The sequence below is a fragment of the Drosophila eugracilis genome, unplaced genomic scaffold (genome assembly GCF_018153835.1).
Source record: "Drosophila eugracilis isolate 14026-0451.02 unplaced genomic scaffold, ASM1815383v1 contig_340, whole genome shotgun sequence".
NCBI classification, from domain to species: Eukaryota; Metazoa; Arthropoda; class Insecta; order Diptera; family Drosophilidae; genus Drosophila; species Drosophila eugracilis.
In genome coordinates this window covers 1-52949 of record NW_024573195.1, presented here as the reverse complement: position 1 = coordinate 52949, position 52949 = coordinate 1, and the positions used below count along the sequence as shown (strand labels likewise).

The 52949-nt window shown below is 32.6% G+C and overlaps 5 protein-coding genes across 45 annotated transcripts; 3 read left to right on the top strand and 2 right to left on the bottom strand.

Moving 5' to 3' along the window:
- Positions 1 to 2892: 2892 nt before the first annotated feature.
- LOC108102334 (nuclear factor 1) lies at positions 2893 to 11863 on the top strand. 7 transcript variants are annotated; one of them, XM_017207148.2, is made up of 9 exons: positions 2895 to 3046; positions 4090 to 4228; positions 4936 to 5091; positions 5142 to 5727; positions 6735 to 6911; positions 6964 to 7227; positions 7284 to 8065; positions 9945 to 10143; positions 10205 to 11863. In XM_017207148.2, exons 2-9 carry the CDS (start codon positions 4148 to 4150, stop codon positions 10252 to 10254), a joined length of 2295 nt encoding a protein of 764 aa, XP_017062637.1. In that variant the 5' UTR covers positions 2895 to 3046; positions 4090 to 4147; the 3' UTR covers positions 10255 to 11863. The 7 variants fall into 7 exon arrangements, with proteins under 7 accessions (XP_017062642.1, XP_017062637.1, XP_017062641.1 ...); XM_017207152.2 differs by having other exon boundaries at positions 2895 to 3114; positions 5142 to 5397; XM_017207150.2 differs by having other exon boundaries at positions 2895 to 3114; positions 6976 to 7227.
- A 1680-nt stretch (positions 11864 to 13543) lies between these two features.
- On the bottom strand, positions 13544 to 24759 carry LOC108102333. Of its 5 annotated transcripts, none has more exons than XM_017207136.2 (12): positions 24493 to 24754; positions 22327 to 24214; positions 21009 to 21169; positions 20805 to 20949; positions 19741 to 19827; positions 19499 to 19656; positions 16020 to 16301; positions 15809 to 15959; positions 15469 to 15754; positions 14631 to 14765; positions 13790 to 13867; positions 13544 to 13732 (listed from the first exon to the last, which is right to left on the bottom strand). In XM_017207136.2, the coding sequence occupies exons 2-12, from the start codon at positions 24152 to 24154 to the stop codon at positions 13648 to 13650; spliced, it is 3396 nt and encodes a 1131-aa protein (XP_017062625.2). In that variant the 5' UTR covers positions 24155 to 24214; positions 24493 to 24754; the 3' UTR covers positions 13544 to 13647. The 5 variants fall into 5 exon arrangements, with proteins under 5 accessions (XP_017062625.2, XP_017062630.2, XP_041674494.1 ...); XM_017207141.2 differs by having other exon boundaries at positions 13544 to 13740; positions 24493 to 24753; XM_017207143.2 differs by lacking the exons at positions 13544 to 13732; positions 13790 to 13867; positions 14631 to 14765 and having other exon boundaries at positions 15560 to 15684; positions 24493 to 24736.
- A 468-nt stretch (positions 24760 to 25227) lies between these two features.
- LOC108102337 (zwei Ig domain protein zig-8) lies at positions 25228 to 30798 on the top strand. 7 transcript variants are annotated; one of them, XM_017207162.2, is made up of 9 exons: positions 25228 to 25310; positions 25928 to 26091; positions 26160 to 26275; positions 27768 to 27978; positions 29357 to 29407; positions 29458 to 29560; positions 29614 to 29801; positions 29851 to 30031; positions 30643 to 30798. In XM_017207162.2, exons 2-8 carry the CDS (start codon positions 25962 to 25964, stop codon positions 29994 to 29996), a joined length of 945 nt encoding a protein of 314 aa, XP_017062651.1. In that variant the 5' UTR covers positions 25228 to 25310; positions 25928 to 25961; the 3' UTR covers positions 29997 to 30031; positions 30643 to 30798. The 7 variants fall into 7 exon arrangements, with proteins under 7 accessions (XP_017062651.1, XP_017062650.1, XP_017062649.1 ...); XM_017207161.2 differs by having other exon boundaries at positions 25240 to 25310; positions 25900 to 26091; XM_017207160.2 differs by lacking the exon at positions 25228 to 25310 and adding an exon at positions 25419 to 25543 and having other exon boundaries at positions 25900 to 26091.
- A 2732-nt stretch (positions 30799 to 33530) lies between these two features.
- Positions 33531 to 48503, bottom strand: LOC108102351. 25 transcript variants are annotated; one of them, XM_017207217.2, is made up of 14 exons: positions 48499 to 48503; positions 47715 to 47757; positions 46494 to 47150; positions 45795 to 45875; positions 45034 to 45096; positions 44876 to 44956; positions 41448 to 41726; positions 39561 to 39645; positions 39119 to 39307; positions 38374 to 38604; positions 36118 to 36560; positions 35955 to 36069; positions 34886 to 35305; positions 33531 to 34263 (listed from the first exon to the last, which is right to left on the bottom strand). In XM_017207217.2, the coding sequence occupies exons 2-14, from the start codon at positions 47736 to 47738 to the stop codon at positions 33644 to 33646; spliced, it is 3288 nt and encodes a 1095-aa protein (XP_017062706.1). In that variant the 5' UTR covers positions 47739 to 47757; positions 48499 to 48503; the 3' UTR covers positions 33531 to 33643. The 25 variants fall into 25 exon arrangements, with proteins under 25 accessions (XP_017062706.1, XP_017062705.1, XP_017062704.1 ...); XM_017207216.2 differs by lacking the exon at positions 48499 to 48503 and adding an exon at positions 48065 to 48272; XM_017207215.2 differs by lacking the exon at positions 48499 to 48503 and adding an exon at positions 48034 to 48271.
- Positions 48358 to 52944, top strand: LOC108102354 (protein yellow; the record flags this gene model as incomplete). Its single annotated transcript, XM_017207242.2, has 3 exons — positions 48358 to 48389; positions 50407 to 51073; positions 52696 to 52944. Coding segments are annotated over exons 1-3 (933 nt in total), but the record flags the coding sequence as incomplete, so codon positions are not given.
- Positions 52945 to 52949: the final 5 nt, after the last annotated feature.

The following is a 52949-nucleotide window of genomic DNA, read 5'->3' as shown; positions in this document are numbered from 1 at the left end:
AAAACAAAATGAAAAAGGCCAAAAACGTAGGAAGGAAAATACAAAATTTACATTTGCAAAGAAATGCAAAATTCAATAGTAAATTTGTTTGAGATCAATATTTTTTCTATTCATTTAAAATCCATTGGTTATTACTTGTTAATTAATACATGTTTTTCGCTTTTGATGGACAACAATCAAAACAAACAAAATAATTTTATTTTCCTGAAAAACAAAAAACTTATCCATCCCGTTTTTTCTCCTCAACACCAACATACACTAATTTCGGAAGTGATTAATATTTATTAATTTATTTGAGTTATATTACTTTAAAATAATCTTTTTGCTTACTTACATTCACCTGAAATTTTTGTAAGGTGACCAAACTTGTCAATGCATCGATCCCCTAAAAAAATAATCGATTTTTTTCGCTTATCCAAAATATTGATTAAATGGTTTTTAAAATAGATTTGCTTACACCTTTATAAGATACCCGGTAAAATCTTATACAATAAAAACAATTTTGATTTTTTGGTATTGTTAAACCTAGTTGATTAAAGTTCTGTCTGTTGTTATTGGGCTGATTAAAACATAGATTAACCATATATTTATACCAGTTACTCGTAGAGTAAAAGGGTCAGGATCGATAGCGAAGTAGATTAAGCCATGTCCGCCGTTCATCTGTCCGTATGAACGCAGAGATCTCAGGAACTATAAGCGATACAAAGTTGAGATTAAGCATGAAGATCCTTGAGGTCCCTATGCAGCGCAAGTTTATTTCAGCATCATCCCACAAAGGAACACTGTGGCGTCCATAATATTATAGTGGATGTTTTTGTTTGATTTTGTATAATACCAATACCAAAAATTTTTCAAATCGGAACCATATAGAACCACATAGAAATGGAGGTTATAAGGCCTCACATGGGCAGTGACGTCACTATCAGATACTCAACATGCTTTCTCTGACAATGAATGAATATGAAAATTAATATTTTAAAATTTCGAAAAACAGTAAAGGGTATCTTATAGTCTTGGCATCCTTGCTCCTTGATCGTCCATTATGAACAGTATTTATGAAGGTTGTTTATCGCTGTAAATGAGGTCTACGTTTTGCCATCGTGGTATCGAGATTTGAAACTTTTCCGTGATGGGTTAAAGAATCTTTTGCGATTCCTTTTATTTTGTTTCTGTTGCCTTTGCCATAGCTATTTCTGCCGTTCCCTTGAATCACTGGAGATTTAATGATCTCATATGATGTTTCACATTTTATGTTAGGCTTAATAACTTCTACCTGTTAGTCTTCAACCCTATTTATACTGTGATTATAAAGTAAAAGTGTATAATTGTATTCGTTGAAAGGTATGTAACAGGTAGAAGGAAGCGCTTCCGACCCTAAAAATATATATATTATTAATCAGGACCAATAGCCGAGCCAACTCCTAACGAACTCGGAAAAGCAAAAACGCTAAAATCTCGAAAACTATGAGAGCTCGAAAGTTTGGATTAAACATGCGTACGGACAGACGTACGGTCGGACGGACATGGCTTAATCGACAGATCAAGAATATGTATGTATATGTAAAGAGGTCACTGCTGTTAATAGGAACTTTAGCGATCCGGCAGCTCTTACGCGCTGTTAGAACTTAAGAAGAGGAAGAGTTGCGGACGCGCTTCACTCTTCAGAAAGCCGCGAAGTCGTCAAATATTACAAATATATTAATTTAAATTATGTACTTTTCTGGTCATCTTGTTTGTATGATCAACAAAATAAAACAAGAGAAAACACTATAGCGAGTGCCGCGACTATAAGATACCCGTTACTGTTTTACACCATGTTTTTACCTTGTGAGGCCTTATAACCTAAATTCCTTTAGTCATTGGTAAATCGATAGATATTATCAGAAATAAGTTATACAAGGTCAAACGAAGGCATTTATAATAATAATATACACCCCACAGTTTTCCGCGGTTTGTGGGCTTTAGACTGGGCGTGGCCGGATGAAAACTCGTTGTGGCTTCTCTAAAATACATGTTCTTAAGCCTAACTTTCTAACTCTTATAGGACCCGAGATGCATTTTTGTTTTCCGTGTTTTGTGTGCGCTAGGGTGGCCGTGGCTAGATGGGATAAACAATTTGCATTTGGGGCATCATAAAAACTTACATGCTTAATCCTAACTTTGTATCACTTATAATTACCGAAATATCAGCTTTTCTAGAAAATGCGAAAATCACTATAAGATGCGCTGGCATCTAAAGATTATACATACTGAATTTGAACTTTCTACCTTTAATAGTTCCTGAGATTTCAGCGATTTTAGTCTTTCGCGATTTGTGGGCGTTAAAGTGAGCGTGGCAGGATGCTTTAGTGCCCTGCGTAGGGACCTCAAGAATTTTCATGCCTAATCTCACTTTGTATCTCTTATAGTTCCTAAGATCTCAGCGATCACACGGACAGACGGACGGACAGAAGGGCATGGCTCAAACTTAAATATTGATCCTGATCAAGAATATATATACTTTATAGGGTCGGAAACGCTTCCTTCTACCTGTTACATACTTTTCAACGAATCTAATATACCCTTTTACTCCACGAGTAACAGGTATAAACAGCTTATTTTGCTTGCATTTAAGCCGTGTACTTTTTACTTACGCCACTTATGCTAGAACCACTTATTTATTAACTGACAGTGATGTCACTGCACATATGAGGCTTGTAACCTACATTTTGTAATATATAGTAAAAAAATGGTCCGGCTCGAAACATTTATTTCAATAATTATCAATTATTGATAGAGCTTGGTAGATTATTCTGGCCTATTGAATTTATACTGTAGTTGCTTAGCACATGCGTATTATGAATTTGAATGAGCTCTCTCATTTAGTTTCCGTTTGCTCAGTGCGAGAATATCCATTTTTAGAACTGAATTTCGTTCAGACCCTTTAGGTTGATTATGTATTTTTTAATTAATTCGGATTCATAAACATGCCTAAGAGACATAAAGTTTATGAGAACATAAATACATGCAGTTATTTGTGATTGCCAATTTCAAATTTAGTCTTTAGGTATTCGTTTTTAAAAGCGCATCTATTGTGTCATAGTTTAGTCAGCTCCGTGATTTATTAATATAAGTGTACGTGTTTAACAAAAATAGAAAACAATTATGAATATAACATTTAAAAACGTTTCTTGAAATGAAATATAATATAATTAATAGTCTAAATCTAAGATGGTATTGTGTAATGGTATTTTTGTAAAAAAAAAGGCAACGATAAGTAATTCAATTATATTGAATCTTTCTACCTTTGACAAAGAGAAGTGTATTTGTAAAAATATACATATTTGTGATTAAATAGCTGAAAGATTAAGGACTTAACTGACATCGATACATGCACCGCATTTCTAAAATTGAAAATAATTCTTTATCGTAAATTAAACAATATTGTAAAATCTGTGATTGGCAATAGAAAGAGTTTATAATGTATATATGTATGAATTGCCGTAAGAGCGCCGAACGCTAATATAACGCCTGTGAACTAACATTATTAATGTTAAAGAATATATTTATATAATTAAATTTTTAATTGTTGACCAATTTTATCAGAAGTTAATAATCTATACAAGGGGTGCAAATATAAGTTGCCTATTATTACAGGTCTTAATATAAATATAAAGATAGAGCGAAATTTTAAATTGTGAGCGTATATTTTACTTCAGTAGTTACTTCGCTTATCCTTGATTTGTTACTAATTGTATATAAAAGTATAAAAAAGGTAATATGGTAACTAGTGGAGTCAAGTCCTTCCACTCATTCTTCTTCTCTCCGGTTAACCATTTTATGATAGCTAAAAACTGTGGCGTACACAATATTAAAATGTATGTCTTCGATTGACCTTGATATATTAAAAAAATTTTCAACGGAACATTATTTCACAATTTATTCAAATGTAGGTTATAAGGCCCCACAAGGGCAATAAAGTAAGTCAGTTACTAAACCATCTTTTTTTTGGCATAAGGTGACGCTATTAAAATTATTCACTGCGTTTGGGAGAACTGCAGAATGGAAAGATAAAAATTATTTAATAATCGTATTTGTATTATATTTTAGATTTTTTTGATGGAGCCAACAAAATAATAAATTCAATGATCAAAATAATACCCAAGGTATGTTTATACCAGACACTTTAAGAGGCTGTATGATTGAGACGGACGTTTCTTCTTATTTGCAAACTTCGTCATCGGGACAGGTAAAGCGTCGTACCCTTTTTAAATGTTAGAGTTAATGTGTCTGTTCATTTTTAGTTAGAATCAATAGTTAGTTTGCTAGAATAGATAACAATTACTATTAAGTAAATTAAGTAAAAGGTTTGTTTGATCATGACAAGTAAAATTTATATGTTTTTTCATTAAAGATTTAAAATTGTAAATTTTATGCTATTTAAACGAACGAATTCAACCATTTGTTTCACCACTATATGTCATAAACTGGTTAATGTGTGTAATTATTTTACATTAAATTACATTACATACATTTACATAACTTATATGAGTGAATCATTGACTTCTATAAATAAATCGTAAATTACAATGAGAATGAATACCATATTTGTATGTATGTACATATATTTAGGGTATTAAAACAAGAAAGTAAAAAAAAATTCAGTTCAATTCAAAATCATATAAAATATTTAATAATTCATTGAGTTAAGTTGTTTTCACAGCTCCATTGTACTCACATTAAACTTTACTTAATTAACTTTTTCTACTGATTTAAAAAGAAAAGAACATAATAGTAATTTTTAATATAAATTTCTAGAAAATTTTCAATACATATGTTTTTAAAAAATTTACTGAAGTTATAAATAAACACAAATTTTTTGTAGTAATATAAGGATTACAATTAATAATAAATAAGATGTATGACTAATTTAATGACTTTTTTACATACATATAGGATGAATTTCACCCTTTTATTGAGGCATTATTACCGTACGTCAAATCATTTTCCTACTCTTGGTTTAATTTGCAAGCCGCCAAGCGAAAATACTATAAGAAACATGAAAAACGTATGTCATTGGAAGAGGAAAGGCATTGTAAGGATGAACTGCAGGTAATCAATTAAACAATTTCGAAATTATAAAACAAATAATTTTTTTATAGAATGAAAAAACTGAGGTGAAGCAGAAGTGGGCATCCCGTCTTCTTGGAAAACTCAGAAAAGATATTACCCAAGAAAGTCGGGAGGATTTTGTGCAATCAATTATTGGAAAACGCAAATCAATTTGTGTTCTATCAAACCCCGATCAAAAAGGAAAAATGAGACGAATAGACTGCTTACGGCAGGCTGACAAAGTGTGGCGGCTTGACTTGGTAATGGTTATACTTTTTAAAGCCATTCCTTTAGAGAGCACTGATGGTGAGCGGTTAGAAAAAAATCCAGAATGTTTACATCCAGGATTATGTGTGAATCCGTACCATATAAATGTTTCTGTTCGAGAATTGGACTTGTACTTGGCCAACTTTATAAATTCTCATAATTCAGTTAACAATACGATTTTTTCAACTACTCCGGGAGTAAGATCGCCACACTTGAATTTATACAATCGAAGTAATGACACAAAAGATGAGAACGCTGACATAAAAAATGAGGGTGTTAGACAAAATCCATATAATGGTGTAGTTTGTAATGATATTATTTTAGCGACTGGAGTATTTTCATCCCAAGAATTATGGACCTTATCCAAAGGTACTAGTAGTATTATACGTATTGTTTCAAAGAGATATATGCATATATTTTAACGCTTAAAAAACATGTTTTTAATGTACCTATGGAGGTGTCCCCATAGGTATTATTGAAAATATTGCTCAATACAGCTCACTTAAAAATAATGTCATAAATGTGCAACTCTTAAATAAGGGGTCTATCATCATTAATGTTAAACATTATTTTTGAATGGGTTTGTAAAATCATGTTTTTATCAAATTATTTTTGAGTTATCAATATTTTAATATAATTAATTTAATTTATTAAAATCGTGTTGCTTTAGATTTGCATTCCCGTATGAAAGATGAGATGAGATTATTAAACATTAACCGACGCGTTAAAAAAAATTAAAAATTAATTTAGACAAAAATTTGAGCTTAATTGTACTAAATATATACATATTCATAAATTTAAGGCATACACTACCGTAATACATTTATACAATAAATTAATACAATTTCGTTAAGTAGCCGATACCGTTCTTGCCTATTGTATTTAATATAGCTAATTAATTACTCGTCTAGAATATATATACATTAATGGTTCGGAAATGCTTTCTTCTACCAGTTAAATACATTTCAACGAACACCATTTTGATTTCTAATAAGGGAATAAAATAGCAACACAGAAAAATTACAATACAAATTAGCTAGAAGTAAGTTTAGTTTCTAGTGAAATTGATCAAAGTAATTTTATTAGTTCAAACATTCCTCTTTTAGTTTGAAAAATGATCTTTAAAATATCAGGGTTGAGATAAGTTGAGAGTTGAGATAAGTTCCAGTCTTATTGCCATGAGTTTATTGCATAGAATGTCGTAATATAGGTATTATTTACTAAAAAATATTTATGTTATTTATATATTATAATATAATTTTAACGTTAACAAAAATGTGAAGATTTTCATATTAACTTTAACTTTACCAGCATATTTAAATATTGTATGTAGCTTGCACGAAATGTAAAAACAATTTTTAAACAAACTCTATTAGATTTAATTTTAGATGAAGGAAACGATAATACCCTGAACTCAAACCACATTAAAAGGGAGAATGATGGAGCTACCTATGAGTGCAATACATATCAAATTAACTCTGAAGCTTCAATTTCTGCTTCCCTGGTTCAGTCTGGTTCAATTGTGGCCAATCAGATTCCTCTTGGTTACAGTAGTACGTATAAATATTATATTATTTTTAAAATGCCCACAAATTCTTCGTTTAGTTGACTTTATAGATCAGAGAGGTATACATTTATCACAAAGCCCCTTGCTACGTACAGAAGGCGCAAATGGCGATGCCCATGATGTCAACAAAATTGATCAGAGCAGCTCGCCGCCAATCACAAGTAATTCATCGGACGATGCAACAAGCAGATTTCCCCTGATCATTAGAGCTACAGACAGCTCAAACGAAGATCCAAAAACTACAGATTCATCAATTTCCTTGCACCGCTACACATCTCTTTGCAGCAGGCCACTTGGCCAAGGTACAGTCGATTTTTTCAAGTGGATCTAATTAGATTTTAAAAATAGTTTATTTCAGTTGTACCACAAAATAATTGCTCTTCATTAAATACGGGTTCTTCGAGTCCAATAAATTCATTATATTATCATCAACATAACAACTTAAGACCATCTCAAACTAATTCCGTTGAAGAACAAAGCCGTGCTGGTTTCAATAAATATTCAACGGAGCCTCAAGATATTTCTGATTTCGTCACATATGTTTGTCAAGATTCTAGTCACACGGCGACAATAACGGGATCAGTTGAAAATATTCCATTTCAACATCCCCATATACTTCAACCGTCACCTGTCTCACAAGTTCATTCGTCTCATTTCCAAATCCATCAACAACTGCGATCTGCGAAATTGGCATCTTCGCCATCAGCCCATTATCACAGTACAATGCTTCCGCCGATGCTGCCTCCAATGGCTCGACCTGTAGCTATAATACGCAGTAGTAATGATCCTACATTAGCCCAATCACCTTCTTTGACGATTTCCAACCAATCTCCAAACTTAACCAACAGCAACTGTATAGAAAAAAACAGATTGGAAACGGATAATATTAGACTTGCAACTAGCATAGAAAACAGAAATAGCCCCGTTACCACAGACGTTGTTGCCCAACACGAAATTAGAACGACAACTCCTCCTCCACAATCTCAATCCACGGCATCAGCAACCCCCGAATCTTTTCTTGACACTGGACGATGTAAGCTTTTATCAGCTGGATCAAACAAAAACAGAATTACAACGCAAATGTATCCATCAACAAATAATAGAGACTATTTTAATCATTTTCATTCGCAACCTGCATCGGTAAGTACTAGCACACAGTTTTAATAATTACTAACAATTGGGTAAGATTAAAACACAATTTTATACCCTTTATAGAGTAAAAGGGTATATTGTAATCGTTGAAAAGTAAAAGCGTTTCCGACCCTATAAATCAATTTAGCCCTGACCGTCTGTCCATAATAGAGGTGGAGAAACATCCATGTTTTCGATTTTTTGGCGAAAACATCGATGAAGCATCTATATTTTAAATAAAAAAATTTAAGGTATTTTAATCTATTTGAACTGTATTTTAATTTGCTATGTTTAAAAATTAAAAGTCAAATTTTCAACAAAAAATATCCAATTTATTAATCACTTATTAAATGAAAACGAAAAGAAAAATAAATTAAAATAAAACTGTTCTTGATTTTCATGTTCCACTGCTTTGGTATATTGTGCTATTCTTAGTTTGTAAATTAAAACCAAAAAAAAACAAATTTTATATCAATGTTTCAATATATACATACATGGTCCAAAGAAAATAATAGTTATTTTTGATATTGTGATATACTATCCCTAACTCTACTATATACGAGGTGTGTTCAAAAAGTAAGGTGACTCTTCAAATTTCGCGAATTTCAAATTTTTCGATTATCGATTTTTTTGTTTTGTTATATTGGTACACTCTTCCCTAACATCTGTACCAAGTTTCAATGGAACATCCTCTTTTGTTTGGTTGTGAGAGGCGTAAAGTTACAAGTTATTTTGCGAGCTCGGCGATTTTTTGCTATCGAAAAATATGGATCAAAGGATTTGGATTTTTTGGCCAAAAACAACACCACAATAATGCCTCAGCCACCATATTCACCGGATTTGGCCCCATGTGACTTTTTCTTGTTCCCAAAACTGAAGATAATCGAAAAATTTGAAAAATTTGAAATTTGAAAAGTCACCTTACTTTTTGAACACACCTCGTATAACTTCTAAAAGGTTTCGATAATCGAAAAATTTGAAATTCGCGAAATTTGAAGAGTCACCTTACTTTTTGAACACACCTCGTATGTATATTTGCATATTATTTACATTTTTGTTTTTGTTTAAAAAGAGGAGCTTATCGACAATGGTCGATGATACGGCTATCATGTGCGATGTTCACTTATAAATTGTCCAGATTTACTGAGAACCCTTTCAGATTCGCACAAAGATGCCGGATTGAAGAAGTATTATTAAGCTAACGTTTAAAAGCGTCGCCATTAAATTAAGTGCTATATATACTTACAATTCGTCAATCTTCACCAATGTGCCTTAGATATGGAAAAACATCGATGGTGCTCCGGTAAACATCGATGTTGCCGATGTTTCGAAAACATCGATGTTTCTCAACCTCTAGTCCATATGCACGGTGAGATTTCAGGAAATGTAAGAGATACAATGTTGGAATTAAGCTTGCATTTTTGAGAAGCGTACGCAGCGCAAGTTCATTTCATCGCCCTGTCACACCCAAATAAAAAGTAAAATCTTTGAGCTCTCAGAAACTGTGAGCTTTGAATGTTGGGACTTAGTATTATAATATTGGGATGGAACCCCATTCTAATGTGGTTCCAAGATAAACGGTTACCGCTTTTGTAGCAACGCTGAGATCTCGGGAACTACATACAGTAGCTCCAAGCTTGCTTTGTGCAAGAATAAATAAAAGTTAAAATTTGATACTGCAACTTACCAGCAGAGAAATCAAAAAAATTTTAACGCAGTAATGTTAAGAATGGCGCATATTATTAAAAATTAAAAGTTTTTACTAATTTAAAAAACAGAAGAATTTTTCATACAAAAACTATAAAATAGGGCAATTCTGACGCACAAGCTTATTTTGTGCAAGAATTATTTTGATTTAATATTAATGGCTTATTATTCTAATTTTTAGCTTTTGGGCTATGCCGGATCCATTTCTACGATGTCTGGTGTTATCAACAGTCCAACCGATTTAAGCCTGTACTCAGCTCCAATGTCTGTATCCCGATCAAGTACTAGGACTAGATGGAACGATGATCAGCATAACGTACTTCCACATTCTTTATCTAGTACAAACATAGAAAATACCCAAGTTATTTTAATGGAAGATTGTAAGTTTTAAGTTAGGTTTTGTGAGATTATTGTTTTAATTGAATTTAGAATTCATTTCAGCGACTGGACGTTATATGGATGATTATTCAAATCGTGACTTTGTGTCATGATCTAGGCTAAATGAAATTAAAGTGATTACATTTTTCGGCTTGGGCATGCCAAATTTTAAATTAGAGAATAAATAACTAAATAGGATCGCTTATATATACAAAATGCAATTAAATTTAGTTGTAATTAGAGAGTAGGACTTTTGTTTGAATATAATTAGGCTGATTTCTTTTAGGTTTTGAGTTTATATGGATGTTGGATTTAGAAACAGAAATTGATGTAGTTGTTGTAATCGGTAAAAAATGACCAAGATCTCGTTTTGTTTTCTTTTCAATCTTTTTAAAATTGTTATAAATAGGTCAATTTTGCAGATATAAGCTTAAATTTTTAATATAAAATGTAAAAGGAATGTAATTTCATAATTTACAATCAGCGAAAAAAAATTAACAAACTTTGAATTCGGAATGAATGAGAGAACATTTTTTGTTATTCTTTCGCTTATAAGGCGCTTGGATATTTTAGCGACCTAAGATTTTCGTAAACCTAAACCACATTTTGAAGAAAGTATATTTTCGAATTCAGATATGGAAATTTCAAAATTAAAATTTTTGGCATATTGGTCTGGATGTAGTATTTTGCATATTAAATTATTATGCCAGCACAATTGTTGAAGACAAAAAATCAAAGATGCAATTATCTTTCAACTCATTTTAAACTTAAAACTTTTAAGATGCTGGGTTTAATATTTTTAGAACAGGGGCCGTTTTTTAGAATCTAAGGGCAGATTTAGAAAGCACGAAACTCCAAATAAAAAATGAGAACTAAACTCGAATTATATGATTTAAATATTTTATAAAATTATGATACAAGCAATTGGATCTCTTCCGAATTTTGAATTGAGGAGAAACAGATAATTTTAATTGAGCGATATATGTAAATGTAATATAATAAAATTAGGTATTTAATAAACCAATGTTAGGCAATAGTAACACTTATTAAAGCATTTCTGAATATAATAATATAAATATATTAATTAAAAAAGTAAATTCATTCAACAAGATGGTAAATCTTAAATTCACAATATTTATAAATTTAATGTTCATTATGTTAAGTTTATTACCACTTTTAGTTTAATATAGACACTTGAAACTCTAATTTTAACATAGCGTTTCACACAATTTGGTCGCATTGAGTGAACTTACGGATAAAGTATCAAAACTAAGAATATCTTTACGGTTTAACTTTAATTGTTTTTTTTTAATTCTATAAAAGGTTAATAGAAATGTTGAACACATGTATGTTCAGAAATCGCAATATATAGCTTTATGAATTATAATATTGGTATAATTTGAAATTGTGAAATACAAATAAAATATTTTTAAAATTTTAGTACAATAATAATCTTAAGAAGATGGCTAGGGGCATGTGCAAAACCAAAAATATTTAAATTACTATTTAAAATTGGCTGTGAATACTATCTAACCCTAGCGCTGTTTGTAATTTATGCCGAATGAAAGCGCTTATTATAGAGCAATAGTTTGTTGGACTGCAATATTAATACACATATATATAAAACCAAAATAGACTGTAAACAAACGGAGACTTGGCAATAATTTAAGAAAGTGTTTTATGAAATCAAAGAAATAAAAATAAGCCCTTAAAATTACAAAACACGTTTTTTATTGTAAATTATTGTACATTTTATTAATTTAAAAGTAACAGGTAAAAAAAAGCTATAAAGTTCATTCTTGACCAGGATTAATAGTAGAGCCGAGTTAGCCCTGTCCGTCCGCCTGTCCGTATGAACGCTGAGATCTCAGGAACCTAAGAGTTGGGGTAAGCATGCACATTCTAGAGATGCCTACGCAGCGCAAGTTTATTTCAGAATTTTATCATGACCACTTCCAATGGCAGCGCATCTTAAGGTAGTACCATTATCTGGCCACGCCCACTCTTACGGCCATAAAAATATGACAATTTAATCGAGTGATGCGAGTGGTTAGAAAAAAGTCTAAAATTATAATTGTGGTGTGGTTTATGGTCGTTGCTAACTTTTGAATTATATCTGAGCAGTCATCCGTACTATCTGTATCACACCTTTCAGCAGAAGTAGTATTATTCCCATGATATTAAAGCTCATACGGACAGATAACCACGCGGATTTTATGATCCTCATTAAGAATTATATATGAGATATATATGTAAACATATTCGGAATCGCTTTTTCATAACTTTTTTTTTTTTTAAGAAATACATATAACATATAGTATTTATGAAAAGTGTCTTAGTTTTAAGTTCAACCAATATATGGATTAATAGAATTGCCGATTATTAGATTTTTTAGTTAGATTTGTCAACTGCTGTCAACCGATTAAAACTAAAATTTAACTTGTCTTGATGACTGCAGTTGAAAATAGGAGTAATAGTTTTTCCTTGTTCTAAGGCTAAGACTCATGTTGTTAAGAAAATGTAACAATATTTAAGTCAACAAAAGTAGTTTTAAAGATAAATGAAAAATATTTGCATAGACGGAAGCCATCAGGAGAGTGGGTTTCCTAATATTTTGCCCTATACTTTGAGTATTACCCACTTCAATTATTAAACATTCCAGATTTCTGTTTCAATTTTGTAGGACCATCCACACATGTGGCCTTTATATTGCATTGTATCTTTTTTGCATTTAAAGATAAGAACCTTTCTGACTTCTGAGCGATCTGACTTTTAACTGTGCTTGCACGGTTGAAAATCAGTTACATTTAAAAAGTCATAACATCTAGACATCTAGATAATAATTGGCTTATATTAGGCTTGATGTCCGATGAATGCAGTTAACTTATATGTATTAGAGTTCACATATGTATGTATATATTTTTTTACCCGTGCCTAATTTTAAGATTTTTCAGTTTATGTTTGGGCGTATTAACGTAATTAAATATGGACATGGAGTTGACATTTGTACTCGTAGAGTAAAATAAAATTCGTTAAAAAGTATTTAGGTAGAATAAAGCGGTACCAAACCTATTAAGAACCAATTCTTAATCTGGATCAATATCCCAGCTGTATTAGCCATGTCAGTCTGCCCCAATGGCGCACTCAATTCATTGGACTTTACATTTTTAAAGGTTATTTGAACAAATCAAATCGTTTCCAATTTGAATTTTCTATATTTATAAAATAATTGTTAACTACTTCTACTATTATTTTCATTCTCTACAACATATTTTCCTTATGTAGTGATCCCATCGTCTGATTCTGGTGATATGGGTCCAGAAATCTTTTGGTAAGGAGTTTTATTTTCTTAAAAAAATACAAAGACAGGTAAAAAGTTTGTTAAAAACATTTCAAGAGATATTTATCATTGCTTTCTAAAGACTCTTTATTGTTTATATGTACATTTTCCGGTAGAGATTTTTTTAAGCTAGCGGTGAAAATGTTTAAGCTTTTATTCTAACATTCTATTGGGTTGTAATTTTTGAGATCTCTTTTTTATCAAGCCCCTGTTCCAAGTCAATGTCATCTAGGTGATTTAAGGAGTCTTGTCTAAAATACTAATATGTATCTCGTTAGTACAATAAAAGTGGAACATAATGTACAAACCGTTTTCCATAGGGCAGAGTGTCAATGACGCGATCTGATAATCTGCTTAGTTCTTGTTCATCTGGTTGATGAAAATTCCTTGTTTATGGAGTAAAAATAATAATTAAAAATAGTCACAATCTTATTAAAAACAAGAAACGTATATTAGATTAACGCAACTATCAGATATCCGTTTCTGGGTAAACCAATTTCTAAATAATAATTTTGCTAGCTGATATTGACGGCGAAACATATATATAAATGCTTTATGCTTATTATAGAGTATGCATATAGTATAAGGTTATATTATATTCATTGAAAAGTATGTAAGAGGTAGAAGGAATCATTTCCGAGCCTATAAAGTATATATATTCTCAAAGACGATCAATATGCAAAACTATTTAGTCATTTAGATTCTTGAGAATCTTGGAATGTTGAGATCTCGGGAACTGTAAGTAATAGAAAGTTGGAATTAAGCATGTAGTTTTAATGATGCCACCAAAGCGTATTATTTTTGCTTCGCCCTCTGTGAAATCCGGAGGTGGTTTTTCATCTGGCCATGCCTAAAAAACGCGGAAAACTGTGGAGTCTATAATATTACACCATGTTGATTTATATCACAAATTATATGTTGCTTGTAAGGCTCACAAGGGCAGTGACATTATCATCACTTATGTTATTAATCATGTTTTTTTAATGATTATTTAAAAATTGGATGTTACCGTAACGGGTACCTTAGAGCCGCGTCATTTGACTGAAGGGTTTCTACTCGTTTTTCTCAAATCTAATCTTTACCGTTGGAATTTAAATCACCCAATTTTTTACAAATAGCCAAATAAATGTATTTTAATTCAAGTCTTACCTTTCGGCTCCATTTATTTTCGTTGAAATCAGCTCGTATAACTTTTCAGGACAAGCTTCCAACATTTGTGTATAAATAGAATTAATCAATTCTGCTGATATCGTAAAGATTTCTTCATAATGATTAATTAGGGTCCTGATAGAAACATAATAAGTAGAATTATAAGCATAATAATTGTAATAATAAAATTTGAATATAAAAATAATAATAATACCGTTACACTTTTGTAGGGTTATAGTACTGTCTTCAATATTAACTCGAACAACCAATTTTTTTACTGTTTCTAGGCTTTTTGGGTGGATATATACGACAATTACTCGGTTTGTTTTGACACTTATTCATATCTCTTATTCGTAGAATAATAGGGAATATTGTAAAAAAAATATAAGAATTTGACAGATTTGTGATGTAAATGTATATACCATAAAAATCAACAGATCTACTCTAAGGCCCTGAAGCATAATATTCTGTGACGACTATATTATTAAGGCTTAGAGTTAAAAAGACTTAAAAAATTATATTTATTAAATATCAAACTACAAATAAATGTTGAAAGGTTTTTTACAGGAGAAAATATCCTTTCATTAAGGTACTGCGATAGACGCAATCACGAGATCTCAACTTTCCAGCTCTTAAAATTACCGAGATCTCAGCGCTTTTTGTGAATGTGCCCACAGGCCGAATGGCAAAACAATCTTGTGCTGCATTTTTTTTCTTATAGTTCCTGAGACCTTAGCGCTCATTCATTTACTCTACGAATAACGTGAATCTAACTTACTCAAAAATGGAACCAACACTGTTTTATAAGCACTTATATTTAATGAACGTTCGTACCAACCTTACGACATTAATAGAGTCGCTCATATTTTCTTGCTCTTTGTCCCTCGATAATGTCACAAGCGTCCCACGCAAAATATTCGGAGCAAATACGGTGGCTAGATTATTGCAATCCATTTTATTTCCACCCATTACATAACTTCCGTCAACTGAACATACATTATCGCTATGTGCCGCCACCTTTGCTAGAAATGCTAGTAAAACATATAATGTGTCTCTGTGGGGTATGGGAAGTAGTCTAATTATGTGTGATAAAGCCTCAAGTTGCAAGCGTCGATTTCTTATACCTGAAAAAGGTCATTCCAATTGTGAATAAATATGTTCTATACATACATACATACGTTGTGTTCTTAGAAAAGTTGAATATAGCCTATAACAAAGTAGTGGCTCTGGAAGGTCCCGTAAAAATTCTTTAAGGAGGGTGGCAACATCATGTGGACATGTATCAACGGAAATCCTGAAATGATTATCCTTATCCAGTTCTTCGCGTAACTAGTAATTTAAGCATAAAATAATTAAAGTATAATTTAGAAGTTATTCTGGACAACTTACTTGTTTTACTCGTTTTTTAGATGGGCTCACGCGAAAGAGTCCAACCTGTTCTAAGCCATTCTCTTCTAAAAATTCGATACAGTTATTTACAAACATTGGTACCATGAGTTGTAATTGATCTTGATAGGGCCTATCAATATTAAGTTCAGTGTTTCCGATTTTAAACTGAGTAAAAGGTTTCGAAGACTTTGATTTAAGTCTGAAGGTATCGCTTAGACATAAGGAAATGTCCATGTAACCGTGTTCCAGGGTTTTGGATGGTAAACTTTCACATGACCTGACCTAAAATTCAGATTATGTTAATATACTTAAAGTAAATGAATAGACGGTAAATATTCATTCAAGACAACGCCTTAAGTTTTATTTCAATTTTTAACACTAAAAAAAGCTGAAACATTTATTAATAAATATTACCGGTCTGAGAGTTCGATTGAAATTCGAGAAAAAGTTTAGCTAAAAATCCGGTAAGACATCGACTTTATTGGATTAATGAACAGGACTAGTATAATAATGAATCATTTAAATTTATAACAACCTCAGATGACCTCACATTCAATTGAACAGATAATTTTCCCTTAAACTTTTATAAGATGAAAAATAGTAACACAACTGTAACGGCATTTAATGTGGTAGAAGACTATACTGTTAAAGAAGACTATACTGTAAGATGTGAAGAATATATTTAAGGACAACAAGAAAAATATGTTAGCTCCTATGTTAGGCGAAATTGCATTAGGCCACTATATCCGAAAAAGTATATTTTTTGCAGCCTTGTTAATTTTAAGAAATAAAATATGTTTAAAATAAATTTTCGCTTTAATAATACAACTGTTGTAAATGTTATTAAGTCAATCTGGCCAGACTACATTTTGCAGCTCTTTTATAGCCCTTATAGTTCCTGAGATCTTAGCGTTCATACTGGGCAGACGGACATCACTTAATCGACTGGGCTATTGATCTTGATCAAATATATGGATTCTGTATAGGGAAACGCTTCCTTCTACCTGTTAGATGCTCTTAATCATAACAACAAACAAATAATTATCAGTGGAATCACAAACTAAATTAAACAATCAATAATTAGTGGAAATCTAATAACGGAACGGAATCATGGTAAATAATATTTTCAGTATCAAAATCCGAAAAAGTTGGAATTATAGACAAAATACTAATTATTATTTAAACCTAAATAAACATATTCAATCGAACGAATGATTAGAGAGTTAAAATAGATTAGAATTAAAACATCCGAGGCACGCAGATGAAGAATTATTTCTTCAAAAGGAATTGAAGATTAACTACGAATAACTAATACCATATAGAATATATATATCGAAAATGACATGGTAGTTTATAGTAAACGATGCATTATCCTTTCTGAGTTTATTATTTAGTTAATTATAAAATTAAAGGAAATTACTATAACACCTAGTGAAAGCATTTTAATTCACGGTTTTGCTGTTTCCCAAAAATGGTGAAAATGAAGATGAAACCCCAAAACATAGATTAGTTATAGTCTTCCGAATTATATACCCGATGCAAGACCCATATAAATTTAAACTTCTATAATTACAAATTAAATCGATAGATATTGACAAAAATATATTGTATATTGCAATACATAAATCTTAATATTAAGGACGACACTGTTTTCGCGGTTAGTGAGCAATGGACTTGGCAAAGATCAAATCTCCTGGAGCTGCGGTAGCATCTCCGTATTTGCCTAGTCCCAACTGTCTAGTCTTAATAGTTCCCGGGATATCAGCGGATCCAGATTCCAGATCCCTAGAAATCACAATTTTCTATCACATATAGTTCCAAAGCTCTCAGCGTACCTACAAAATGGGGCCATAGGAACAGTAGAATATGCATTCTTAATACCAACTTTCTATCACTCAAGGTTCCCGACATCATAATGTTTTTAGATGTTCGCGTTTAGTGGTTAAGAAACAATTACCTTAATAAATTAAATAAAACCGAAAAATTTTATGTCGCAATTAATAATGAATTTCAAGCCATAGGTATGGTCTTTAAAATGAAAGAGAAATGGTCATGAGAAATTGTTTACTCTTATATGGAGTGATTGGTATAGGATTATAAACATCAATCTTTATTTTTCACAATATCTAAAAAATGCAATAGTACGATAAAAATTTAAATATGGTATTCTGTCATAAAAAACCCAAAAATAATATATATATAACCCTTGTACAATACATTTTGTAGACTACGCTCTTGAATACAGAAAAAACATGAGAAAAAGCTATAGTGCCGCGACTATAAGATACCCGTTACTGTTTTACAGAATTTTAAAATCAATAGGTATTGACAAAAATATGTTATACAAAGTCAAACGAAGACATACACTATAATATTATGAACGCTGCAATTCGGGCTTTGGGGGCGTTAGAGTGAGCGTAGTGAAAACTAGGGGCAAGTTGCAGTGACATCTCTTAAATACGTATTACTTAGCATAACTTTCTAGCTCTTTTAGTTCCCGATATTATAGCATTTTTGGTTTTTCGGGTTTTGTGGGCGTTAGATAGATTTGATATCTCGGTAACTATAAGAGATAGAAAATCGGATTGAGCATGTAGGTTTTTATGATGCCCCAAATGCGAATTTTTTTCCGATCAAGCCCCGCCCACCCTAACGCCCACAAGCCCCGAAAAAACAAAAATGCAAAATTCTCGGGAACTAAAACAGCTAGAATGTTGGGCTTAGGAATACGTAATTTACAGATGCCACTGCAACTTCCCACGAGCTTTCATCCGACCACGCCCACTCCAACGACTACAAACCGCGGAAAACTGTGGCGTCTATAATATTATAATGAATGCCTTAGTTTGATCTTGTTTAACTTATTTCTGTTAATATCTTTCTATTTATCAAAGATTTTTCAAATCGGTACATTATTTCGCTACTAATGAAGAAATTTAGGTTATAAGGCCTCACATGGGCAGTGACGTCACTTTCAGTTACTAAATTTGTTTTTTCCGACACTAGGTGGCGCCTTGTGAATTTCCACTAGCAATGAATATTTAAAAATTGTGTAAAACAGTAACGGGTATCTTATAGTCGCGGCACTCGACTATAGCGTTTCCTCTTGTTTCTAACTGTTAAATACTTTTTAATGAATCTAATATACCCTTGTACTCTTTACCTTTTACCTTTCACGAGTAACAGGTATAATTATCTCCTGAGCGCGAAAGTTTCATAACTTATTAACCAATTTTATGTTTTGATTCCAGGTCAAACATAAGTATTTTGTTTTAAGGGCCTTATACGTACAATACTTACTCATCATTAAAATTCCCACACTCCCCTTTTTTACTATAACTTTTTTATTTGATAACATGTTAGAATAATTTTTTTAAATCATTAGCTTTGCAAATGTTTATGATGTCTCACTATATCACTGTATGTAATCACTATATAAAGTTTACATTAAGGACAATTTTAAAAGACGCAACACTTACATTCTCATTTATCTTCAATGAACTTCTTGGATCACTGTCATTTCCTCGAATCACTTGCATTAGGGTATATTTTGATCGGTCCTCTGTATTAACTTTTTGTTTTCTGTCTCTTGTCAAGCAACATTCCAATGGAGTTCCAAACAATTCCATGCGACCATCTTAATATGAATACAAATTTGATTTAATTGTGAGAATCTTAAACACTTAAAAATGGAACTTTAAGGTGTATAACTGTAACTTACTTTGTTCTTCTTTTCTTCCAATATCAAAAAGGCTCACAGATTTTTTTTTAAGTGGGATACAATTAATCTGCGGGGGTTTCTTCAAATCTAAAATTTTAATTCATAACGAATTTTAAAGGAGGTTGTTTCTTCAGACGAGAACGGCCAGAGCATGCTGAGTCTCTGATAGTGAAGTCACTGCCCATATGAGGCCTTATAACCTAAATTTCTTCATAAGTAGCGAAATAATGTTCTGATTTGAAAGTTCTTTGGTAAATAGATAGAGATTGACAGAAATAAGTTATATAAGGTCAAACGAAGGCATTCGTAATAATACTATAGACGTCACAGTTTTCTGCGGTTTTTGGGCGTTAGAGTAGCTAGAGTAGCGTGGCTAGATGGGAACAACAAACAATTCACATTGGCGGCATCATAAAAGCCTACAGACTTATTCTGAACTTTCAGCCTTTTTAAAATAGGCGAAACCGTTTGTTTTAGTTTTTCGTGGTTTGTGGGCATTAGAGTGGGTGTGGCAGAATGCTAAAATAATTTTGCGCAGCGTAGGGACCTCAAGAATCTTCATGCTTTATTTCAACTATATATCTCTGTTAGTTTCTGAGATCACAGCGTTCATACGGACAGACGGTTGGACAGACTGACATGTCTTCATCAACTTAGCTATTGATACTGATCAAGAATATATATACTTTATAGTGTCGGAAACGTCTTTTACTTACTCTTCAATGAGTAACGGGTATAATTAGAGTTATTGTTTAAGCTGAAGTGAGTGGCCGGCACTAAAAGTTTCAAATTTTCATCTTAATGTACATATTTGCTTTCCCAGACGTATGTGGTATATTATTATATTATTATTTTGTAATAAAAGACTATGTACCTTTTTTTTAAGAGTGAAACGAGTTAGTTTGTTTGATAAATATAGAGAGATTTATCTTAAGCATTAAGAATGTCAAGATACGAACGATAAGCACAAGCTATAGCATTTTCTTGTGTTTTATTTTAAATAACATAAAAATGCTCATAGAAATTGTAATAAGATTTTCTTTAAGTATTAAAGTCAAACCAACCTTCAATATTTCCAATATTCAATTCTTTAAGTTTTTCTAACGAGAAATCCTTTAATAGAGCTAATTCTGTATTCGTCAGCCTTATCAGTGAAGTTTCCACAATTTGAAATCTTTCGCCAGACTCTGCAATCCACAAACAATTTCCCTGAAATTGATGTTAAAGAATGTCGTTTTTATTACAATTTATGGGTATAATTTTCTTACCGAAGGATACCATTTTATAGATGATGAATTAATACAATCTTTAGATAAATTTCGTTTATTTTGACTTTTGGAACCACTTCGCCAAATTTTTTTTGTCACAAATTGACCCACATTTGATAATGATTTTGACTTTTGCATATTTACGGTTGCATTTTCCCAAGCTGAAATTAATAATAATCAATAAAGGCACGTTAAAAGAATGCGGTGATACATTCAAACATCAAATTTTTCTGAAGCATTTATTAAATTATCAGTGCTCGTAGAGTAGACAGTGTAATGCAGCTAGCTAGTCAGTTCAGCGATTGTTGTCGCGAATTTTACGAAACAAATCTTGGCCTACATCCTCACAACATCAAATTTTATGCTGAAAATGATCTGGATTTTTGTCAAAAAATCATCTTCAGTGATCAGGCTCGTTTCTGGCTAAATGGCTATTGGTTATTGGTCAGGCAGTATTGAAATACGGACTGTGTCGGCATTGTTGAGCAGTTCTTCTTCCGCGATGATCAAGGCCGGCACGTTAGTTTAAATGGTAATCACTACAGCTAAATAATAACCAAATATTTTTACCACGAAATAGAATAATTGGACTTGGACAATATGTGGTTCCAACAGGACAACGATACACTGCGAATGTCACAATCGATTTATTGAAAAACAAGAGGTGAAGTTTATGGTCTATGCCAGGGACGATTAATAAATTTCGTAAACCATCGAAAATACTCTTTCTTGTTCAGGATCTATATCTGTTCATATAAACGATAAGAACTGATTATACATACATATGTATTTCAAGATAATTCCCTTCGCCAATATTTTTATTTTTCTCTGCGTAAGCGGTGCTATTTAAATTCATGTTATATTATTCAAATCAATCAAACTTTTCATTTATATCTAGCTCAAAGCAATTTTAAATATTAGCAGCTCTATTTCGTGCGAAATATAGATGTTATTCGACTAAAAGGCTTATTTTAATCTGACACATTTCATACATAGTCGTAGAGTAAGTGAGTATATATTCCTTGAAAAAAACTATGTAAAACCATTAGCGTCCATATAAAGTATATACTTGATTATGATCAATATATCAGCGTTCTTAGAAAATGCGGCTATCATTTTAAGAGCTTGGTGGGCGTAAGTGTGAACGAAGACGGGTAATGGTAAAGTGCGCTGGCATCTCAAGATTATACATGCTTAATCCCAACTTTCTATATCTAATAGTTCTGATTTTAATTTATTCTAAGAGTAGCGATTTTAGTTTGACGGACAGTCACGGTTATTAAGTGTTATATAAGATTTTATAGTATTGCTTACTTACCTATATCAGGACATTGGTCTATTAATGTGTTTATATGACTTCCTGAGTTACTATGCCCATGTAAAATATTCGAAATAAATTGAGAACTAGAAGAGAATAATTCACCAGAAACCCTAATAGCTTTGTCCAATTTCGAATGAATGGTGGGAGATGTAGGTGCAGAACAAAGTGTATGTAATTGATTTTTCTCCCAAACGAATTGTTTTAGTGTTCGCTCATCCTCAGATTTTTGCCATTCTAAGTGAGCGTTGTCCAGATTTATAGAAGATTCGTTTCCTTTAATAAAATCTAAAGCTATAAGTGGCCAAGCATATAATGTTTGTACTGCCTTATTTAATCCTTCATTTAGTCCAGGTGGATTTATTTCGGACGCAGCCTTAATATTTCTCAAGTTTTTATCATAGTTAATTGATTTAAATCGATTGGATTCAGAATCATGAACACTTTTTCTTCTTGCCATTTTAAAATAACGTTTTATCGTATCGCTTACTGACTGTGAAAAATCTTCGTCAATTGAACCCTTTCTACAACCTATTCGCGGAGAGTTTAAGCCTTCTTGCCTATTAAACTCTTTTAATAGTTTTAAATTATTTTTACAATTTTGAACCTTGTACAGTTCCGCCAATTTTTTCAATTCGCTGAGTTGAATAAAACTAGTTTGAGTTCCAAAGCTTTTCCGGTTTCCATTAATTTTTTCTTTGTTCAGGGTGCATTTTTTGGGTAACTCTAAGCTTTGCAAATCTTTGCTAAGATCTAAATAAAGTGAATGTTTCTTACTTGGTGAAATTTGTCTAGTTTCACTTTGTTGTAGAGTGTTAATATTTGTATGTATAAGCTTTTTGTTATTTATATCAGATTTACCACTAGTTTTACGTTCATTTAAACCAAATTTTAATAAGCTAGATAATGAAGTTGACCGTTTAACGCAATATTTAAGTGGTTCATTAGAATGTAGGTTCCGATGAAGCTGCTGTTTCTTGAGTGCGTTGTAAATTTTCTTTAACATTACTTTGTCTTCAAGAATGGTTTCGGGTACGTCATCAAAATCCAATATATTTTCCTCTTTTGCAAATATAAAGCTTTTAGACAAAAGCTTCAGTCGGCATATGAGCTCTTTTTGCAGAGTCGTGCCGAAGGATATTATTTTATCTTTGTCATTCTGTATTCCCAGGTTGGGTCTTCGCGCACTAGGTGATGATGTTTGGTCAGGTCGAACCGTTTTAGTACCAAGTAGTGTTGATGTTTTGTACACATCGCGAAGCTTAAGACACGTTTGCAATAACTCGATTATTCGATCGTCATTATAATAACAATTTTCGGGCTCAACTTTATTTTCTCCGTGGCTGGAACTGGAGTGTCTCGTCAATGGTTTCAATCTTCGCCTATAATTTCTGTTAGCTCCTGGGTACGAGGTTCTGCGGCTCCACAAAATAAAATTAGATTCAGATAAACACACTTGTTGAAATTGTTCTTCAAATATGTCATTGTTGCCCAATTCTGCCTGATATCCATCGGGAACTATCTTGCGACCTGCATCGGTCATATATCTCCATGTTTTTCGAGTTAAAAGCCAGCGTTCTCGTTTTATTTCATTCTCTTTTGTGCTACTGCGTTTTAGTATATTTCCAGAAGGATCACCCTCAAAAAGCTTATTTGCAAAATGGGTCGGATAACGTAAGCGGCAAGGATGTGTGTCCTTAGAAGATGACAATGTTTTTTCTCCACGTATAGCGACGTTCAGCTTGCCTAGCGCATTATTCAACTGTCCTGACTTTTTTTTTACGGCCGCAACAGGGTCTGATCCCTCTGATTTCTTTGATAATTCCATAGTACAACATAAAAGTCGTTATAGTATGTTAAGAACAAATATGACCATGAGTTGAGACGGCTGTTTTAAGTAAAAATTATTAGTTATTTTTCAAGCGCAATAATTTTTTTCACAATGCATAATTTTTATGTGCGTACATTTGTGTACATTTGAAAAAATATTTTAAAAAAGTGTAAAGCACTTATTTCAAATAAAAAATAAGTAAATACACAAATATATGAATATTATATATTCGAAGTCCAAAAGTAAATAAACACTTTTCCTTTTGTGGTGTATATTAAATTTTTTAAAATTAAACTTTTGTAGTCTGATAATCATAAGAGTACGCAAATAAATACCAAATGACGTGCGGGAAAGTCTCTACAGTTTAATAGACAAAAACATTTTTTCGGAAAAATACATTAAAAAATTCCGAAATTCACGATAAGCTATTTTTGAATGTATGCATGCTATACAAACAATCCACAAATTTGGGAACATATGTATATGTATTTCTTTTCCAAAAAACACTCGAAAGCACGAAAGATTTGTTTTATTTATAAAAATATCATGGTTATATATGCATATGCATAGTTTTACTTTATCATTTTTATTAGTTTGCTTATACCTAATGTACCGCTTATGAGCTTTTATTTAATATTTTAATATTATATATATTTTCATCTTTATATTCAATATTTGGTTTATTTAAAAATATACCTGGAGCTTTAAAACTTGTATTTTTAATATGGCAAACAAATTTTTTGGAAACTTGGAAAGGAGACATTTCTCTTATTTAATAATATATATATTGAAAAATAATATAACACAGCTATAAATATACATATATTTGAAATTTGTTTAAAAAAAACAATTTAAAAAAAATTTACATAAAACCATATTTATATTTATATTTATAGCCAAAAATATATTTATATTCTTGGTGAAATCATAAAGTCTATATAGCCATCTCGTTATGGTCTTTATGAACTTTGAGGTATTAGAAACTAAAACACAAATAAATTCGAAAAATAATCATATAAATTTTAGAGATGCCTGCGCAGGACAATTTTATTTTAGGAACCGGACCCGGTCACTCTAACGCTCACACTACAATCCGCGAAAACCTGTCCCGTAATATTAATGCTTGTGTTTGAGTCGGACATTGAATAATATTGTACGGCGAATACTGGTCGATTTTGTAAAAATTATTCAAATCGGAACATTATATTATAAATTTAGATTACCAGGCCTCACATGGCCCATGACGTCACCCTCAGTTAATAAACATACTTTATATGGTTCAAGCAATGTTTGGCGCTAATAAAATTGTAGATTGGCAAAATGTAAACTAGCATACTAGCATATTCGAAAAACGTCGCTAATGCTTGCTAAGACTATAAATGCAAGGTGAACATAAATTTAAAACAGACATGCGCAAACATTTTCAGGGATGCACTTTACAATAACTATTTTATACGCGAATAGGGGTTGAAAAGGCTTATACTAAACCAAATTTTGTAGATACCAAGCATAAGTGAAAGAGCTGAAAGCTTCTAAAAAACAAAGCAAATATATTTTTATGTTCTATAGAATACATAGGCCGCAAATGTAATAAAAACGCTCCATTCTCTTATCCAATAATATTAAATGTATAGTGCTGGAAATATTTGGAAAGTTAAACTTTACTTACTCACTTACTTTACTTAGTGGCGCTAATATGTGAAATTCTTTTACTTTAATATTTTCTTAAATATCATTATAAGACTTTAAAAGTTTTTCTGTAAAAATAAGGCATGTCGGTGAAAGACCTATGAATTAATACAATATGACGGTTGGCAATAATGCCACATATTCGGATAATTTCCCAATTAGAATCAAACCGTTCGTTATTTTGATCTTGAATGTCAACATATGCTTTCATCATGTCAGCGCATCTTCTTTTTTAAACCTGAACGGTAAGACTAATAGTACTACAAAATCGGTTAAAAAAAATAATATTATTTTAATTGATCAATCCTTTAAGATTTAGCCAGTTCTAATCGACCTTTCTTTGATGATATAAGCCCAAGGAATGTATCCGCTGTTGTTGACGAAATCGCTATATTAAGGTGTCGCGTTAAAAACAAAGGAAATCGCACAGTAAGTCTTATACCCTTTTATTCCTATTAATTGCAACTTTTATAATGAAGTTTAAGATGGATAAGAACTGATTATACATACATATGTATTTCAAGATAATTCCCTTCTCCAATATTTTTATTTTTCTCTGCGTAAGCGGTGCTATTTAAATTCATGTTATATTATTCAAATCAATCAAACCTTTCATTTATATCTAGCTCAAAGCAATTTTAAATATTAGCAGCTCTATTTCGTGCGAAATATAGATGTTATTCGACTAAAAGGCTTATTTTAATCTGACACATTTCATACATAGTCGTAGAGTAAGTGAGTATATATTCCTTGAAAAAAACTATGTAAAACCATTAGCGTCCATATAAAGTATATACTTGACTATGATCAATAGCCGAGTCGATAGCGACATGTACGTATGTCCCTCCGCCTATCTGTATGAACTCTGACATTTTAGGAACTATAAGATATACCAAGTTGCGCTGAGATGTCAAAAACTATAAAAGCTAGAAAGTTGGGATTAATAACTATATTCTTGAGATGCCAACCCACCAAGCGCGAAAAACAGTTTGCACTTTTGTAGAAATGCTGAAATCGCGGTAGTTACCGCGAAGGTTGGATTAAGCACGGAGTTTCCAATGATGCCAGCTAAGCGTATTAGAGCTCAACAACATACACCTCTAAATAAATCGCGAAATAATGCTGATTTGAAGAAATGTTTGTCATCAAAACATAAATTTTAATTTAACGAACGCCACAGTTTTCCGTGGTTTTTGGGCGCTAGTTCAGGCGTGGGTGGAAAAAGGCGGATGGCATCTCCAGATTAAGAATGTTTAATCCTAATTTTCTAGCTTTTATAGTTTTCGAGAATTTAGCTTTTATGGCTTTCCACGTTTTAGCCCGTTGGAGTAGGCGTGGCCAATCTAGGTGGGCGTAATACCAACATTCTAGCTCCTATAGTTCCTGAGATCTCAGTGATATTAGTTTTTTGTGTTTGACCGTTAGACACGCTGCTATCTTAAGATTATATATGCCTAATCCCAGATCTCAACGAATTTTGTTTTACGTGTTTTGTAGGCGTTAGAGTGGGCGTGACGTGACGCAGATCGGCACTGCGTGGCATTTTTAGAACCATGCATAATACTTTTCATCTCGGATTAATCCGAGATCTCAGTGTTGATACGGACAGGGCTAAATAGACTCGGCTATTGATCCCGATCAAGAATATCTCTACTTGAATGTGTCGGAAACACTTCCTTCTACCTATTTCATACTTTTCAACGAATACAACTTTTACTTTACGAGTTATATAAGAACAAGCTAAATGACCCTAAGACATCAGGTTATAAGTGAACAATTAACTGAACGTTTATAGTCGTGGTATATATTTTTTAAAAACTCATGCTAAAAAATGAAAACCCCCCTTACTGTTTTATCCTGTAAAATGTCTTATTAGTTAACCCTAATATAACTTCTTATTTAATAAATTTTAATTTTTTAGGTTTCCTGGATGCGAAAGCGCGATCTTCACATTCTTACAACGAACATTTACACGTACAGTGGCGATCAACGATTTTCTGTAATACATCCTCCTAGTAGTGATGATTGGAATTTAAAGATTGATTATGCTCAACCGCGTGACAGCGGCGTTTATGAGTGTCAAGTAAATACCGAGCCCAAAATAAATTTAGCAATTATTTTGGAAATAAAAGGTAAATATTTTCATATATATATATATAATTATAAGAAGAATAAGAATTACACAAATAAAATAAGAATCAACGTTATAGTCGACTACTAGTACTGGTCGACCGAGGGATTCTTCTTACTCTCTTTTCAAATGACTGCTTATATAAATTGACGCAATGTAAAATTTTACTTACGAAATATAATATGTTTCTACCACCACAAAATGCGTGATGGCCCTGGAAACATAGTTGCTTAATGTTTTATTAAATAATTTTCCTCTTATAAAAACAAAAGCAAACGATATAGGATACCCGTTACTGTTTAACACAATTTTAAAATAATCATTTTGCTAGTGGAAATTCCCAAAGCGCCACCTATTATCGGAGAAAGCATGTTGAGTAACTAATAGTAACGTCACTTCATAAATAGCGAAATAATGTTCCGATTTAAAATATCTTTGGTAAATCGATAGATATTGACAAAAATATGTTATTAAAGGTCAAACGAAGACTATAATATTGTATACGCCACAGTTTTCCGCGGTTTGTGGGCGTTAGATTAGGCGTGACCGGATGAAAACTAAGGGCAAGTTACAGTGGCATCTCTTAAATACGTATTCTTAAGCACAACTTTCTAGCTCTTATAGTTCCGAGATTTTAGCATTTTTGGTTTGTCGGGTTTTGTGGGCGTGGCTTATCGGAAAAAACAATTCGCATAAGGGGCATCATTAAAACCTACATGCTTAATCCGAACTTTCTATCACTTATAGTTACCGAGATGTCGGCTTTTCTACAAATTTTGAGCTTGGTGAGCATAACAATAGGTGTGGTAGGATTATGGTACCACCATAAGATGCGCTAGCATCTCAAAATAATACATACATAATTTTAACTTTCTAGCTGTAATAGTTCTTGAGGTTCTAAAGATTTTTTCACGATTTGTGGACGTTACAGGGGTCGTGGCAGGATACTGTAACAAACTTGCGCTGCGTAGGGACCTCAAGAATCTGCCTGCTTAATGTGAACTCTCTCTTATAGTTCCTGAGATTTTAGCGGACAGACGGACGGGCGGACGGGCGGACTGGCGGACATTGCTTAATCGACTTCGCTATTGATACTGATTAAGAATATATATACTTTATATCGGCGGAAACGCTTCCTTCTCATGTTGCATACTTTTCAGCGAATCTAATATACGTTGTTACTCTGCGAGTAACGGGTATAATTAAATTAATTTATTGCTTTTATCCTAAAAATATTAGAATTTAGAATATTCCTTTTTGTGGAGCAATAAGAATTTGTTTGTCTATTTAAATAATTGGACATTTTAGCCTATTCCAAGCCTACTTTTTGTTATATTAAGTGAGTATGTGAAAATTAATTTATATAACATTTAATGCAGCTGATGACGTTCGAGACTTAAAAACAGAAAACCGGCTTTACGATTCAAAAGGTAGACTCTTAAAATATTTTCAAATAAAAATTAATAGTGTCTTTATCAAGCGGCTCGAGCTAAAATACTGGGATCCACAGAAATCCATGTTAAACGTGACAGCACTATTGCCCTGGCTTGCTCAGTGAACATCCATGCATCATCCGTAGTTTGGTAAGAAATACATTTTTTCAAAAAGCTCTTAAAGTATTTTTTCAAAAAAAAAGGTACCATGGCTTGTCAATCGTTGATTTTGATTCTCTTCGCGGGGGAATAAGTTTGGAAACAGAAAAAACTGATACAGGAACCACAAGTAGATTAATGCTGACGCGAGCGTCATTGCGAGACTCTGGAAACTACACTTGCATTCCAAATGGAGCCATACCAGCCTCTGTTAGAGTTCATGTATTAACTGGTAAGAATATGTATAAATATTTAAATTTAAATATCTATAAAAATTCAAGTGTTTACAGGCGAGCAACCTGCAGCAATGCAAACAAGTGCTGCCATTTGCGTTAAGACATACACTGCAATGATAACTATCATATCAGTAAAAGTGTTGTTTTATATTCCAAGTCTTAAAGATATACTCTATCGTAGAGAGAGATGACTATCTAATAAAAATATTGCCAGATTAACTTTAAGGTAAGTTTAAAAAACCTCATTATTAAGCTTTTATTTTTTTTATTGGTTTTCCTGTTTTAGTTATAAATTAAGCTAAATGTAAGATTTGTTATTACCCCATCATGCAATCTAGATATTTGTTTTCCTTATAATGAAAAGAAACACTAAAGCCGAGTGGCGCGACTATATGATACTCATTACTGTTTTACATAATATTAAAATATTCATTTTGCTAGTGGAAATTCACATGGCGCCACCTATTGTCAGAGAAATCATGTCGATTAACTGGTAGTGACCTCACTGCCCATGTGAGGTCTTATAGACTACATTTCTTCATAAATAGCGAAATAATATTCCAATTTGAAAAAATCTTTGGTAAATCGATAAATATTAACAGAAATAAGTTAGGTCAAACGAAGGCATTCATAAAAATATTATAGATGCCACAGTTTCGGCGGTTTGTGGGCGTTAGAGTGGCCGTGGCCTATAAAAATCGCATACCAATACACCCATACTTTCTACATGACATTTTTTCTCTTTTTTATTATTATTTTTTATTTTATTTATTATTTTATTTCTACATTTCTGCAATTGAAGTTATTGTTATAATAATGCGTATACTTTTTTTTCAGGTTAAAGCGTGTTTGAAAGAACCCATTGAAAAAGCTCTAATCAATAAAACATACAAAAATTAAATGTAATTCCTATAGTCATATGAAATAAATTACTATAATACATAATCAAGCGTAATATTTACCTAAAATAAAAAAGGAAATCGATTCTTCATACGTATTAAATTTTTATACTCGTAGATTGAAACGTAGAATAAAACAATTCCGACTGGATTCTCAACGTCTATACTCTCAGTGCTCTGAATGGTCGGTACATAGTAAAGATCGAGAAACATCGATGCGAACATCGATGACATCGATGTTTTCGAAACATCGGCAACAACGATGTTTACCGGAGCAACATCGATGTTTTTCCATTTATAAGGCACATTGGTGAATATTGACGAATTGTAAGTACATATATCACTTAATTTAATGGCGACGCTTTTAAACGTTATCTTAATAATACTTCTGCGATCCGGCATCTTTGTGCGAATCTGAAAGAGTTTTCAGTAAAGCTGGACAATTTATAAGTGAATGTCTCTCGCGGCTATCATCGACCATTGTCGATAAGCTCCTCTTTTTAAACAAAAACAAAAATGTAAATAATATGGAAATATACATATATAGTAGAGTTAGGGATGGTAAGTATAGTAGGGATATCACAATATCCAAAAGAACTATTATTTTCTTTGGACCATGTATGTATGTATTGAAACATTGATATAAAATTTGTTTTTTTGGTTTTAATTTACAAACTAAGAGTAGCACAATATACCAAAGCAGTGGAACATGAATATCAAAAACAGTTTTACTTTAATTTATTTTTCTTTTCCTTTTCATTTAATAAAAAAACTTTCAGATTCGCACAAAGATGCCGGATCGCAGAAGTATTATTAAGCTAACGTTTAAAAGCGTCGCCATTAAATTAAGTGATATATGTACTTACAATTCGTCAATATTCACCAATGTGCCTTATAAATTGCAAAACATCGATGTTGCTCCGGTAAACATCGATGTTGCCGATGTTTCGAAAATATCGATGTCATCGATGTTCGCATCGATGTTTCTCCACCTCTATCCTTGTCCCTTTCCTCTTTTTGCCTCATTCCGTTGACTAGGGCAATATAATTTGTTTTTTCCTAGAACTTGCGACTTTGTTTCTCCTTCTGGCCAAGCGCACTCTTGTACCCATAAACCATATAAAACTTTGAGACTTATTGTTATTATTATTATTATTTTTTAAATTTGTTTTTTTATAGTCTCCGCCTTGACTTAGCTTTTTATCTTCTTTCTAAACTACGTACGTACCCATCTTCTTCTCAAAGAGATACAAGAAAAGAGAAAGAGAGGGAAAATGTAAAAAGTAAAATTGCTTGGAAATGGTAAAACGGCAATCGTGCCCAGTGCGGTTAATCACTTTATGAATCAAAAGGTATATTTCTCTTATGTCGATTCTCCGATAAAAAATAAATTATAAACAAGAAAACAGAAACAGTTTAAAACAAGGATAAAACCCGAGCGAAAAAATTAAAGTAAAACCAATGTTCTAAAACATAATCATTTTTCTTTAAAAAGAAAACTGTATCACACTATGGAACGCTCAACTGACCCACAGCAACATCACCTCGAATTTTGGGGTTCACATCACCCAGGAGCCGCCCAAGCCTCGCTGAGGGAGGATTTAAGACTGGGATCACTCGCACGTGTCTTAATCGACTCGGGAATTAATACTGATCAAGATATTTTATATACTTTATACGGTTGGGAAAGGTTTAATTTTTCCTGTTACATACTTTTCAAGTCTACGAGTGACGGGAATAACAAGGAGAAACGCTATAGTCTAGTGCCTTGAACTATTTTATCTTATTATAAAATAATCATTTTTCTAGCAGAAGCAGCGATACTTTTTGTCAGAAAACTCATATTTAATAACTGATTAGGAATTACATGCGTTTCTTAATAAATCGGGAAATAATGTTCCGATTTGCTGTATCGACAGATATTAAAAAAATGTTATACAAGCTAAAACGAAAATAAAGCTCTTAATATTATGTCAGCCGCAGTTTTCCGCGCCTTGTGGGTGGTAGGATAGTCGTGGGCGGATAAAAAATCTCATCGGCATATATAAAATATGTATACTTAATAATAGCTTCCGAAAGCTACGTTTTTAGGTACCACCTTAAGATGCGTTGCCATTTCATGAATTTATAGGATCGAAAACGATTTCTTCTACATGCATAAAATATACTGTTTTACTCTACGAGTAACGGATCAAGTCACATTCTTCATAAATAGCGAAATAATGTTTGATTTGACAAATCTTTGGTAAATCGATAGATATTGACAAAAATATGTTATACAAGGTTAAAGGAAGACATACACTATAATGTTATGAACGCCACAGATTCTGAATTAAACCTACGCTGCGTAGAATTCAAGAATATGCCTGCTTAGTCTCAACTCTATATCTCTTATAGTTCCTGAGGTCTCAGCATTCATACGGACAGACGGACGGACAGACATGGCTTTATCAAATTCGCTATTTATACTGATCAAGAATATATATACCTTATAAGGTCGAAAACGTTTCCTTCTACCTGTTACATATGAGTAACGGGTACAATAACGGTTGATTAACTACTTTGTGTGTCAAACAGTCAGAACGACAATCAGCTAGATGATCAATGATGATAAACCCTTGACCCGACGAAGGCTCTTTGGTAGGCTACTCATTTGGCTGATATACTCAATATTATTGGTTAAGATCTGTAAGACTTATAAAAAAATATTTTAAAATACACTTATTATTAAATCTAGAGAGTTAAAAGGGATAACATTTTTTAAGCGCCCCAAAGATGTTATAAAAAATAATTCATTTAAAAATAAACTGAAAGAATTCTGTCGAATTTTCGATGTAGTGCCATTATTATTTAAAAAACCATAGAAACCAACAAATTACAATTTATAATTAAAACGGTTAGTAAATATTTCGTAAATCGTTAATGTCCTTGAGAAAAAGCTAGAAATCAGAGAACGGCAAGTTTCCTTCCAGTGGCAAGCGGTATCGTTCTTGTTTGTCGGGTGTGGTTCCCCAACCTCTGGCGCATTTGTTAAAGCTTTGACCACGAATTGACAGCGGAGAGTCTGAGCCGGTTGTCAGAGGTCCACATCTCAGAGATCCAGTTGGCAACATATGACGTGGTGATTCAACGGATCCTATTGAACTTGGAGACCCTGACACGTGTTCGAAGGATGTAATTCCATATTGTGTTGGTGAAGCATTACTTGTAATTTTCATGTTTCTCTGATCAGGCTGTTCATACATAGCCAATTTATTAAAAGACAATGGTGACGGGCTAAAATTGACCTGAGGCGAAAAGTTTTCGACCCCGTTTGGTTTTTTTTTATAGCTGCACGGTGAGTGAAGCTGCTCAGTTGGCGGAACCGTATTAAATCTAATTTTAAATTCCGGTGCCAATGAACTTTTCTTTATGTCATCGTTTGCAAGCAATTTTGTAGTAGATTTTGGTAATGAGCCCGATAAAGAGCGTTGTGATTCAAAATGTTTGTTGTACCCTCCGTACTGCTGCGGAGGTGCTACATAGCTTGAAAGAGATATTTCTTTTGGAACATATAATCCTGCAGAAACAAATTGGAAACACAGAAATTAAATTAATATAATTTTTTTAGGTTAGGAACGATTTGTTAAATGGTGGACAGTCTTTACGTTGAAGGTCAAACTATTAGATATTTCTTTTGGAATATATAATCCTGCAGAAACAAATTGGAAACACAGAAACTAAATTAATATAATGTTTTTAGATTAAGAACCATTTGTTAAATGGTGGACAGTCTTTACGTTGAAGGTCAAACTTTTATATTTAATTTAAAAACAAATATTTGTTTTCATTATAAGTTATGAATAACAGATCTGTCTTTAATAAAATAATATAAAATATACTTTACTTAAACAAACATATACACAAGTACAGTGTAATAGCCTCTCTTTTGTATTCATTCATATACGAGTTTAGCATTTTACTATATTTTCCTTCTCTCTAATTTAAAATGAACGTATTTTATATATTTAAAGTAATTTAAAAGGTGAAAGGTTTATTCTTAATTTTTCGACACGTATTTCTCAGTTATACGTAACGTTTAAAACTTAAAAAAAACATTTATTAGCAATTGGAATATTTTTAAAACATGCACGTGTTTAAATATGTAGATATACACAGAACAAGTACACATTAAACCTTGCCTTCATGGTTCATAGGTTCTGTAGCTTGGATGGCTCGACATTTTGTCGATTCAGTTATGTTTTGTACCTCAAAAGATTGTATAATATCACGAACATTTACAGTTTGATCTACGTCGTTTTTGATTTTCTGTTCAATTCGTCCTAATACGTCAATTTCTGATTTTGGTATTAAATCTTTTGAGCTTTGGGACGCCAGGGTTAGTTTGGTTGAATGTTTATAAACATTTTCTTTGTTCCTTAACATTTCTGTTTTAAAACCAGGTTGTTCCATTAGGTACTTTTGAAATTTTTCGAGTTCAATTAATCGATTCTCCACATTAACAGCGAAATCAGAAGCCAAATGGTCTCCAAATAAATAATTACAATTATGAGTGCTGTCATCGGCGTTCCCATACTGGGGGCGAGTCTGCCAAAATGAATCTGTTTCGATATATTACAAAGATTCTAAAATATTGGACTTCTACATGAAATACTCCGTATGAACGAAAATTTATACATTTATACTCATGTGCGGGAAATCTAGTAAATAAAAAAGTATGTAATAGCACAACAAAAAATACTACAAAATAAAAGTTAGTATCAGAACTTTAACCAACGTACCAGCGATAGTCCAAGTTTAATTAGAGATAAAACTTATTTTTAAAATCATTTGATATATTGCAGATATTCTGAAGTATTGGACTCCCACATAAAATACCAAGTATTCACGGACATTTATAGATTCTAATGTGTGGGAAATTCAGTAAAATTGTAAGTAATACCCAAGATTGCACTTGTAGCCTAAAAAATTGGAAAAAATTGTGGCAGAACTCTTTATCCACGTTATTTAGAATAAAAACATAATGTTAAAAACGTTAAAATGGATGAGAACACTATTGGGTACGCTCTTTTGAAATAAAGCTGTCTGTTGAATAAACTGATCTCAGATCATTGGTTGCCGTGATATTTCCTATGCTTAGATTTCAAATTTTTTGCATATTCTGAAAATATTCTATTATAATCTATATAAACTAATAATAATAATAATATATAATAGATTAATTAATTTCGGTAGGAGTTCTTTACTAACCTTTCGGTAGTTCCACAGTGCGACCACCCCAGCCTTGAGCAACAGATGGAGTATATGCAAGTTCCCTTTGTGGGTTTGAGGGCACATTAAACGATTGAGGCGGGGAAGCAATGATCTGCAGAAGGAAACTATTATTAAGCTACAAATTTTGGAAGAAACATACGTTTGTATAATTTTTCTGGGGTCTAAAGTGTGTGGGTTCCAAAGAAGCTCCAAAGGGCTCCAAAGAATCCGTTAAATCCTTGCTAGCACATTGGGAATATTGAATTGGTGATATGGCAGTACGTAAGGCACATTGACTTTTGTTTTCCTCCAAAAACGCTGAGCTTGCTGAACCAGTTTCTAAAGCTGCTTCCCACGGCGACTGAACCACTTGCAGTCCTGGCCTTGAATACTTTTCGATTAACTGATTTTGATGAATATTTAATTGAACGCGATGTTTTCCCGCATCAGAATATGCAGGAAAAATGTTTTGTGATATAGTCGCCCTTTGTTGATGTTGCTGGTGATCTGGAATACCAGATGGATGATTTTGAGTTCCTAAATTGCTTTCATCAACTACCCAGTTATCAGCCTTTCTGCGGCGCTTCGCAAAAAGTTCAGCACCTTCACATACATTAATACATATGTAGTTTATCGTAGGTCGTACCCCAGTTTAAGCCGTTGGTGGTGGTGGCGGCGGCGGCGGCGGCGGCAGGAGAAGCAGAAAGAGCATCAATAAAGCAAAGCAATTAAAATAAAAATGATTTAAAATAAAAATTATTATTAGAATAAAAATGATTAATGCAATTATTAAGAAATTTATACATTGCCTAATACCAAGAGGGCTAGGTAAGCGTTCCGCGCGCCGGAGACCTAAGATTGGTTATAGTCTGCGTAGAATCCCATATGTGAGTTTTCAAAACAAGTTTTTTGAAGAAAAATAAATGTCATGACAGACAAGATAATTACAAGATGTAACAAGAAGAAACTCTAGAGTTGAATTCCGGTCATAGGAGGTACCTGTTTCCATCATAAAAATTGACGCAGTGTACAATTTACTACTGCCACTTATTGCCAGAACCACATAAAATGTATATAATAACTGATCCTAACTGAATTACTGCACATGTAAGGATTGTTTCATAACTATTTGTTTCGTTTCAAAATCGAGAGGTAATGATCAAAAATACAAAAAGGAAAAGATCGTACGTAACTAAAACTTAATATTCTAGATCTTAAAGTTTCAGAGATCCAATGACTTATAGTTTTTCGCGGTTTGTAAGGGTTAGAGTAGATGCTGTAACAGACTTTCGCTGCGTGCCTAATCTCAACTGATGTTTCACTTGTTATACCTGTTATTTTTATAATGTATTCGTTGAAAAGAATATAAAATGTTAAAGGAAGCGTTTCTAGATCAGGATCTATAGTCAAGTGGATTGAAGCATGTCCCCCTTGTCCGTAGAAGCTCTCAGAAAAATAAGAGCTAAAAAGTTAGAATAAGCAAAAACGTTAATATCTCGGTATGCATAGGAGATAGAAAGTTTGAATTCTTATATTACATTTTTTGTCAATACCTATCGACAGACTGAGTTATTTTGTTTAATGTACGAATTTGGTTTATCAACAGAAAAATTGGCGCCACCTATTGGCTGCCTATTGTGAACTTCGTTGAAAGCGGACGACAAACTAACTTTAATGATTTTCCACTAAATTTACTTTACTCTTTCCAAATCAAAACATTTCTGTTGAAGAATAATAAAAGAAGAATATTAACAACAGGAAAAGCTATAGTCAAGTGCCGCGACTACCCGTTACTGTTTTACACAATTTTAAAATATTCCTTTTGCTAGTGGAAATTCCCCAAGCGCCACCTTTTGTCGGAGAAAGCATGTTGAGTAACTGATAGTGACGTCACTGCCCATGTGAGGCCTTATAACATAATTTTCTTCATAAGTAGCAAAATAATGTTCCGTTTTGAAAAATCTTTGGTAAGTCTATAGAAATTAACAGAGAGAATTAACAGAAATAAGCTATACAAGGTCAAAAGCCACAGTTTTCCGCGGCTTGTGGGCGTAAGAGTGGGCGTAGCCGGATGAAAACTCGTGGGAAGTTGCAGTGGCATCTTTTGTTTTTGGTTTTGTGACGGACGGACGGACAAACGGGCATGGCTCAATTCGACTATTGATCCTGATCAAGAATATATATACTTTATAGGGTCGGAAATGCTTCCCTTTATCTGTTACATACTTTACAACGAATCCAGTATACTCTTTTACTCTACGAGTAATGGGTATAATAAAATAATACCAAATACTACTACTATACTTTGTAATATAATAAATACTTAAAAGTCTGATCTTCACTAAGACACTAGCCTATAAAGATTGTTATGTAGTGTGTGTTATAATGAGTTCGTATTTTACATTTAACAAGTTACCTCGTCCTTGATGAAGATGTAGTGCAGTTATTAGTTCAGCGCAATTGTCAGGACATAAAAGGCCAGCTTCAACGTTAATCAATTCTTTCAGTGAATTATAATCACGGACTTTTCCGTTTGGGTTCATTATGAGCTTAAGCGGTATTTTTTCCAACTTTGTAATTTCCAATGAGGAATTCCTTTCTGAATTCTCTTTATATTGATTCATAGCGCCATTAGAGCATTCATTGCCTACATATAAAAATTATTCTACATGAATATACTAAAAACATAAAAACTAATAAATATACCGTTTCTCTTTATATCTAATAATCGTAGAGTTAACGGGTACAATGTATTCGTAGAAAAATATATAACAGGTAGAAGTAAACATTTCCGAATGCGGATATTTTGGGTAAGTAATAGAAAGTTAAGTTAAGCATTCAGATTCTAGAGCAGTGTAAGTGTAACTTTCTATCTTTTATACACTTCTATCTACACACGCTATATTATTTTGCAAGGGTCGAAAACGCTTTCTTTTCCCAGTTATATTCTCTTTGTAAATACTTTACGAGTAAAGGGTAAAGGGTAGGGTAGGGTGATTAAATTAAATCGTGGTAAAAAAGGTCCGCAGCAAACAGAGACATTCCCTTTGTATGTGATATATTTTTTTATCAGTATTATTACAACAAAGCAATTGAGGGATCCGGAATTCGTTAAAAATAAATTCGTTAAGATAAAGTAAACGAATCGAAAACGCGATTACCTTGAGAGCTACCTTCATGAACCCACTTGTCTGAGCGTTTTTTTCGATTGACATACATTGATTGACCCTTAGAGGTTTGGTTACTTATATCACTTAATGAATGTGATATTCTTCGTGCTAGTTCTACTTGGTCTTCCACAGTAGGGTGTAGTGACGGAGAATAAAATGCAGACGAGGCATATAGCTTCCCTATTTTAAACAAGTTTAAAATAAACATATAAATGTTTCGGCTAACAATTTTTTAAAAGGCGATACGTATTGAACGAATATGCGACTCTTATTCGCTTTATTATAGCAAGGTAGGATTATTTTCAAAGCATTGAAGATATATGTAAAACGTATATGAGATATGTTATTAGATAGCCTGATTATTTAAATCTTTAAGCTTTAATTATTACCATTCTTACGTATCACCTTTTCTTATTCATTTTGAATTACTCACGATTTTTCGGCAATATCTCGTTAGTGTCGGTCGCAGGAGTAAATATTTTGCGCAAGTCAACCGTCTTCGATACATTTGTTGCTTCCTATTCAATAAAGTAAACATGTTTTCGAACTTATAATATTTAATTTGAGTGGTCCAATCCCTAAATTATGCCATTATCGAAAGAGGATTTTTATAGAAGCAAGTATAATGTGAATTTATATTTACGGTTACTTTTACTTTTTAGTCTTAATGTCTTGTACATCTGGGCAAGTTAAGAAGTTAAATATTGCGTGTTGCCCTAAAGGACCCATTAAATGTTTATTTGTTCAACAATTCTACAGGTTCATTAATAGTCCTGACAAGATTTTGCTTAAAACCAGTTCTAAGCATAATTATAACGATTTACATAAGTAGGTAAACGGAGCAACATAATTATAATATTAAAAGAACCTTAAAGAGCTGAAAAATACTTTTTTAACGAACTAAATTAGGTCTTTTCTTAGTAGCGTGAAGATTATCAAACTCTTTTAAGCAACGTGAAATAACATGCACAGGCTTATTATCAATAAATAATAAATTGTTTTTAAACTTGAGCGTTGGATCCAAAAGTACACTAGAACCGTATCATTGCATATTCGGAGACTTACAGACGGAGGCTATATCTAGGAAAAATTAAAGAACATGTTCTTTATGAGATAAGCACTGTAAGGAAATATTAAAATCTTATTAAAACAACAGCAGCCATGTACCCGTTACCGTTTACTAATTTTAACAAGAGGAAACGCTATAGTCGAGTGCCGCGACTATAAGATACCCGTTACTGTTTTACAAAATTTTTAAATATTATTTTACTAGTTGAAATTCACAAGGCGGCAATGTTCCGATTTGAAAAATCTTTGGTAAATCGATAGATATTAAAAGAAATAAGTTATACAAGGTCAAGCGAAGGCATTCATAATAATATACGCCACAGTTTTCCCCGGTTTGTGGGCGTTAGAGTAGGCGTTGCCGGATGCAACCTCGTCGCAAGTTGCAGAGGCACATCTTTAATACGTGTTCCTAAGCAAAAATATGTATCTCTTATCGTTTTTGAGATTTTTGCATTTTTGGTTTTTCGGGTTTTGTGGGCGTTAGAGTGGGCGTGGCTTGATCGGAACAATTCGCATTAGGAGCATCATGAAAACCTACATGTCTAATCCGAACTTTCTAACAATTATAGTTACCGAGATATCAGCTTTTCTAGAAAATCCGAAAACCGTCTTTTGAGATAGTAAAACCACTTTAAGATGCGCTGGCATCTAAAGATTCTACGTTCTGAATTTCAACTTTCTAGCTCCAATAGTTCCTGAGATTTCAGCAATTTTAGATTTTTGCGATTTGTGGGCGTTAGAGTGGGCGTGGCAGGATGCTGTAATAAGCTTGCGCTGTCCCGGGACCTCAAGAATCTTCATGGTTAATCTCAACTTTGTATCTCTTATAGTTCCTGAGATCTCATCGTTCATACGGACGGACGGACGGATGGACGGACGGACAGACGGACATGGCTCAATCGTCTTCGCTATTGATCCTGATCAAGAATATATATACTTTATAGGGTCGCAAACGCTTCCTTCTATCTGTTACATACTTTTCAACGAATCTAGTATACCCTTTTACTCTACGAGTAACGGGTATAAAAAGTTATGGCGCGTTTAAGTGGTAATGTAATTAAATGAGCTCTTTATTTTTCCTGAGCTCTCAGTCCTTTTAGTTGCATACAAATATTTTAACGAAAGTAGAAAATAGTAGAATATAGTATATAGTATAATAGTAGTAGAAATGAAATATAATCTTCTTTGGAAAATGCATACAAAACTAATTAAACTGTCCAGACAGGTGGGAAATGACGGCGTTGATACTTACTTTTAAAGCCGCATCCTCATTCAGCCCCGACGTTGAAATAGAGCGCTCATTTTGCTGTCGGCTTAGTAAGTCGAGCTTACCGCTTGGATATTGAGTTTGTTGATTTTGTGCACTCAACTTCTGTGCTAAGATCTGTTGCTGTTGAATTTGATTTGCCAAATCGTTTTGTTTCTGAATAAGTTTTAATTCCTGTTCTTTAAGCTGAGTTATTTTTTCTTGTGCTTTAATGTTTATGTCTATGTCCGATATTATTTCCAGAATTTGGTTATTAAATTCGTTCTGCAAAATAAAAATTATAAATTTTTGATAAATATAACGTTATGGATGCAATAAAAAAAGGGAGAACAACTATAGGCGAAGCCGCCACTGTGGCATATGTGCCAGCGATATTTATTCCCAAAACTGACGGTGTGAGGCCTTACTTTTTTTTTGCTATATATTTATTGAATCTTCTCCCTTTGGAGACTACAATAAGTGTATTAAATCTTAAACTAATTAATCTAACTAACAGCAATATGACTGAAATTGTGCTACAGCGGGCCCGAAACTTATTGCTGGCTTGGCAGGTCGTTGCGTTGTAGACGGGATCGGCTGGGAACCCAAGTCAAGCTTCTTGCGAGGCGATTGGGGTGGACAGAGAGTTTTTCATTGTAGGATGCTTTTGTTTGTTTATTTCATCTTTAACGGGTGCCTAGGTTCCTGTGGAGGTTTTGGTTGTTAATATACCATGGTGCCCCAGTGATGGTTTTCGCTGTCTGTGTTGGTTTTGCTGGCGTTCACCCATAGCTCGGAGACAAATGTCCAGATTGGCTTGAGAGTACAGTTGTAAAGAAAACCTTGTAGTCCCGACGCGAGGGCGAATGCATTCAATGTGTCTTTTCCAGGTTAGTCGTCTCTCAAGGTGGACGCCGAGATACGTTACATCATTGACTTGGGGAATCTGCCTATTATTCAATGATAGTAGAGGTCATGTTTGCACTTTTACATATTTGTTCATTTATTTTAATACGCCAATCAGATAGCAACCTTTCTACTACGAGGGCACCCCGAGCGACTTAAAATTGTGGTGTCGTCAACGATCGTAGATGTTGGTATCTGCTAGTTCGTAGGAATATCCGCTGTGTATAAGAGAAACAGATTAGGCCGTAGCTTCCTCGGGACTCTAGCTTTGATAATGTAGTCGCCGGATGTTGTTGTGTTGCACCTAACTGTGAAGGTTCTGTTGCATAGATACGACTCAAGAAGTTTGTGAGTTTAGCCAGGCAAGTGTGTTCGATTAAGGGATTGACATTCATCGAGGAATATTGCGCTGCAGTATTCCCGATGCTCAAAGGCTGTTCGAATTTCTGATGTTATTCTGTTAACTTGTTTAATTGTTCCATGGTTTTGACGAAAGCCAAATTGGTGAGCAGGGATGAAATTGTGTGTGTGGGACGGTAGCCTGTGGTGGTGACCTGTAGTTTTTGTGCTCTGAAGAAGTGTTATTTGCACTGGCGAATGGTCTGACGACAGGTCCGAAAGCGCTTTGGCGCTTATTATATTGCGGGGAATGTTTTTGTCACCGCAAAGTCTATTAGGTCTGGAACTTTCCTGGGGTCTGTTGGCCAGTATGTGGGGCTTCCAGGGGAAACGAAGTCTAATTTGTTGTTCAGTTTTATGATTGCATTGTATAATTGCCTTCCTTTGGGAGTCACAAGGCGTGATCCCCAGTGCGTGTGTTTGGCATTATAGTCCCCTGCAGCTATTAAGCGATCTCCAAGCGAGTTGTAGAAGTCCATGAATTGTCCTTCATAAATTGTAAAGCGAGGTGGGCAGTATTTTTTATAATATTTACTGTTTGTAATTACGTTTGTAATTACACGTCTGACCCGCAGCTCGCTTGCGAATTGAATTTTTAATATAGTGTGAAAAAAGTTTCGATTTAAAAATGTTTAGTAAATCGATAGGTTTTGACAAAAACCGTTGAATAAGGTCAACTAAAATATACATTTTAATGATATAAACGCTTCAGTTTTCTGGACTTTAGAGTGGGCATGTCCGGTTGGTGAGCTGCGGCATGTTTTAGAAAATGAATGCCCCATTCAATCTTTTTTTGATTATAGTTTTCGAGGCCTCAGAGCGTTTTGTGTGAATTAATACCAATACTACCTACATTCGAAGGGGCATGGATAAATCGACACGGCTATTTATCCTGATCATGATGTATATAACTTTATAGAGTAGAAATCTATTCCTTTTACTGGTTTCTTACTTTTTAACTAATACCTTATACTCGTTTACTCAACGAGTAACGCGTAAAATAATTTTTTCCAAGGGCATATTAATATCTCTCAGAATTTCAAAAATTTCAACACCAAAAAAAATATCATTATCAATATAACCACCTCAAACTGGAGATTTGTGTGGTCTTCCTTGCGTTTGCATTCCTGTTCAGATCAGACGAGATAGTAAAAAATAGTAAAAAAAATAAAAACCAAAACTTAGATTGGATTTGTTTGGAAAGACTTTGTGTATATATGACAAACACATCTATCCCCTTTCGTTTAATGCATTTTAAATAATTACGCAAGAGTAGTTTTATAAGGGTAATGGTTGGTTTAAATTAAATTAAATTATATTGTTTTACCTTCAATGCGATTTTGTTGCGGATAAAAATTGAAGGTATTTGATAGTAGGCGTTTGAGTAGTTTAATAACAATTAAACGAATTTAAGTATATTAATATTTTAATAAATACTCAGTAACTATAGAATATCTGGAATCCTCAAATAATGTATATAAGATCTTGGAAGTAAAAAAAGCTTTACATTCTTTTTGTGGGATTGTAAAAGGATATATTAGTTTTCTTGATCAGTATCAATAGTCTGTTCGTATGAACCCTGAGATCGCCGGAACTATAACATAGGAGATACAAATTTGATAATAAGTATGCCCACTCTAACGCCCATAATTCACGAAACTAAAATCGCTGAAATCTCAGAAACTATTAGAGCTAGAAAGTGGGATTAAGTATATAAAAATAATATAATCTTGAGATACCAACGGATCTTAAGGTAGTACCGCTATCTGGCCACGCCCACTCTTACGCCCACCGATTTCGAAAGACAGTTCTCGCATTTTGTATAAACGTTGAGATCTCGGTAACTATAAATGATAGAATGTTGGGATTAAGCATGCAGTTTTTAATAATGGCACACCTTAAAATGTCAGGCCAATTCAAGATTATACTTGCTTTATCCATACTTTCTAGCCTTAATAGTTGCTGATTTTATACTTTCGTGATTTATGGGCGTTAGATTTGGTGTAACAGGACGCTGAAATAAACTTGCACTGCGTAGGAACATCAAGAATGTGCTTTATTAATATCACCTTTGTAAAAATGATCATTTTTTCACCTATAACAAGGCAATTTTTTCCGCTATTACTTACCTGATCAGATAGTCCCACACGACCACTTTCCCGAATTTGTGAATTAAAATTGTTAGATTGATTGGTACTTTCTTCCAACAGCTTGCCCAATTATAATGAGTACATGAACATTAGGAACTATTATTATTTTTAATTTTTAAAATATTATTTAACCGTACCTTGTGGAATAATTCTTCATTTTTGCATTTAACATTTTCACTAAGCTCTTCCAATTTATTGACCTATAACATTAACAATAACATTAAAAATGAGACACTTTAAATATTATAATTTTAATTTAAGGAATAAAGGCTAATGGCTTGCAAGCCGAGGCGAATATCAGCGTAAGCTTACAAAAAATGCAAGCTAATGTGTTTTGACAACTAACTAACTGTGTTCGCTTAATTTAAAAACCCGTAACTAGTAATCCAATTTTTAAATAATAATTTGGCTTGCAGGAATTGGCGTAGTGAAAACCTTTACTAAAGATACCTTCTGTCAAATAGACCATGCTTCATATCGAGGCCACCCCACTCTAACGTCAACAAACCGCGGAAAACTGTGGGGTCCATAATATTAAATTTTATGTTTTTGTTTGATCTTGTATAACATTTTTAGTCAATATCTATCAATTTATCAATGACGTGGTCATAATATTAAATTTTATGTTTTTGTTTGACCTTGTATAACATTTTTAGTCAATATCTATCAATTAATCAGTGACGTTCTCTGACAAAAGGTGGAGTTGCGTCAATTTCTGCTGACAAAATTATTATTTTAAAATCATAGTCGCGGCACTGTACCAAAGCGGTTCTCCTTGTTTTTTTACACAGTTTAAGTAATCTACATATGTCCCGTACATACATATCACCTGTAACACTGTAACACACAAACTAAGCTGTGAGGTGATAATATAATATTATGAAATCGAATTACTTACAGGATTGGTTGATGTAACGATTTCGCTTTTCGTGCATTCGCTGAACAGGTCAGGTGAAATGGTTGTAGGTTCATTGGGATTCTAAGAATATGAAATTAATTTATAAGTAATCTAAATTAAAATGCGTCCTCATACCATAATTTAAAAATATTCGATTCATATCATTTTAATTGTTAATCGAAGTTTAGACAATATAAATGTATAGCAGAAGGCCAAGCGCGTTTGAAATTATTAATTAGGTAGGACGTATTTTTTTCCTATTTTTTAATTTCTTAATAAATTTTGCTAAATATGGTATATATGAAAATATATATAGTTCGAGCTAAAAAGTTTAAAGTTTAAAGTTTGACGATTTTTAAAAATTGTAGATACGGTGGTCACGCGGTTAGAAAGCAGTAATTTAACAGTTTAGTTCAACAGCAGATTAAATTAAGGAACTATATAAGGGTTAATTTCCCAAAAACCGTTAGTAGGAGCTTTTATAAGAGCTATTGTAGTAAAATAATTTATAAATTTTTATTAATTATAATTATTTTTATTATTATTATTATTAAGCTACATTAAAAACGGTTTCTTTCAAATCAAAATAACGAAAAAATCAGTGATTTCGGCGATCATAAATTTAATTTTTGATGAAAAATGGTGGTTCAGCCGAAGCTTAAGTGCGTTGAATAAGTTAGTTTTTAAAGAAATAAATACTTTTTCCGTTAACGATTCTGAGCAATCGTGCAATTTGCCATCCTCTATACTTCGAACGTGTTCGCCCTCATCTTCTTGGGCAGGTACTTCTTCATCATTCGATGCGCTTACAATATTTGTGTCGTCTATTATATTATCTTTTGGGGTAGCCTCAGAATCAGTGTTAATCGAATTGATTTTAATATTAGCAAGTGAATTTTCTTGAATAATAGATAAACTTGGTTTCATAGACAAATCTTCTACGGTCTGGTTTTCGGATTCTATATATGAGCTTCCATTTATTCCATCATTTGTATTATCTTCAAAAGAACCAGTAGGTATTAACCCTTTATCAATTATAGTAGCCGCGCTTGAGCTTTCATTTATTCCATCATTTGTATTATCTTCAAAAGAACCAGTAGGTATTAACCCTTTATCAATTATAGTTGCCGCGCTTGGGGCTGAATATACTGCTTCACCTGATGTAATATTTTCTTCTGATTTGCACTCTTTGGATGCACTTTCATCAATTATTAATTCGTCGTCGTTTTTATTACATGTTAGGATCACAGATTGGTCGGTGTCAATCGTTGAATCCAAAAGTTTTTCGGCTGATTTATCGTTATCCACATCAGCATGAACATCTTTCGTTTCATTATTTGGTTCGACTACTTTTTCCTTAAGATTATAAAAATAATAATTCTGATTGATTTAAACAGTGTACAAAAAAAAAATAAAGGAGCATTTACCCCACTAACATAAAATATAAATATATTTAAAAAAAAATGTCTTTACATAAACTTTATATGTAATGTGTTTTAAAAAATGTGTGTTTTAAAAAAAGAAACATGTCTTTTTTGTAAATAGTTTTTTGAATGGGGAAGTTGCTATATTATTTTACTACATTCTGAAAAACCAACATTAGAAAACCCATTTTTAAAATTTAGCTACCTTTTGAGTGTTATTCATAATCAAATATAAACTTAAAAATGCGTAATTTCCTATAAAACAATACATAGAATTAAATTTACCACTTCCTGAAACATTATTATATTTTCCAATTTACAAAAAGAATATAAGTTTTAGATAAAGGATTATTATAAAGAGAAAATTTAAAATTTTTATAGTTAATGAGAACCATAATAAAAAATATATTTAAACTTAAGACAAAGCTCTTGTTCAAATAAACTAAAATTTTAATCAATTTGTATTCCTAATTTTGAACTGTTCGGTTTCACTTACCACGATATTTGAGGTAGAATCCATTTCGCAAAAATTTACCAATCTAAAAAAATTAAATTAATAACGTTGTTTTAAAATGTACTTTAAAATAATTTGTTTTTGTGAATTTCATCGAGTAAAATGTGGCAACCGGTGCAAATTATGTACAAACACACATGGCCTACATGTACAAATGTAAACTTAAAAGGGCCTGCAATAAAAACTTGGGTTGGCTTTTATTATGTAATATACATTTATTACGACTTCCATCTATATTTTTTGAATTTAAATTGGTTTACGACAAATGAGTTAATATTTCTCTTTTGGATGTGTTACTTACATATGTATGTATGTATGTATAAACAGTTTACCACTTTTTGGTGCTTATATCCACTTGTTGTCTGTTACAAAAAAATGCTTATTGCATACAATACAATGAATAATTTAAAGATAAGAATAACACTAATATCTGAATAGACCAAAAGAAGGAACAAGAATACGGTTCTAAGTTTCGAGAATATGAGTGCACATTAAAGATAGCCTCCACACTGTCCACTTTTTGCCTATTTACTATATTATTGACTCTTTTACATACAACATTTCAGAAAATTTAAATTTAAAACGCACACATACAACCACAGTATATTTATATACGAAAACACAACAGCATATCTGCATAATGTCAACTGATCTGAGGTATGTCGGACGTTTTCAATAGATGAAAATTAATAGTTTAAATAATTTTAAACCTTTTATAAAAGGAAAGGACATGAAAATGGTTTTAGTTATTGTTCAATTTATGTACATATGTATGTAAATATGTATGTACATACGTATGTACATTCATATGTATGTACATACGTATGTACATTCATATGTATGTACATACGTATGTACATACATACTTACATACATATTTACATATTTCATATACATTGAACAAACACTAAAACCATTTTCATTTCCTTTCCTCATATAATAGGTTTAATAAATAAATTATAAATTTTCATATGTACATACCTACGTACACATATTGAATTGACTACTTTCGTCATGAATTTACATTTAAATTTTTAACTCATAAAAGATGTATAACTTAAATAGTTCCTATCAAATTTTTAGAAAGGAAACTAAATACATATACATAGGATATATATAAAAGGTGGTGCTAGTAAATTTTTCTTCCAAAATTATTTTACCCGTTACTCGTAGAGTAAAAGAGTATATTATATTCGTTGGAATGTATGTATGTAACAGGTGAAAGAAAGCGTTTCCGAACATATAAAGTATATATATTCTTGACTAGGATCAATAGCGGAGTAAATTTAGACATGTCCGTCTGTCTGTTCGTCTGTCTGTCCGTATAAACGCTGAGATCTCAAGGCGATATAAAGTCAGCACATAAATTATTCGTACACCCATGAGTTGCAAGCTTATTCATTAATATCTCGAGAAATATGTAACGGAAATTAAAATGTGATGTATGTATGATTAATAATGCAGATTCTTAAGGGGCAGCGCCAGTTTATTTTAGCCATTCTAACGCCCATAAAACTCGAAAAAACTAAAATTGCGGAGATTTCAGGAATATATATATATGTATATTCTTAAGATAGTAACGCATTGTATGGGGATTCATTCTGCGCCCACGCCCTCTGTTACGCCCGCCAAGCGATAAAACCGCTTGGTTTTTATATGTATGTTCGCTAAAATCTTAAAATCGATGTGTCAATAATAAATATACCTTATAGGGTCGGAACCATTTTCTTCTACCTGTTACATACTTTTCAACGAATACAATATACCCTTTTACTTTACGAGTAACGGGTGTAATGCAACTTATACATCATAAGCTTAAGATCACCAAAAGCTAGTTTGCTTTTACTCTTGTAAAAAGCTTGAGCAACAGTTCAGGTCATATAAAAATAAAAAGCTCTTAACATTTTTTCGAAACTATCTTACTAGATACATCAATTCAGTCATTGTAAATTGGTAGCTCATATCGGTTGTTATATAAAAAAATTCTGGTGGATATCGATTTAAAAAAATTCGGATTTTGTTAGGATGCGGTCTTTAACAGGATTTTATTTAATTCCCCAAATAATATCTTTATTTAAGATTTTAAATAGCACTTCCATCATTCAACCAGTTTCTCAAACATTTGAAGGCTACTCATACACTCAACGAAAGACTTTTCAAACCCTAAAGAGTGAAAGTAAACTGGAGATTGTTAGTGAGTGGAAATACTTGGACTTCGAGTATTCGACTTTTGTGCAACGTCAACAAGCAATTTTAAATGGGTGACTAAAACACAAAATGTTTTTAGTATTAAAAAATATATTTGAACTATTAAACGATAAAATAATTTTATATTTATTTAAGATTTTTATAAACTTAATACTTAAAAATTGGATCTTGTTAGTTAACTCGTTAATTAAATTTACTGATAAGCGAGTAAAAAGTAGAAAAATGTGTCACAGTCAGTTAAAAGTTTCGTTTTGATCATAATTTAACACATAGATGGCGCTTTTCAAATTATACATGTTTTAAATGGTTATGGCAATATGTGGCACTATTTAAAATGCATGAATCGTCAGATTCTTCTGGATATATTTTAATTTTAAAATATATTACAAGAATAACTGGTATCTCATAGTCGCGTCACTCGACTATAGCATTTCTTCGTATTTAAATGAAAAATTTGTATTTACAGAGACTTTGTTCCGAAAAATAATTTACCCTTGGGAATTGATGTCCATCAAAATCGCATTTTTATTACAACACCTCGTTGGAAAGGTGGCGTGCCTGCATCTTTAGGTACTATCCCGTTTCCTTCAAGTGAGTTAAGTCCTGCAATACGACCATATCCAAACTGGAAAGCTCATGGAAACCCAAATAATCCTGACTGCTCAAAACTTATGTCAGTTTATCGCACAGCTGTAGATAGATGCCATAGAATTTGGTTAATTGATTCTGGTATTGTCAATGCCACAATTAATTTAAATCAGATATGCCCACCAAAGATTGTTGTATATGACCTTAAAACTGACAAAGAGATTGTTCACCACGATTTGAAAGCTTCTCTAATAAAACAAGAGTCTTTGCTATCTAATATTGTTGTGGATATTGGAGATGATTGTTACAATGCCCATGCAATTGTATCGGATGTATGGAGATTCGGTTTGGTTGTTTATAGCCTATCAAAAAACAAAAGCTGGCGTGTAACAAATTTTAATTTTTATCCGAATCCAATTGCATCAGACTTTAACGTGTACGGATTAAACTTTCAATGGCTAGATGGTGTTTTTGGTATGAGTATATCTAACAACAAGAAAAGTATGCAACGCGTTCTTTATTTTCATCCAATGGCAAGTTTTAAGGTAAGCTGTAATAAATAAGAAATACCCCAAATATAGCTTAGATTTAGAAAATTTTCAGCCACATAACACAATAATTTTGTAGCTTTCAGACACAACTGTTTTAAAAATTCTTAAAGCTTTCAGAAATTAATAATTTAAAAATTAAAAAATCGTCCGGTTAATTCTTATACCCGTAGAGTAATTGGCTACATCGTATTCTTTGAAAAGTGTATAACAGTTACTCGTAGAAGGAAGCGTTTCCGTCCGTATTAAGTATATATATCCTTGGCTAGGATCAATAGCCAAGTCGATAAGGATATGTCCGTGTGTCCATATAAACGCTGAGATCTCAGAAACTATAAGACCTACAAAGTTGGGTTTAAGCATGCATATTTTTTAAATGCAGCTTATTTCAACATCCTACCACGCCCTCTCTAACGCCCTAAAAAAAATAAAAAAAAAATCGCGAAATCTCAGAAATTTTTAGATAGAGAAAGTTGGGATTAAGGATGTATAGTCTTATGCCAGCGCATGTTAAAGTTGTACCATTAACCGGCCACTACCACTCTTACACCCATCAAGCTCAAAAACGGTTTCCTCTTTTTCTGGAAACGCCACTATCTTGGTAACTATAAGTCAAAGAAAAATTCAAAAAATGCTATAAAATCTAATTATTTATTTGTGGCGTCATTAGAAACTACATGCTTAGTCCCAACTTTTTATCACGTATAGTTACTGAGATATAAGCCTTTCTACAAAAAGCGAAAATCGTCTTTCGAGTTTGCTGGGTGTGGCCGGATAATGGTACCACCATAAGATGCGCTTGCATCTCAAGGTTATACTTACTTAATCCCAACTTTCTGGCTCTAATAGTTCCTGAGATTTCAGCGCTTTTAGTTTTTCCTGATTTATAGGCATTAGAGTAGTCGTGGCAGGATGCTGAAATATCTCTTATAGTATCTGCGATCTAAGCGTTCATACGCACAGTCGGACGGACGGACAGCTTAATCTACTTCGCTATTGATACTGTTCAAAAATATAGCGGAAACGCTTCCTTCTACTTGTTACATACTTTTCAACGAATCTAGTATACCCTTTTTCTCTACGAGTAACGGGTATAAAAACGGTAAGATCTAGGAAACTATAAGTAAATTTAGGATTAGACATGCATATTCTAGAGGGGAGTCTTCTTCCGACCACGCACTTAAGATATATAATATAATTATCATTGGCATGATTTATTTTTATAGGGTTTCTTATGAATTAATAGTGATATGGATTACCAAAAGTTGATTTATAATATTAAGGGGGCTTAAATAAAAAAATCAAATCGCATTAGTTAAAGGACAAGATTTATCAGGTAATGCTGTCGAGTTCTTTTTTTTCGATTTTTTAAGACACTTGAAAGTCAACAACCCCGATTTTCCTCTAAAAATAATAAATTAAAAAAAACCCAACAGCGTTATCTGGGGAATTTAGTAAGGAAATACTGTGCAATAATATGCGATAATTTCCCGCGCTCAACTGCGCATAACTTCGGAAGTTTTACTCGGATAGACCTAAAATTTTAACACAATATTCTCAAGCTCCCTTAATAAAACGAAGTAAAAATTTAGAAGTTAAAGTTAATATTATCATTCCAGGAGTTTATGGTTCCAATGGATCTGCTATTAAACGAATCTCTATGGAAAACGAATAATCAAGAAAACGCAAAGTATTTCTTATCCATTGGAGATCGTGGTTATAATAGTCAGTCATCTACTTCGGGAGTTACAAGGAATGGAATTATGTTTTTTACACAAGTTCATCAAGATAATATTGGATGCTGGGATACATCAAAACCGTACACCCGAGCGCATTTGGGAAAAATTCTTGAGGTGGAAAACAGTTCAAATTT

Bases quoted from the DNA above. Each gene is read 5' to 3' on its own strand.
- LOC108102334 (XM_017207148.2), top strand. From the start codon at position 4,148: ATGTTTATACCAGACACTTTAAGAGGCTGTATGATTGAGACGGACGTT. The intron at 4,229-4,935 runs GTAAAGCGTCGT...ACATACATATAG, and splicing joins AAACTTCGTCATCGGGACAG to GATGAATTTCACCCTTTTAT. The intron at 6,912-6,963 runs GTACGTATAAAT...TTCTTCGTTTAG, and splicing joins GATTCCTCTTGGTTACAGTA to TTGACTTTATAGATCAGAGA.
- LOC108102333 (XM_017207136.2), bottom strand. From the start codon at position 24,154: ATGGAATTATCAAAGAAATCAGAGGGATCAGACCCTGTTGCGGCCGTA. The intron at 21,170-22,326 runs GTAAGTAAGCAA...TATTAATTTCAG, and splicing joins AGACCAATGTCCTGATATAG to CTTGGGAAAATGCAACCGTA. The intron at 13,733-13,789 runs GTTTGTACATTA...TTAGTATTTTAG, and splicing joins ACTCTGCCCTATGGAAAACG to ACAAGACTCCTTAAATCACC.
- LOC108102337 (XM_017207162.2), top strand. From the start codon at position 25,962: ATGACGGTTGGCAATAATGCCACATATTCGGATAATTTCCCAATTAGA. The intron at 26,276-27,767 runs GTAAGTCTTATA...TTAATTTTTTAG, and splicing joins AAAACAAAGGAAATCGCACA to GTTTCCTGGATGCGAAAGCG. The intron at 27,979-29,356 runs GTAAATATTTTC...CATTTAATGCAG, and splicing joins AATTATTTTGGAAATAAAAG to CTGATGACGTTCGAGACTTA.
- LOC108102351 (XM_017207217.2), bottom strand. From the start codon at position 47,738: ATGGATTCTACCTCAAATATCGTG. The intron at 41,727-44,875 runs GTAAGTAATAGC...TTTATTTTGCAG, and splicing joins GTGTGGGACTATCTGATCAG to AACGAATTTAATAACCAAAT. The intron at 35,306-35,954 runs GTTAGTAAAGAA...ATATCGAAACAG, and splicing joins CACTGTGGAACTACCGAAAG to ATTCATTTTGGCAGACTCGC.